Source organism: Sinocyclocheilus grahami, unplaced genomic scaffold (genome assembly GCF_001515645.1).
Source record: "Sinocyclocheilus grahami isolate Dianchi unplaced genomic scaffold, SAMN03320097.WGS_v1.1 scaffold487.1, whole genome shotgun sequence".
Taxonomy (NCBI): Eukaryota; Metazoa; Chordata; class Actinopteri; order Cypriniformes; family Cyprinidae; genus Sinocyclocheilus; species Sinocyclocheilus grahami.
Window position 1 is genome coordinate 903,594 of NW_015505666.1, and position 72,089 is coordinate 975,682.

Consider the following 72,089-nt stretch of genomic DNA (forward strand, 5'->3'; position numbering starts at 1 on the left):
TTGGACAGCCCTGCTCTAGAAGCTTGCGTTCTCCAAGTGAACGTTGCTTTATTGTGCCATACCAAAGAGGCTCATTTCACTGACTTTTAAATTAAATGTTCCCTCCTGGAGGAATGAACTGCCCAAGTCAAACTGAGCAGCATAGTCCTTAGCCATCTTTAAGAATCGGCTAAAAACACATCTCTTCCATCTTTATTTAACACTATCTTCTGTAATATTTTTGTATTCAAGCTATTTTATTTTTTATTTTTTATTATACAATTAACAAAAGCAAAAAAAGGCCTCTAACACTTGCTCTGTTATTTTTTCTATTCTAGCTGTTTTCTTTTTTATTATATAATTTAAAAAAAAACTTGCTACATGTACTGTGTGTCACACCCCTGTGGACTGTCTTGTATGGTTTCTCCCTCTGTGTCCTTATTTGGTTGTTCCTGTTCTCATTATTAGTTAATCACCTCATTGTGCTCACCTGTCTGCCCCTCGTTATCCACCTTATATCAGTTCCTGTCCATTGTGTTCCAGTTTGTCAGTTATTGTGCTCACCTGTCTGCCCCTCGTTATCCACCTTATATCAGTTCCTGTCCATTGTGTTCGAGTTTGTCAGTTATTGTTAATGTTCCCCTGTGCGTGTGCTCCTACCCTCTCGTGTAATCATTAAAGTGTTCTGGTATCCTTCATCCTCGTCTTCCTGCCTGTTCTCTGGCGAAGCCACACCGTGACACTGTGTTAAACTAAATGAGACTTGTTATAGCACTTGCATATCATTGCTCTTTTGCTGATTTTAATTGCTTCCATTGTCCTAATTTGTAAGTCGCTTTGGATAAAAGCGTCTGCTAAATGACTAAATGTAATTAATTTAATAATGATTAGAAGACATTTTAAATTTTACCACTAACCACTTTACCACTTTAATTTGAATACTAAGTACTTTAACCATTAGCATCCAGAATCTAGTATTACATATTCATTAAATAATAGTAATAATTGCTTTGCTACTAGTCACTATCCCAATAGTGACAAGTATCTCATTTTTACTTTAACAAAAAAATTTTTTGTCATCGAATTCTATAGGAATCTTTGTTCAGATATCAGCTTGTTCAGATATACGAGGGTGTTTACACAACAGCATTTTCAACTAAAAACTTTTTATACGTTTTGGTCGTTCATTTACAAGACAACAGCATTTTGGAGGCCTGAAAATGCAAACTTTTGAAAACAGGTTTCAAAGTGCACGTTTCTGTACTTTCTTCTGCACTGGTAGCTCCTGTCATCAAGTCAAATTCCTTGTGTGTAAACATACTTGGTAATAAAGCTCTTCTTATTCTGATACTAATCTCTACTTGAATCATAGTTAGGCTACATAGTTAGAATAGTTACTATTAACATGGGAAAAGATACTGGTCACTATTTGGTTACTTACTAACATATTTAGAAAGTATTAGTAACATTAAAATAGGTATTACTACTTAGGTTTACGCAACAGCTTTGTTAAAACGGCTTGCCATACACACGGCCACGGCAGAGAGGGAGCGGTTACGCGGGCACGCACAGTCTGAACGCGCACAGGTAGATTTCTATTATCAGTGTTCAGGTAAACCTGGAAATCACCGTCGCGAGACTAGAAGTGGCACATTTAAAGGGGTATTTACCAATATGTCAGCCCGATCAAGACCCGGCTATTATCGCCAGGAGGTGAATAAAACCGTTTGGGAGGTGCTGGAGAGATACAGAGATCTGAAACAGGTGGGGACAGGGGCATATGGTACAGTATGGTGAGTGTACTCTCATTTTCTGTACTTCCTGGAAAGAATCGTGCTTTACATTTTAAAAACACGTAATTCATTGTCATTGTAGCAGATCCATGTATCCAGCGTCTATTCAAAACAAATGATGTGGACTGAGGTAGTCAAGCACAAGTAAAATATTAATTTATGATTAGATGCCCAGAAGTGGTCTGATAGAAATTCAGTTAGACCGTGTATTTGAGAGTAAGACTATGTGTTCTCACTGCGTCTTTATAGAGATATTTAAAATAAACAAAGACAGAAAATTACAGTTCCAGTTCCAAATGAGAAATCCAGTGTCTGCAAAACTACGTTGTGTAGTACAGCTTCTTGCATTACTATGAGGTTAATAATTTTAAGATGGCAGCTGTTGACGAACACTGCCTGTGGTCAGGTGATGATGGTTTATTGCATGTCCTTAACTTTCCATACTTGATTTAAAAGGCCCAGAGTAATATACCACTATTGAGACACATCCCACACCTTAATATGTCATTAAAAAATTATACTGTAAGTTATTACCATTTACTATCCCTAAAAACCACTCGTCCTCAGACCAATCATTCATATACCATAATTAAAATACATCACCTAAGAAAAACAGAAATATATGTCAGACACATGACTTCTTTTAAAAATAATTATTTGAGATGTTTCTTTTGAGATGGCAAGCTTCTTTTGTTGTAAAGTCTACTCTATTTATGTACACTAGTTTGCAATTTGTGTACATAATAGTATTTATTTCTTTGCTACTAGTCAATATTCCAGTAGTCAGTGACAAGTAATTTCAGTTTTACTGGTAACACATTTTATTGTCATTTAATTCTATGGAATCTGTTTCAGATATCAGTTATTCGTTCATAAATATTGTATGTTTTCCAGTTGTTGCTTTTACCTATTGCAGTTTTACCTGTAACCTTTGAAATAGTTACTATTATCTATTCTAGATGTCCTAGTACTTAAGTGTAGTTGAAGGAAAGATTGAAGAAATATGACTTAGCATACTCATCATTACTAGTATCTAAAGCATAGTTACAGTGACTTTGAAAAATATTATTTTATTAGTTATTTTATTGATTCCTATGTTAAAAAAAGCATTAGTAACATTAAAATAGATATTAGTGCAGTTTATACAACAGCTGTTAAAATGGCCCATAGAACTCAATGACAATACAATCTATATTTATGTACTCTAGTTTGAAATGCATGCATGCATTTACAACTGGTGATTTATTCCTCAGCTATGCATTTGACCGGAGGACAGGGACAAAGGTGGCCATCAAGAAACTCCATCGTCCCTTCCAGTCTGACCTGTTTGCCAAAAGAGCTTATCGGGAGCTCAGGCTACTCAAACACATGAAACATGATAATGTAAGACAACTAAAATTGACACTCAATAATGAGAGTTTCTCATGTGCCCTGTCATAAATGAACAGATTTGCAGGCTTCATGCTGTGCTGTATTTAAAAATCACTGGTTGAACCCTTACAGGTTATTGGACTCCTGGATGTTTTCACTGCAGACCTTTCTCTAGACAGATTCCATGACTTGTGAGTATTTTACAAGTGCTTTGACTGTGATTGTTTTTGATATAGTGATTTTTGGATGCATGCTCATCATCTGATTCTCCCTGTCTTTTGCACAGTTACTTGGTCATGCCTTTCATGGGTACTGATCTAGGAAAGTTAATGAAAACGGAGAGACTGTCAGAGGACAGGGTCCAGTATCTGGTTTACCAGATGTTGAGAGGACTTAAAGTGAGTACAGTAAACAGTGTTTTTCTGGCAGTGCCGTGGAGTGAGGCAGGGCTGCAGTCTGAGCCCATCTCTATTTAACATCTACATGAATGATCTGGCTGCAGCACTGGAGCGCTCTGATATCCCTGGCCTCACTCTACAGCATTCAGAGCTCAGATGCCTGCTGTATGCTGACGACCTGGTTCTGCTGTCCCGCACAGCTGATGGGCTTCAGCAGAGCTTGGCCCTGCTGGAACAATACTGTCACCAATGGGCCCTGACCATAAACCTGGACAAATCTAAAGTCATGGTGTTCCAGAAGAAGGCCAGGTCTCAGGGAAACAAACACACATATAAAGGACAGGACTTACAGTACAGCACTAGCTACAGTTACCTGGGCTTCGACATCAGCGCATCGAGAGGCTTCGGTCTGGCTGTCAAAACACTGAGCAAAAAGGCTCAGAGGGCTTTTTATACAATAAAGTCACGATGTGGTCAATTAAAACTGCCCATAAAAACCTGGATTAAATTATATAACTCAATAATAAAACCAATTATTTTATATGGATGTGAAATTTTGAATAAAATTCAATAGAAAAACTACAGCTAAAAATGATCAAAAACATTTTAGGGGTCCACAGAGGCACGTCCAGTGATTCCTGCAGATCTGATTTAGTCCAGAATTAGATCCAGAAGAGAAGTGTTCAGTTCTGGCATCACCTCCATCAATATGATCCTGATTCAATCCGATATAAAGTCCACCTCGCCAATGAAACCTCAGCAGAATCTCATCCTCTAAACACGCTCGCTCTTCAGCTAGTCCATAAAACCCAACTCCTCACTGACTGCAGCTTCAACCCAAAAGCCATTATTAAAGAAATTGACAAAAATCTAAAAGACACTCATGATGAATCACTATTTTATATGGATGTGAAATTTTGAATAAAATTCAATAGAAAAACTACAGCTAAAAATGATCAAAAACATTTTAGGGGTCCACAGAGGCACGTCCAGTGATTCCTGCAGATCTGATTTAGTCCAGAATTAGATCCAGAAGAGAAGTGTTCAGTTCTGGCATCACCTCCATCAATCTGATCCTGATTCAATCCGATATAAAGTCCACCTCGCCAATGAAACCTCAGCGGAATCTCATCCTCTAAACACGCTCGCTCTTCAGCTAGTCCATAAAACCCAACTCCTCACTGACTGCAGCTTCAACCCAAAAGCCATTATTAAAGAAATTGACAAAAATCTAAAAGACACTCATGATGAATCACTAAAAATACACTTTGACCTTCAAAATAATCTCTAATGCTACTCAACCCTAAACAGAACCATTAATTTGCCAATTATTTATTAATTAAACCATTTAAAGAAAGACAAATCCTCTCCAAATACAGATTAAGTAACCATGATTTAGAAATAGAGAGAGGAAGACATAAACAAACAGGGACAGAGCAAGAGCAAGGATCTGTAGACACTGTGATCTACAGCAAATAGAGGATGAGAAACACTTTCTGCTGATTTGTCCTAAATATTACAATGTGAGGGAAACATTTCTCCCCAGATTTGAAACATTGATCCCATCATTTGACTTCGTAATGCTGAGAAAATGCCCTTCTTACTTGAAGATGACAACACAGCTGCAATAGCTGCAAAATTTGTATTAACCATTCACAATGTTAGGTGTTAACACGATCAACTCTAAACTGACTCACTTTATCTTTTCATTTATTTAGATGGATTTTATTTATTTGTTATCTTTATAGTTGTTGTTGTTGTTGTTATATGTATGTTAATGCTTTGGCAACATTGTGTTACACAGTCATGCTAATAAACCTTAATTGAATTGAATTGAATTGAATTAAAGTGAATATTGTAAGTCTTTAGTAATAGTTACTCTCTCAAATATATTGTCATAAATCTCTTTGTGTTCACAGTATATCCATGCTGCTGGAATCATACACAGGGTGAGTAAGGTGGTTTTACATGTCATATATAAACGTAATGTATTATAAAAATGTATTTCTTACTACAAAACCACTGATTTCATCTGTTAAAACTTGCAGGATCTCAAACCGGGCAATCTGGCAATAAATGAGGAGTGTGAGCTTAAGGTATCTCACCATGTGCATGTGTGAAGTGGTATTTGTATATTCATGCTGTATGCCTCTTGTCAAGATAAAGCCTGGTGTCTTCTATTAAAGATCCTGGATTTTGGTCTAGCACGACAAGCAGACAGTGAAATGACAGGCTATGTTGTGACACGTTGGTACAGAGCACCTGAGGTCATTCTTAGCTGGATGCATTACACACAGACTGGTTAGTACCATGTTGCATTTACTTTATATATTTTTCCATACTATCCATACTGTGATTAAAAGCATATGTTAATACTAAATAAGGATCAGTGTTGGTCTATTTTATCGCTTTCATAAAGGTAATAGAAATTCTTGATTAATGAGATATTGCACAATTGCTATTTATACTGATGATAATACAGAGACATATTTGTGTTTGATTAAATGTTTCCCATCAGTGGACATCTGGTCAGTCGGATGCATCATGGCAGAGATGCTGCTAGGGAAACCACTGTTCAAAGGAAATGACCGTATCCTTTCTCGCAGAAAAGCTGTGGTTTTTATGTACAAATTTAGGAGAATTTTTGTCATTGTATTTTTGATGTGGTGATTACTTCCCTAAGTCTCATCCCCAGTATATTTGAATCCTTGACCATTTTCCACCAGACCTGGATCAGCTGATGGAGATCATGAAGATTACAGGGACGCCCACAAAAGAGTTCACGGCCAAACTACAGTCTGAAGATGTGTGTTTCAGTTAAATTTTCATACTAAGACTAGTTTGCAGACCTCTCACCAGATATATTATGAGATGTGAAAATCTAAACCACATTTTTTCCTAGGCTAGACACTACATAACAAAGTTACCAACATTTAGAAAGAAAGATCTTCGGACATTGTTACCAAATGTTAACCCACAAGGTAAGAGCATTTCTGTCTTACTCAATTTAAAAAGGGGATGAATGCGTATTTTTCAAATTTTTAATCAGGGTTATCATATATTATATAGTGGACATATCATAATTATTACTACTCCATGTTCAAGTATTTTATAAAGCATTCTGCTTATTGTTTTATTATTTCTATGTATTTATTTTCATTTAATATGCATTCAGTTTTAATTACATCATATTAATTGAGATTGCATTGAATATTTGTTTCCTTTCAGTCGGTCACTCTCGACGTCACGTCGGTGACCGACGAATTGGGAATCTCGCCAGAGAGACCAATCCAGTTTGAGTGTAACTAATGGCGCGTCACCACTGCATGGTACAGCTCGGTACGGTTCAATTTTGGGGGGTTTTCCACTGGGTACAGTACCTGGTACCTGGTACCTGGTACTTATTTTAGTACCACCTCGGTTGAGGTTCCAAGTGAACCGTACCGTTACCAAAACGTGACGTGTAAACTCTGTTGATTACGGATTGGCCGGAGATAATCGTCACTACCTGCGTCACTGAACTTGCGACACAAACACAACAGAACCACTAGATTTAAAGGGGTCATATGATGCGATTTCAAGTTTTCCTTTCTCTTTGGAGTGTTACAAGCTGATTGTGCATATATAAGATCCCTGAAGTTGCAAAGACTAAAGTCTCAAAACCAAAGAGATATTCTTTATCAAAGTTAAGACTCTACGTCCCTATGTGGAAATATTTGCGTAATGCCGCCCAAATGTGCACGCAAAGAAAGAAAGCGTGGTTTCAGTAACCGCAGTTAGTGTTGAAGCAGCCATGTCGGTCGCCAAAACGCCTAAAAAACCCCCCCCCCCCGCCATGATTTAAAACGCTGTGTAAACATACTGTAAGCATGTCAACTTATTTCGCAAGTATGGAGAACAGCGATAGATGGACGGACGCTGAAGTGCAGGCACTTATATCAAATGTAGCACTGCCAGTTGTCGTTGGAGATCCTTCTATTTTGAAAGCTGAAGCTCGCGATTATGGTAAGGGGCGTTACATTTCCGACGAGTGCTTGCGGTGTGCGGCCAATCACTATGCACTGGGTCAGTTGGCCAATCAGAGCAGACGGTGCTTGTCGGAAGGAGGGACATTGTAGAAAACGAAGCGTTTGAGAGAGGCAGGGGAATAGAGGACCTACAATAATGTACAGTATTTGAAAAATAATGTGTTTTTTGAACATTAAAGCATGTCAACATATTCTGTTACACCAAATACACAAAATAATGATCTTTAAAAAAGCATCATATGACCCCTTTAAATCAGCACAGACAGCGAAGGATCGAATGCAACTGTATTGAACAAGCGCACCTTTTTTAACAACCAAAAAGGGGCTGTTTCGTTGTCTGTTGAGGAAGTACAGACGTTCCTCTCGTTGATAGCAGAGGAGCGGATCCAGCGAGCTTGATGGGGTGACGTGGAATGAAAACGTTTTTCAGAAGTCGCGGCAATAGAGGCGGCGCAACTATAACGACATGTGAATAATCCCGCCCACTCTAAAGCGGTACTGCAGTGGAAACGCAAACCGAGCTGAGCCGTGCCGTGTCGTACCATACTGAGCCGTGCCGAGCCGAGTCGTACCACGCAGTGGAAAAGCGTCATAAATGAGCCAATGGACATTGGCATGTGGAATTTGCATCTGGCTGCCACACCTCGCAGCGCGGGTATAAGAGGCAGCAGGTGCACCGCATTCATTCATCTTTTCACTTGATTGTCGAGCGGTGGTGCATCACTACTGCTCTTCTCTTCGAGTGATTGCAGAACGCATGGGCATTACGGCAGACAGCAGCGGTCGTCACAGTCTCACGGGAATCAACCGGCGTGCAGACAGCCACACCAGGAGTGTGCGGTGGCCAGCTCCCCTGCGTGCTTCAGCACTAAAAGAGCAATCCCTAAAAGAGCAACACGGGTGATTGCGTGTTTTTAAAGATGTCTTATCACCCGTGCGTTTCTGAATGTGGTCGTTAGCTGGTGCCTCAGGATGGTCATGATCGCTGCCTCACGTGTCTGGGTATTAAGCACGCTGAGGAAGTGTTCGTGGATGGTGCATGTTCTCTGTGTGATGACATGACCATCTCGGAGTTGCATAAAAGACTCCGCTACGTAAAAAAAAGTCCCTCTGCCTCTTCACTCACTGTCGCAGAACCTTCAGCCCATGGTCGGATCATTCGTTCCTTCGGGCAGGAGTGCCCCTGGAACAGATATCCAGGAATGTGGTGGTTTTCACAGATGCCTCGGCCACCGGCTGGGGAGCCATGTAAAACGGGCACACAGTGTCAGGGGTGTGGACGGGTCCCCAACTGCGTTGGCATATAAATTACCTCGAGTTGCTGGCAGTGCACCTTTCCCTAAGCTGCCTCAGAGGGTGCCTTCGGGGCAGGGACGTTCTGGTCCGCACGCTCAATACTGTGACCGTTGTGTATATCAACCGGCAGGGCGGTTTACGCTCCCGTCGCATGTCGCAACTCGCCCGCCACCTCCTCCTCTGGCGTCAGAAGCATCTGAGGTCCCTTCTTGCCATCCACATCCCAGGAGTGTTCAGTCGGGCAGCCAACGAGTTGTATCGAGCAGCACTTCCAGGGCAGTGGAGACTCCACCCCCGGTTCAGCTGATCTGGAGACGGTTCGGAGTTGCTCAGGTAGACCTGTTTGTATCTCCAGAGACCACCCACTGCCAGTGGTTCTACTCCCTAACCGAGGCAATGCTCAGCGCGGATGGACTGGCACACAGCTGGCTTCCTCTGAGGAAGGATCTGCTTTCTCAGAGAAGGGGCACCCTCTGGCACCCACGCCCAGACCTGTAAGAACTCCATGTGTGGTCCCTGGATGGGACGCGGAGGTAGTACTCACTATCGCTTCAGCACGAGCACCATCCACGAGATGGGCCTATGCTTTAAGGTGGAACCTCTTCGTCGAATGGTGTTCCTCTCACCGAGAGGACCCCTGGAAATGTTCGATCAGAGCCATGTTCTCCTTCTTGCAGCAAGGGCTGGAGCGTAGGCTGTCCCCCTCCACCTTTAAGGCTTACGTGGCTGCTATCTCCGCACACCACGACCCCATAGAGGGGAGGTCGGTGGGGAAGCACGACCTGGTCGTCAGGTTCCTTAGGGGGGCCAGAAGGTTAAATCTTCCTAGGCCCCTCTCTTTACCCTCTTGGGATTTAGCATTGTGCTAAGAGCCCTACAAACTGCTCCCTTTGAGTCTTTGGAGTCAGTCGAGTTGAAGTTTCTCTCCATGAAAACCCTACCCCTGACTGCATTGGCCTCGATCAAGAGGGTGGGGGACCTGCAGGCATTTTCGGTCAACGTGCCTTGAGTTTGGGCCGGCTGACTCCAGTGCAACACTGAGACCCTGGCCGGCTACGTGCCCAAGGTTCCTACCACTCCCTTCAGGGACTAGGTGGTGAACCTGCAAGTGCTGCCCTTGGAGGAGTCATACCCAGCCCTAGCTTTGCTCTGTCCTGTACGCATACTGCGACAGTACGTGGATAGAACTCAGAGCTTTAGGACCTCAGAGCAGCTCTTTGTCTGTTACGGAGGACAGCAGAAGGGGAAAGCTGTCTCCAAGCAGAGGATGGCCCACTGGATAGTGGATGCCATCACCTTGGCCTATGAGGCACAAGGTGTGCCCTGCCCACTCAGGCTGCATGCTCACTCCACTAAGGAGTCGCATCGTTCTGGGCGCTGGCTTGTGGTGCCTTGCTAGCAGATATTTGTAGAGCTGCGGGCTGGGCGACTCCTAACACATTCGCTAAGTTCTATAGCCTACGTGTCGAAAAGGTTTCCTCCTGTGTTCTCACCTCAAACGGGTAGGGGCACTGAGAGGCCCGGTTCAAAGTAAGCTTGCGGTGTCCATAACGCCTAGTTCTCCAGATAGTTTCCTAACCAGGCAAACCCTGTCAAGTCCTCCAGCACTCCGGCGGCTGGACGTGGCGGAGCATCCTGCGCCAGGCCTTTCATCCAATGAATTCCTGAAACCTGGTGTGAGGCTAGTACCCATATGAATGGCCCTGTTGGGATCCCATATGTGTATGTGTCCCCTCTGGGTCCAAGTCCTACTGTTTGGGTTGCTCAAGGAAAAGCAGTAGTCAACCTTCTCTGTGTAGAGCCTGGTCCTATCGTCTGCCTTATAGGAAGGTTCGGCAGGCCTACATAGGGCACTGGAGGGGTCAGCACCTGTGGCGCGTTGGTAGGGATTCCCAATCCGTCGGTCACCCACGTGACGTTGAGAGTGACTGACTGAAAGTGAACGTCTCGGTTACATGTGTAACCCTCGTTCCCTGAAGGAGGGAACGGAGACGTCACGTCCCATCGCCACAGTTGCTGTACCACTGCTGAGCTGCCGGGTCACCGGCTCGGCTCATCAGCGAAAACATGAATGAATGCGGTGCACCTGCTGCCTCTTATACCTGCGCTGCGGGGTGTGGCAGCCAAATGCGAATTCTGCATGCCAATATCCATTGGCTCGTTTAGTTACACTCTAAGTGGATTGGTCTCTCTGGCGAGATTCCCAATTCATCGGTCATCGACGTGACATCTCCGTTCCCTCCTTCAGGGAACGAGGGTTACACATGTAACCGAGACGTTCTTTTAAAAATCCATTTAACTACCATAACCACCATTTTTAAATGAAATTGTGAAGTAAAGAAGTGAAAAATCATGTTATCAACTATAAAGAAAGGAACACATACATAAAAATATTAACCTAAAATTTTGATGTCATAAATAAAATGTCCATAAATTTTTATCAACTTAATTTACATTTACGAATTTGACAGATTTTTTATTTAAAGCAACTATTATTGCATTCAAGGTGTACACTTTATTAGTTCATGCATTCCTTGGGAATTGAACCCATGACCGTGATGAGTTTGTTTCCCAAGGAATGCATGAACTACTATTTGATCTAAGCATATCTTTCATGAATGCATTTGATGAAGACAAGTTTGAATGTCACATAATTTTTTGTCATTGACTCTGTGTTGATTTCCTTCTCAGCGATTCATGTGTTAGACAGCATGCTGCTCTTGGACCCTGAAAGTAGAATAACAGCGGCAGAGGGACTGACACTACCTTTCTTCTCTGAGTTTCGTGAACCAGAGGAGGAGACCGAGGCCCCACCGTATGATCATTCTCTGGATGAGGCAGAGCAGTCAGTGGAGCAGTGGAAAAGTAGGTTTAAATTAATTTAAATTCACAGCAATGGTGTAATGGATTAGGCAACCAATTTTAACAAGTGTCATGATATAAACAGGCAATCATGGAATACTTAACTCCAAAATGAATATTTGCTGAGAATTTATTCACTCTCAGGCCACCCAAGTTGTAGATGAGTTTTTTACTTCATTAGTACAGATTTGGAGAAATTTAACATTAAATCTCTTGCTCACCAATGGATCCTCTGCAGCGAATGTGTGCCGTCAGAATGAGAGTCCAAACAGCTGATAAAAACATTACAATAATTTACAAGTAATACACATGACTCCAGTCCAACAATTAACAACTTGTGAAAAGCTGTGTATTTGTAAAAAAAAAAACATTTTTATCTTCAAACCATTGCTTCTGGTTAAAATACAAGTCCTTTGTCCGTAATATTGCTTTTTCCAGTTAAAGCAATTGTGCTGTCTGAATCAGGAGAGAAATATGCACAATCAAACACCATTTAGAAATGAAAACAGTCCAAAAAAGTTCTCAACAAATATGTCAGTGGATTTTGATGTGAGAGGACAACAGGGGATGAAAATCCCCTGTTTACAAGAAGTTAATTGGTTGACTGGAATCATGTTGATTACTTGTGGATTATTGCATTTTTGTCAACTGTTTGAACTCTCATTCTGATGGCACCATTTTTTGGTAAACTGTTCCATTATTTAGTTTGTATTTTACTCTTAAATGTGCTATAGTTTATTCCGGAGAGTTAAGATATAACCAGTTTCTTTTTTCTGTTCCTTCTGTTCCCTCCTTGACCCCAGAACTCACCTTCACTGAAATTCTGACCTTCCATCCAGCACCAGCGGTGGCAGAATCTAAAGAGACGGCTCTCTGAGATTGCTTATTTTTACATCATCAAGGCTTTACATTTTATTTGTACCATGTCATATACAGACTATTTTTGTGAGTGTACTGTTTAGTTTTAGCTTATCAGCCCGTTGTGTGCTAATGTCTGGCACGGTTTAACTAGGCACAACTGAACTATTGGCAGACCTGCATCATTCTGCAATTTGAGTTGAAGATTTGAGAATAAATCTGTATGTGATTGTAGTACCTTTATTTTGTACTAGTAGTATTTTTTTCAAGCAAAGCATGTCACTAGCCAGCATTAATGCTGACACATAATTACACTGGAGATAATTTCACTGAAATACTGCAGTATAAATATTTGTATGTTTTATATAGTTTACATTTAATCCTGAAATAGAAAAAAAAAACTCTACAAGTTTTTGGCAAACACCACAGCCAAATACTTCAGTATATGCAAGAGTATTAATTTTACCTTTTTGCTAACCTGGCCACAGTCACAAATGCAGAGTCCAGAAAAATAATGTACAATATTAAGCATGTTTTTAATTGATTACATTACATTTTTGTTGTATATTTTTAATTCAGAAGAAAAAAAGTAGGATTAAAAGACAATTGGTAATTTTTCTGATTTTGAAGTTGTTTTCTAATTCTTATCTTCAGTATATATGTGTGTGTGTGTGTGTGTGTTTTAAGTATTCCAAGGCGTTTTCCATGACACTTGAACTTGTTTGGAAGTCAACTGAACTGAATTTCTCATGATATCCAACAGAGGGTGACATGTACACTTTCTTTGCACTGTTAATAACATTTCACAGTTGATACTTTTTAGCTGCATTACACTAGAAGCTCCATTTAGACTTTAGGTCCCATGCCCAGCCTCTGTTTTTATTTATTTTATTAAAGGTTTTCTAATGCATTGATTTAGTAGTGAGCATTGCTGCTACATGCCAATACTGTGCTGTAGGTTCCTATGAAGGGATATGGTCATTTTAGTTCTTAAGCGCTCAGTTGACCTTTGAACTTCTAGTTTAGGGACACAATTCCCTGTCCCATGAGAGTCCTTCTCTGTTCCTTTAGCCTGTCTTTGATACCTGGCCTTTTTTTGGCCTCTGTTTAGAGTCCTTGTGTGGTTCATGTGGTCAGAGAGTGTTCTGCCCGAAGGAAAACAGAGGGGGAAAATACATTTTTCATTCTGCTTACTTCTTGGCAGCCAGATGTAATGACACAGAATGAAAGAGGAAGAGAGAAGATAGCAACAAAGCCAGCAAAGTTTCTTCTCTCACTAGTTTATTTAAAGAACTTCACTGATTTGTTGACGCAAATATCTTTCTGTGTTTGTTAGAAATAGTGGTTGCACCACAAAGGTGTATGTAAAAAGTCACTGAAGTTTAAAGCTGTTTCAAGATGTATGTACTGTTAAATCTAACACCAAATTTTATGCAAAAGGTTTTAAAGGACTAGTTCTCCCAAAAATGTACATTTGCTGAAAATGTGCTCACCGTCAGGCCATCCAACATGTAGATGAGTTTGTTTCTTCACTGAAAATTGAGCATTGCTTCACTTGCTCATCAATGGATCCTCTGAAGTGAATGGGTGCCGTCAGAATGAGAGTCCAAACAGCTGACAAAAACATAACAATAATCCACACGAATCCAGTCCATCAATCAACATGTGAAGCAAAAAGCTGCATGTATGGAAGAAACAAATCCATCATTAAGGTGCGTATTAATTTTAAACCTTTACTTCTGGCCAAAATACTAGTCCATAATTCATAATAACATTTCCTCCAGTGAAAAAGTCCATCCCCTGTTGTCCTCTCACATGAAAATGCACTAAAATATTTATTTAGAACTGTTAGGACTGTTTTCCCTTTTAAACGGTGCTTGATCAGTGCATATTTCACTCCTCATTTAAACAGACAACTTTTTCACTGGAAAAAGCAATAGTATAGATAGAGCACTCATATTTTAGCTGGAAGCAACAGTTTGAAGTTAAAACCTGATGGATAATGGTGGATTTATTTAAACAAACATGTAGTTTTTCACTTCACAAGATGTTACTTGATGGACTGGAGTGATGTGGATTACTTGTGGATTATTGTGATGTTTTTTTCAGCTGTTTGGACTCTCATTCTGACGGCACCCATTCACTGCAGAGGATCCGTTGGTGAATAAATGATGTAATGTTAAATTTCTCCAAATCTATTCCAATGAAGAGCATCATTTGTATGATGATACATATATGTTATATCTAATGCAATGACATTTAGAAGTTTTAAGTGACTAAAGTGTCCAAATACTTACTGAGGCTACTGTATGTTTGTATATACAGTATGCAATTTCACAGATAACTCTTTACACTGAGAACACTATGTCCTGTGAATAAACTATGGTAGGCTGTCCCTGTCAAACATCCTGTCTTGTGCAACACTCTTGAATTTGGATAAACAAAGTATTTCATTGTTTGCTTATGTTCGCATAGTTTAGAGATCTTGAACTATTGCATAAGTGACTTTAGCTTGGTTTTCTCAGCATATACTTTAAGTTTCTAATGTTTCCAAGGCTGCGTTTATTGGATCAAAAATATAGTGATTTTTTTTTTATCACAATTAAAAACAACTCCAGTTTTAAGAGTCACATATTCCTTCAGAAATCTAATCTAATATGCTGATTTGGTGCAAAAGAAACATTTATGTTTCTTATTATTATTATAAATTCTGAAAAGAGTTGTACTGCTTAATATTTTTTTGTGAACCATGATAAAAAAAATTAAGGATTCTTTTATGAACAGAAAGATCAACAGCATTTATTTGAAATAAAAATCTTTTTTATCATTATAAATGTTTTTACTGTCACTTTTGCTCAACTTATTGTATCCTTGTTGAATATGTATTAATTTCTTTAAAAAAAAAAATCATACTAACCCCAAAGATCTGAACCGTTTTAACAGAAATGTATCTTAGCTATCTGAAAATATTCAATATAAACACCAATATATGTATTTGCTCTTGGAAAGTAGATTCAAAATGTTTAAATGCAAAAACTACAGGCAAAATAAAATAATTTCGGCATATTTTCAATAAATTAAAAAATGAAGAATGATATGCAGTTATTCTTACAGTAACAGCTATGTTCATGTTTATAGAGTTTAAAATATAAAATCTTTTGTAACATTATGTCACAAAAAAAGTGACAGTCTTTCCTGTCACTTTTAAGAAATTTTATGTATTCTACTAAATAAAAGTCTTTTTTTTAATGCTTTTTAAAGTCTGACTGACCCCAAACTTTTGAATATTCAAGTACATTTTTAAATATTTCTGCATTTAATAATCTTCCTCTCATAAGCAGTCTTACTCTCCTGCTTCATGCTCTCTGCATATTTTACTGTTTGCTTTCTCTCTGTCTCTTTCACAAGCACAGGGAGATGCACGTGCCTCCTCACTGTTTAGCTGATCTTGAGGAATCCTTTGGCTTAGCGGGCTGCACAAGAGGAAATTCCACTGGCTCAAATGTTCTCAGTAAAGGCCCCAGCATGGATCAAGGACCTGGAATTCCTGCAACCCATCGACTCTGCAGGGACAGCGAGGGGCCTGGAGGAATGAACGTGAAGGTACCACAGATGGTTCTCCTCCAGCCAGCAGCCATGTCTTTTTTTATTGCTGAAGTGTGTTGAAATGTCTTCTTCTGCATTCTACTGTACGGACGTAAATTTACTTTCCCTTCAGCCTGAGGCTTATTCATTTCACTTTTGGTGTGAAAAGGCTTTTATATTTGCCAAAAATATAACTTTTCATTTTAAAAACAAACAAGCAAGCCCTGTCCAGATTTTAAAAGTAACGCAAAAGTAACGTAACACATTACTTTCCATAAAAAGTAACTAAGTACCGTAATTAGTTACTTTTTTAATGGAAATACGCAATATTGTAATGCATTACTTTTGAAAGTAACTTTCCCCAACACTGATCATGACTGTTTTCAGAACAGATTTAGTGCAGAATATGCTATCTTTTTCATCTTTGAGTGTTCTCTGATGGTCTTTATGTGTGGTATCATCCAAAAGGCTCTAGAGAGCCATCATGTACAAGATTGCACTTGACCGAAAAACATCCTGCTCCCATTCTGGCGCAACCAAACCTGTCAAAGTTATACGTTTTACAGCTGCCTAAATACTGTGAAGGTCAGAGGTGGTTCCCTGACTTTATCTTTTTGGAGGAATTCAGCTGTTTTAAAGAACAGAATGTTCCTGGTTGTGAGTGATGTAAGAAGAACACAGCAACATCCTCCTCCATTGGAAAAGTTCTGGGGGGCTTTTAGATTTCTTTAGCAGTACTCCAGGAAATTGTGGTTGCGGTTTCACTGTGGTCAGTTACATGCAGTTGGCTCATATATTAAGTGTATATCAAGTGTTATTGCTGACATTCAGTTTTAGATTACATAAATGCTGCTACTTGCAGTATATGGCAAGTTCTTGATTATTATTATTATTATTTTGTCTTTTTGTCTTTTAAAATCAAAAGCCAAAAGATCAATATCCAAACATGAATGAATATAAAAATGAACACTAAACTCAAATATAATATTTGATTTAAGCCTTTATACACACAATACTGTTTTAAGGTTTGGGGTCAGTAAGATTGTTTTAAATAAATACTTTATTCTGCAAGTTTGAATTAAATTGATCATCATAAGTGACAGTAAAGACATGTATAATTACAAAAGGCTTCTTTTCCAAATAAATTCTGCTCTTTGGAACTTTGTATCCATCAAAGATTCCTAGATATATAAATATTCTGATAATAATAATGAAAAATGTTTCTTCAATCTATCTATCTATCTATCTATCTATCTATCTATCTATCTATCTATCTATCTATCTATCTATCTATCTATCTATCTATCTATCTATCTATCTATCTATCTATCTATCTATCTATCTATCTATCTATCTATCTATCTATCTAAACTTAACCTTCAATGCTAAAGAAAGATGATATAAACAACATAACCAGTTACTTGCTAGTTACTAATAGTACATAAAAATAGACAGGAGAATCTTATCATATTTTAAATGAAAGTTACATTTTGGAAATTTTATAAACCAATCATACCGCAATCATATCCCGCTGCATTCTGTGGTCGTGCTAATTGTAAACTATCTGGTTCGTATATCCTGCATTAAATGCTTTTGTAGAAACTGTGATGGAAAACAGTGGTTCAAAGTCAGAAAGTGTTTATTTGATATGGGACCTCTCCTTCTATTTCTCATCCGCAAGGTTATATAACTATATAAGTACTTACATAACATACTTTCCAGAATTTGGGGAGTGAAGGTAAATCAGAATTGTATGGTCAAATAGCCATGTACCTGCATATGGTAACAGTATGTAAATATGCTTGTGCAGATGATAGGGCAAAAGCAGATTGATATATGATATGCTGTGCAAGAGAGGGATGTAATGCATCATTGTGGTCTCTTTGCTCATTTAGCTCTCCTGGGACAGTGTCCGGCAGCAAGGTCAAGGTTTAGGACACACATTTTGCTCAATACACTTCACAGTGATACACAAGATCACAGTGCCCTGTTTAGGAATTCCATTAGAATTGCAAAATGTGCTGCTTTCTCTGCTTAGAACATTTTTAAACCATTTGTAATTGAGTGCATTTAGCTGATTTGCTGTTTTCATGTTGCTGTTTTACTTCCAAAAGTTCCCCCCCGCCACCTAATTTCTCTCTGAATTACATCAATGCATATTAAATGAAAGCTTAATGTGCAAGTTATGACTTTAAAATGGTTAAGCAATATTTGGGACAACAGACCAGCGTGCATATAATATTAATAAAACAGAAAATGGGGTGGCCAGTTTATCTTGATAATAGGCCTATTATATTTTTAAAACATATTTTAAATTTTTTTTCTAATATTGTATAATTATTATACATGCAGTTTTTGTGACCTCACATTAATTGAGAGACTAAACTGAATATTTATTTATTTATACATACATACATACATACATACATACATATGGGACTATTTAAGTGAAACACAGGACAATTTAAATAAAACGTTGATTAAAATGCTGACACAACCACTAAATAGGGAGATATGGTAGAAAACCTAAGATACCTACTGTAAACAGTGGTTTCTTATTATTTCATAAACAAATAAATAAATGCAAGTGTGTCTGATTTATTTTGGTTGTTGATGTTGGAATCTAGGTTTTCTTTTGTTTTGGGGGACACATTTTTTTAACTTTGCTCCACAGCATTTAAAATGATTAAATGTTTTTAAAAAGTGTCAATTTATATATATATGCATTTAACAGACACTTTTAACCACTTTTAAGTGACTTGCAAAAGCAGAGGAACTTTTATTATTGTTGTTGTTATTATTATAATTATTAAAAGTTGGAATTGTGCAAAGTGCTGTTATTTCACTATGTAAAAACAGTTATTTGTTTGATATTTTTTAAATATATTTCTTGTCGTGACCGTTAAAGGGTTAAAGAAGTGCACTGTCCATTTAATGGCCTGCAGTGGCAGCTGTGCTGTTAACTTTGTCCCTGCCACACAAAGACACGTTAAAGCTACTTTAAAGGTTCACCATTCAATTGTCCTCTCCCTATACACACACACACACACACACCAACTTGCCATATGTCTACCCGTAAGCCCCGCCCCCTGCCCAATAAGATCCCGCCCACCAACCTGGAGGCTAGAATATCACGTCCGTCTTTCGCTGCATCACTCGACTCCTTATTTCATCCAAATTACAGTGTTACAGCGGCACTGTTTAAGCTGAAACCTCTCGTCCACGCGGATTTGACAGCACAGAATGTTAGTATGATACCCAAACCGTCCTCTGTATCCTAAACCGGGGGTTGGGAGGGGAGAATCAGATCTTTTGACCCCAGCCTTCATTCCCTGGATAACGGCCACAGAGCCACCCGACAGCCTCAATTGTTGTTTCCTTTTGCCGACATCTGCTGCATGTTGCTCACATTTGCATCCGAAGCAACAAGAGGTCTGTATTAGGATGTAATGGACCACTTTCATCTCATTTCCTGAAGACGAAATCAGCTTATTTGGATCAGAACATTTCATCTGTTTTGTTCATTCATTGAGAGCATAATAACAATCAAGGGCTTGGTGACATGATGGAGAGTGTGGAGAAGGAGTGCGGCGCTCTGGGTGGATTGTTTCAGGCGATCGTCAACGATATGAAGGTACCACGACTGTTTTATTGATGCAGATATTTAGCAAAAAAAGATGGTTGTGTTTTACTGCCTTTGTTTTCATCAGGGGTCCAGCTGCCTGCACCACTGATGCTGTGATTAATGGCATGGGGGTCTCAGCATGGAGGGCTTTGTTGTGAAATGAGAATTGGACCCTTTTGTAGATGTTAGTAAAACCTGTTATAAGTTAAAGCATTTTTTCTGTGCATTTTATTTTGCGCTAAACATACGATTAATACAGTAAAATGAGAGAAAATATTTTTTCCACTGAATATAGATCTATTAGTGGTTTAGAAATGTTCAGAATTCTTTTTATCCAATTCTTTTTATCCAAAATAGTTTTTATATGACGCATGGGCACCACCCACTTTTCCATGCTTAAATATAAATGTAAAATTATGTTTTGATAGTCAAATACATTCACTACTCCTACTGTCTGTCTGTTATTGTCTGTCTCATATATCCATTAGAGAGGCTCATGTGTAGTTTGATTTTTACAAAAACCATATAATCCCATTTTAACCCAATTCATTTTACTTGACATAGTCCTCGCGTTTACAAATGTGAAGATGGTGCACTAAAAGTCTGCCTAGCTATTAGTTGTCCAATGAGCAAAAGACGTTTACCTCTATTTTGGACTCCAGTCAGAATATCTCTCAGGCTGACCCTCTATTGATGATTTTGAAAGCTATGTTAATGTGCAGGGATTACGCATGGCTCGTAAAGAGATAGAAATGCATCAGAGTGAGCTTAAATGTGGAGCTTAACTAAACTCTCACTTGCTCAAAGCCTTGTTGTGATTTTAGTGAAGTAAAAAGAATCAAATACAGCTTTTAAATAGCTGTTTGTATAGAATACAGTATGTAAAATATTGGTATTCATGCATTTAGAAAAAGTCATAATAGTGACATTTATTTTTGACAGAGGAGAAAGTTTGTTTATTTGATGGTGAAAAACTAATTCTAATTATGGGAAATCTGGGGATTGATTGATTTAAATATCACAGTGGCTATTTTGTACAGTATAGCCTTACTAAAATCAATAAGGTATATTATTACCTGGCATGTAAATATTTGATATCTTTATTTGCACCATTTATTCTTATTTATTTATTTGGATTTTCTTTACCCACATATATTTGAGAAGAAACATTTGTAGTTATATTCCTTACAAAAAAAAGCCAGAATCCAATTGTGTAATGTCATCAAAAACACTCTTTTTAAAAATACTTTGTTAAATATTCAGGATGAAGGATGTTGTTGTTGATGAAAGATCCAAGGTCTTTGCACATTGTTGTCGATAAATTTAATTTAATCTGTTCTCCTGTAACAAAACCTCTCATGGCCACTTCTCAGATATGATCTGCTTTTCCTACAGCTAGGCCTATTTGCGATTTTTTTTGGAGCGTTTTCCAGCCTGTTGCTTTGCTGGAGCAGAACCCTGTGGTTACACGTACTGTTCCATAAATGGTTTCCATGTTCTCATGCGGCTCCAGTAGTGAATGTTATTGCTGAAAGTTGGCGTTTGACTGAAGTTCAGTGGCCAGATGCCAGATCTGGAGTTCATATACTGTGAACGGCTCCAGACTTGGCTCGGGACAAACCCTGGCAACGTTCAGCTTGTTTGACATGCAGTATATCAACACTCGTAAAGATGGTGAAGCCGGAGAGTGTCGTAATGTCAGAGATGATGTGCATAGGTAGGGCAAACTCCTCTTCAAAAATTTGCATATTGTAGAATTTCTCTACTCTGTGATTTCACTTGGCAGACCAAGATCTATAAAAGAGTTTACAGCTGTGGCCAAAGGTTTAGGACAGCTATTTTTGCTAGAATAATATGAAATAAAACACACAAACATAGCTGCTTTCACTTCAAAAATAAAATAGAATTAAACTAATATTAAATTAAATAAGAAATAATAATTATACTCATCTGTTTAAAGCAGTTAATTTAAAGTGCCCCTATTATGGGTTATGAAATGTTCATATTTTGGTTTTGGGAGTCCCCAACAACAGGTTGACATGCATGCAAGGTCAAAAAACACTTTCATTGTCTTATAATATGCATTTATTTTTTACCTTATTTGCTCAACGACTCCCAAACGATTCATTTAACGATTCATTTTTCCAAACCCCTCCTTTGTGTGACGCTAATCTGCAGTGATTGGTCCGATTTGTCTCATTTTCATTTCATCAAGCCTGTAATGCCTGATAAAGCAGCGTTTGTGAGCACATTGCTGCTTTCTTTACAGCCGTTACCGGGGAAACAGCTATTTTTAGCTCCAAAAGCCCTAGTGGCAAAGAATGAATTTGCATTTTCATTCAGACCAACAAGTGGGCGGGCAATATGCTAATGTTTCATGTTGATGTCAACATGAAACGGCTTGGGATTCGTTCTAAAAACGACTCGTTTCAATGATTCAGAGTTGACTTTCATTTGAGAGACAATAACTTTATACACGGTGCACTTTCAGATTTAAAACTTGGCAGGATGTTTTCATTCACTTAGAGCTGTTTTACACACTGCATGAAAAGCTAATTTTCAAAAATCCATAATGGGGCATTTTAATACTTTTTATATAGCCTACATTTTTTGAAATCCTCCAGCATAAAAAATTCGGTCTGTGCAAAAACTTTAATAACATTTTGAATTTATTTTTCGGCAATGGTGTTTGCGAGCTTTTAACTGTGATAGCCTTAATTACTACAGATAAACTCAAGGGCTAATATGACAAATAACATCTTTAAGGTCACAGTTTCATTCTTGTATTGAAATGTTATGACTTTTTGTTATTTTGTTTATTGTGTTTATTGGAGTTAATTATTCATATTTCCTGTTGTGAGCTAAATTCGCTACAATACCAAAAAGTTTTTTATTCATCATCGCAAAGCAAGACATTTTAATTATATTTTAATGCTTAGCGGGAAAGACTAGTTTCTAGACAAGTTTCTAACTAACTAATAGTGATACTGATTCGATACGATCTGATTTGATATATTTTATATTCATATTTTAATTAAAGCAGATCAGATATATTAAATATTTAAAACTGTGATGATGTTTTTGTTTATCTAAAGCAAAAAAGTAAAACAGGTACAACAATATATTCTGTCTATAAAAATGATCAAATTATCATATTATTGAATTAAGCTGTTGTTGGTTACGGCCAATAAGTGAATTGATCCCAGTATCTGCAGACTGTTCTTAACCTGCAACAACCTTCTTTGTTCGTCTGTTTCAGTCTCAATCTCCTCGTGTCCTTCTTGTCCTTGTTACTTGAAAGCTAATTAACCACCTGTGAGTTTTAAATATACCAGGCTTTGACTGTTTTCTTGAATTATTTGTGTACAGTACCTTACATACTGTAAGTTTGGGGTCAGTAAGATTTATTTATTTATTTAAAGAAATTGATATTGTTATCCAGCAAGCACTTTAAATTGTTCAAAAATGACAATAAAGACTTTTACATTGTTAAGTAAATGTTGTTGTTTTCGATGTTTTTCTGGTATTTAACCTGGTATATAAAAATATTCCTTTTTTCAACATTGATAATAATAAGAAATGTTTCTTGGTGATTTTTGAATGATCACGTGACACTGAAAACTGGCTGCTGAAATTCAGAATGGGAATAAATTACATTTTACATCTAAATAAAAACGGTTATTTTAAATTGTATTAATTTCACAATTGTACTGTTTTTACTTTTTGATCAAATAAATGCAGCCTTGGTGAGCATAAGAGACTTATAGACCCTAAACGTTTGGATGATAATATATTTTTGTTCTTTTTTTTTATACTCTAGTCATATGTTTATGCTTTATACTGCATACACCACACAAACCTCTTAGCAGAGTAAAGAGAGATTGTGTGTAACTAAAGGGTGAAATTTTAGCTGCACAGTGAGCTGTGGAGCAAAGTTAAATTTTTTTCCCCCTAAACAAAAGAAAACCTAGATTCCAACATCAACAACCAAAATAAATCAGACACCCTTGCATTTATTTATTTGTTTATGAAATAATAAGAAACCACTGTTTACAGTAGATATCTTAGGTTTTCTACCATATCTCCCTATTTAGTGGTTGTGTCAGCAAAAATGCAAGAATGCACTTATTCAGCAGTTTTGACCAATTTTTTAAAACACAAATGTGTATAGAAACAAAGGATTTTCAAACAGATAAACGTCTTAACCTCTGAATGAAAGATCATTTGCTCATGGTCATCAGAGACCCATGTAACAACAACCTTATCCCAACCTCTCCAGTTTCTTAACAAGAGCTGTCAGCACAGTTTAAAAAAGATTCTTCCCTCCTGTCCCTGGAAATTTCACTTTATTAAAGACAGACTTTCTCTTGAATTGATCCAATGTGAAAGCTGTTTTTCAGTTGTTTTGTATATGATGCATCTTGGGGTGTGATGATAAATAATTATTTTGGAATGAAAATTCTTAATGTTTTATAAAGGTTCTTCTTGACCAATGAAGTGTTTCTGGTTAAGCTTGTTAAAGTGATAGTACACCCAAAAATGAAATGTTCGTCATCATTTACCCACCCTCATATCGTTCCAAACCTGTATGACTTAGATATTCTGAAGAATGTTGGTAACCAAACAGTTTTGGAGCCCATTGACTAGTGCTGATTATATGGACAAAAAACACTGAGACAAAATGTCTTCAATTATGTTTCAAAGAAGAAAGTAAGCCATGCAAGTTTGGAACAATGTTTAAGAAGCCAATTGTGAAGACACCAGCATCCTATGTTGGGTAACAACATATGCTGGTCATTTCAACAGCATATAAAGTCATGATGACAGACAGGATCAGCACACCTGGTCAAAATGTTGCTGGTGTTCCTGCAGAGAATGTTCTTCCAAAACAGATGGAAGAGTGTCATGAATGTTTGTATTCAGCGAGACATCTGGTCCTCATCTGAAGTGCTTTGCTCTCTTTGTGGTACATGGAGTTCTGAATGTGTCTGTGTTTTGTAGTACCTGTATGTGTACAGTTTAGTGTTGAGGTTTATGTGCTTACTAACTCTCTCATATGTCTCTCTTCATTCCTGTAGTACTCATACCCAGTGTGGGAAGACTTCATTGCAAAGGCCACAAAACTACATTCCCAGCTAAGGTAATTTAAGATGTCTTTTATTCGTTATTTCTTTCATCTTTTCGGAGATATTGATACTCACCTTAGGCCCTGTTCCAAATGGCACCCTCAACCCTTGCGGTCCACCTGTGCAGTCTACATTTAGCTGCATGGGGTGTTGGGTAATAGTCTGCTCCAGTGTGGGATTGACAAAATGCCGAATGAGCACTCTTCTGATTCTGAATCATAAAATGACAAATGAGACACCCTCAGGCCTCATGGACTTCACAGCATCAAATTCACTTCAAGTTCACATCAAGCGCTTCGTTTGGGACAGGGCCTTAATCTGCATTCTCAAGATGTGAATCAGATTGATTTTCAGCAGTTCTGTCGCTGTTCCTAATCAGCACTGGCGCTGATGACTATAAAATGTTTTGCTGTTTACTCCCTCACAGAACCACATTGTTGGCGGTTGCAGCGTTTCTGGATGCTTTTCAGAAGGTGGCAGACATGGCAACCAACACGAGAGGTACATTTAAAATGTTGAGATCACAATGATCAACGGTTGTTGAGTTGCAGGTTGTTGACTGTTTTGGGTGACTATAATAAACTTTTGCATATAGTCAAATTGCACAGTTTCATTTCATCCCTATATATGACATCGGAAGGAAGTTGGAAGTGGGTCTGCATGATTTGGGGAATGATTTATGCATGATTTGCTAAATTGCAATTGTGATTTAAAATGTGATAAAAAATTCCAGGTTTGCTGCTTGTTTGAAGGGCTGCCTGATTTGACCAAATTTTTGTGAATTTTTGTGTAAATCAATATGGCTATAACATAAAACATATATTTAAAAAAAATATATATATATATATTATTATTATTATTATTATTATTACTACTACTAACTAAAAAATAAAAATATTAAAATGTTAAATAAAAAATTTGTATTTAAGAAAAATATAATAATAATTTCAACTGTAAAATTATAATACAAATATTTATACAATGTTACAAATATAAAATTATTACAAATATCATAGAAAAATTATATTTATCCTATTTTTTTCATTTTCAAACATTTCATTTTTAAAACTGCAGGGAGCCCAGCTTCTCTTTTGATAAGTGCTTCTTATTACAAGTATGGAAAGATGGTAGGCACATGTTGCATTTCCAAACGCATGTTAAATCAACCCAAACTTGAGATGGAGTTTGTGTGGAGCAGCATTTACTGCAAACCGAGATGCTCTGAGATGCTTCAAACACTAGCAGATAATGAGATGCTCACGTGAAAACACAGTGTTGTGCTTTACTCTGAAACACGAAGCACATATATTTATTTAATTAAATCACATCCTATGTGGACTAAGCCGTGTTGCGATTTTCATTTTTGTCTGGTTTTCTTTCATATGAATACATCAGAAAGGTCACTTTGAGTCTGTTCTGATAACTAGGAAATGGCTTGAGAGACATATTTCATCATAGTTCAATTCTGCTTCTAGCTGGCTGCTATTGAATCTCTGAAACCGAATCCTTCCTGTGCCATTAAAATCCTCTAGTTACTGCCTGCAGGGACCAGACAAGGCCAAGCAAATCTAGTCTTCATCCACACGGTTAAAGAATGTGGGTCAGGCATAGCTGTCGGCCTAGAGCTGAATTACTCATTTGTATCTGTCTTGTAAATTTCGCCATATGTACACAAGCGCTGAATGCACTGGATCTTTATTTCCCATGTAGTGTGCGTGGGTTTGTGTGTATAAGCGCCGACCAGCCACAGTAGACAAAGGGACCGGTTGCTATTGGCTACCAAAATCTGCAAGGTTACAGCACTTGCACAGGAACTACAGATATCTCACAGAAACCAGACAGACATAAAAAGCTCTGGTTTTAAATATCTGCTTAGTGTGGGAGAGAAATTATGATGGAATAGTTTATTTGACACTTCAGTTTATGAACTTAGATACTGGTTTGTGCTTGTTAGACAGGCTTAATCAGGGCTGTGATCATCTCCAGTATCTATTTTTTAGATATATTTTTTAAAAATCAATTATATTATTTTTTCAATATATTTGCAATAAATGTAAATTGTTGAATAAAAAGTTATGCCACCCACCCCATTCTGGCGATATATACACATATATATATACTGTATATTTATTGCCAGAATGTTTGCTGACACAACTAAAATATGTTGCCTAAAATATATATATTTTTTAAATTAAATTAAATTGTTTTATTTTATTTATCCTGCATAACTTTTAGCAGCTGGTTATATCAGCCAGTGTTGGGGAAAGTTACTTTTAAAAGTAATGCATTACAAAATTACATTACTCCATTGAAAAAGTAGCTAATTGCATTACTTAGTTGCTTTTTATGTAAAGTAATGCATTGTTACTTTTGCGTTACTTTTTGTCACTTGGGCTGGGCTGGGCTGGGCTGGACTTGGCTTGCTTATTTATTTATTAATTTTTTTAACAACAAAAAAGCCGAAAAGTTATATTATTGGCAACTGTAAAGGCCCTTTCACATCAAAAGTGAAATGAATAAGCCTCATGCTGAAGGAAGTGCCTCTGCCTCTGCACCTCACTCCCAATTTCTCTCAATACAGGGACGGGAGAGATGTCGGGGAAAAAAGTAACTTAAGTTTCACATTTAGTTTTGTATCAGTCTAGTAAAGGCTAATGCAAAGTCTTTACCCGCAACACAGCTACCTATCCACCTTCACCCTTCTGCCCGGTTCAGAATTATTACCAGATGCCAGTGAACCAGATTGATTCCATTTGTCCTGCGGGAGCGCTTTGTTCTGCTCGGACTCCAAACATACAGCACTGCCATAAATTAGTTCAGTGAACTGTCAATAATTTTAGTGGATGGCTGTCACTGGAGCATTTTCACCTCTGACCCTGTCTGGCTGTTGTTTATGACTTTGCGACGATATAAAAGTTACAAGTAGTTACAATATACACCGAACTTTGGGTAATGTCCTATTTTTAAGAACAGAATTCATTACCAGATTCTTGCTTTTATATTTATTTTTTGTGATGCCCTTGTTTTTTAGTTTCCAGTAGTGCCTCACTGAAATGATATCTACTCTACACCAATGAGAGGGCAGCATATAATCCCTGGTATTAAGTGTCAGCAACAGTAGGCATGCGTTCTCTTTGAATTAGGGACAGGCTGGGGGCACTGGCACAACTGGAGATCTCACTTAAACACTGACATCAGATGGATTCTCGTCTCACCGGCTTCCAGTGACACACATTCTTCCCCCCATCACCCCAGTCAGCAGGCCCATAATCGCACACAGTCCAGACGGTCACACAGCCTTTCAGTGGCCTGAACGTTTAAAGTATTTGAATATAAGTGAATCGCTATTACTTTACAATAAGATTTACTTTATTTATGCAGGTGTCCTGAACAAACAATCAACAACAATTGGTTTATGTTAATAAAAAAATATAAATTTCTATAATGTAATAGAAAAGAATAGAATAGAATAGAATATTGTAATATAATATAATAATTACAGCATTTTGTTATCTAGATTAATGCTAATTTATTATATTATATTATATTATATTAATGTTATAATAATTTAAATATTAATATATTACATTAGAATATATAATTATAAATAAACATACTATTGTTCATTATTATTTCATGTTTATTCATAATATATTAGTTCATTTATACACCTTTAAATGACAGTATATGTATCATTATATGTAGAAATTACCATTCATTAAGATTAATCAATGCTTTGATTGAACATTATGAACATTAACCAGTTCATGATTCATCTTGATGATTGCCTGGATGTCACCGTTTTGATCACTATTAAGGTTTCATCAAGTTTCATCTCAGTGGAGAATTTTTTTTTTAGTGACAGTTAGTATGTTAAGTGTTAGTAGGCTTGAGAATATCAATACAGGGAATGTCAATATGAAAGAAAATTACATAATGTCTCTCTCTCTCTCTCTCTCTCTCTCTCTCTTCTTATACCTTTCCCTTCTATTACGACTCCCTGCCTTTTATAGCAAAGGAGTCCAGCACTCTGGTGTTTTTGTGATCTTAATAGTCATGGCGTCATGGTCAGCGGTTTTTTATAGAGCAGATGTGGGCAGTCTATTAGTGCACATGTTAGACAGGCGTGGAAGTGTTTGATGTCTGTGTTTGACTTGCATTTGGACGTCTGGCCTCTAAAAAGAACAGAATTTGCTTACATTCACTTCCAGTGATGAATGCTAGAGGAGGGATGTTTACTGGAACACAAGTCAAATGTAATGATACATGCTTTGTTCATCTAGATCTTTATTAACACATCTAAGTCAATGTGTTTATATGATGTCAGCCCTTGCACTATGCATTGCACCACCCCATAGTGATTTAGTTGTGTAAGTGTATAGTTAGTCCCGCGGGTAATTTCTTATGTTGTGAGAGATGCGCCATGGGAGATGGTCACAAACCTCTCTGTCATGGGATCGGGGTGAGGTGTGTTTTAATGATGGCTCTTGGGTCTGTATTTGTGTGTTTTCCATCCACGCTGATGACAGGCTCTTCTCAGCATATGTATACTGTATGAGTACTTATGTCTATACATGGAAGGAGCTTGGAAGCGATTTCGCCCCGGCTTGCAGTGGCGAGGCAGAGATGTGTAATCCTCTTTACCTTGTTCTGACACACAGACTGAGTTTGTGCATGTTAGTGCGAGTGTGTGTCAGTGGGATGCAGTGGGCTGCTAATCTTCCCTGCAGCTCTGGACTGGCAGATGGCATGTATCCGTGCCAGCCATCTGGAGTGTGGGGCATGGGCAAGAATTTGCCTTACTTGGCACTGGAGATTATACCGCCAGATTCACTCTTGCTTCATTTCACCCATTTCTGTTAACTTAGCTTTTTATCAGGTCTGTGGGTCACCAAACAACTCCCAGTCCCAACTGATTTATTAAGCACTTAGGAAGGTTATATGTGGCCATTACCTTTGCTTAAATTAGACTTGCTGCATTTATGTTGTATACTGGTGTAGATTTATTCTATGACTATATATATAGTATATAATAAAATAATGCTGCGTACATATTAACGGTTAGCATAAAGATGGATTCTGAACCTCAGGTTTGCATAATTCAGTAACAAAACGTACTGTGGATTTTGCACATGGTCGCATGAAACTGACATGTTTTTGAATATGTACCATGGCAACATCAGGTTTTTTGGATTTTTATCAATGGCTTACCATGGATTTGTTTTTGGCCATGTAACGTGCCAGTACCATGGTTTTGCAACATGGTGTCATGGTATTTGGTTATCTGAGACTGTAATGCCATGTTTTTATTGAAATGATGATTCAGTAATATACTATGACAATGTTATTTTCTAACAATATTATTTACCCATGATGGTATTATTTTTCATTACTGTGAAAAGGGGAACGTGTAAGGTTATTCAAAAAGAAGAACCAACAGTTATGAAAGTCATCTTTTGTCCTTCATTATTTATCATTAGTTAAAGCAAGCACTCATAATTATTTATAATTATTTAACGATTTAAATTATTTATATTTATTTAAATAATTTGATTATTAAGCAGTTACATTTATTTATTAATTATTTAATGGGTTTTTACATATTGTGCCAGTATGGTTTTGTTAACATTGTGCTGTGGTACAACAACCATGGTTTTTGGATGTCTAAAATGGTGATACTATGATTTTATTAACATGTATCATGGTCTATAAAAAAGGTATTGGTAAGGATTCAATATTACATTAATGATGGCATTATTTTTCAATCCTGCTATGAGGGGAAGCTTTAAAGGGATAGTTCACCCAAAAATGACAATTTTGTATTTCCTCTTTCTCATGTCATTCCAAACCTGTAGTTTCTTTCTTATGTTGAGCATAAAAGAAGATATTTTAATGAATTGACTTCCATAGTATTTCTTTCCCTACTCTGGAAGTCAATGGGGACAAACAACTGTTTGGTTCTTCAAAATCCTTCAGAATATCTTCTTTTGTGGTCAACATATAAAAAAAAACTTAGACAGGTTTGGAACAACATGAGGATAAGTAAATGATTACAAAATTTTGGGTGAACTATTCCTTTAAATGTAGACAGAATGAAGAACCAACAGCTGTTAAGCTTCAGTCTTTCATTATTTGTCTTTAGTAAAAGCAAGCACACATTTTATATCCTTGAGTGCCTCTTATAACAGTCTTTACCACAAATATTATTCACAATAGAGAGGAAACTTGAAACTTGGAGTTAATTTAGAATCTTCCAGAATCGACACGTTTAGTGTGGAATCAGTTGCGTTCAGCTGTTGAAGCCAAGCGCAGATCAATTTTGTATTTCCTCTTTCTCATGTCATTCCAAACCTGTAGTTTCTTTCTTATGTTGAGCATAAAAGAAGATATTTTGATGAATTGACTTCCATAGTATTTCTTTCCCTACTCTGGAAGTCAATGGGGACAAACAACTGTTTGGTTCTTCAAAATCCTTCAGAATATCTTCTTTTGTGGTCAACATATATAAAAAAAACTTAGACAGGTTTGGAACAACATGAGGATAAGTAAATGATTACAAAATTTTGGGTGAACTATTCCTTTAAATGTAGACAGAATGAAGAACCAACAGCTGTTAAGCTTCAGTCTTTCATTATTTGTCTTTAGTAAAAGCAAGCACACATTTTATATCCTTGAGTCCTTATAACAGTCTTTACCACAAATATTATTCACAATAGAGAGGAAACTTGGAGTTCATTTAGAATCTTCCAGAATCGACACGTTTAGTGTGGAATCAGTTACGTTCAGCTGTTGAAGCCAAGAGCAGATGCTTGAAAACAATATAAAATATTAAAAGAACAGAACACTATGTTCTACATCCTAATGAAAAGAGAATTGAGTGTTATCAAGATTGCTCTTTTTTCAGAAGGGGTTTAACAACTGCAGTTTTCAGGGAGTTTGGAAAAGTCCCAGAAAGAAGTGAGGCGTTCACCACTTCTAAGAGATCTGCTTCCAAACAGTTAAGCACCCTTTTGAAAAAATATGTGGGAAGTGTGTCAAGATAGCATGTTGACGATTTAAGGTGCTGTACTATTTCTTCCAAAATTTTGCTATCAATTTCTTCAAAAGCAGACATAGTATCTTCTTTTTGATATTGTGGTTGAATATGTCTAACCTCTGCATAACTTGGGGATGTGCTAATCGCCTTCCTGATATTATTGATCTTCTCAGAAAAGAAGGAAGCAAACTCATTGCATTTGCTGTCGGAGAGCATTTCACTGGCAATCTGATTTGGGGGGTTTGTCAGTCTCTCAGCATTAGCAAAAAGAGTGCGAGTGTTGTTTAATTTACTGTTTATAAGGTTTGAGAAGAATGACTGTCTAGCTTTGCCTAGTTCCACATTGAAAGTACGAAGGCTGTCTTTATATATGCTATAGTGTATTTCAAGTTTCGTCTTCCGCCACATCCGCTCAGCTTTTCTGCATTGTCTTTTCATACTCTGAACTGCTGTTGATTTTCTCCAAGCTGATTTCTGTCTGCCTGTAACCCTCAGAAATGTTCTTCATGCAGGCTTTCTTCAGCAAAAACGTGATTTGTAGCTACAAACGCTAGAAGAATTGAGTATCTCAGCACTTCATGTTTTCTTCGATCCCACACTATAGTGGCCCCAAAGAGATATTTATTAAATGTAAAGTGAATCCTCATTTGTAACCCACTGTACTTTTCTAATGTGGTGCATTTCCAAGTGAAACTAGATATTCTGAGGGCAAGACTTCATTTTATCCATTAAGACTTGATTGGAGATTCAGAATGGAGTCGGACCAAATGTGAGTTTGCTAAAACACTGCAAAAGAACAAACTTTATTTTATTCAAAGTGTATTTTTATATTGGTCTAATAGAAAATCATGGTTTCTGGTTTAAACCTGTTTTGGTTGTCTAAAAGCAAATAATATTCCCAACAGAAAATAATTAAAATCAACAATTTTGTTTAAATAGTATTTTCTAGTTTTCTAGGGCTAGCTTTACTGACTGCAGAAATTATTGCGGGTTTTATTAATTATTGGGGATTCTTTAGTACTTGCAGAAAATATGATAAATATTTTAAATTAAAAAGACATCAGAATAAACATTAATGACTTTCACGCTTTACGTAAGTAAACTAAATTAATTAAACACTAAACAGACTAACAAATGTTTTAGTGTCATTTTAAGTAAAAAATCTACTTACATATTATAGCTAATAATTTTTATGGTGAAGTTAAGTTGTAAAAAATGACACTGACTTACAATAAGTAATATTTTGACTTATGTCCAAAGAAAATATGATTAAGTATGGTCTTTATAATAAATCTGTTTATTTTTGTATGCATGTTTTTGTCTTTGGGAAAATAAATATTTTCAATTCATATTAAATCAAAATGTAAGGTTTCAACAAAAACAAAAAATATAATTTTAGAAAAACAAATAAAATGGTCTGCAATAAATTACAGTATTTTTTTAAGTTGGTCCAAAGTATAATTTTTTCAGAGTAAATAGCTAAAATTATAGCACTGCTCAAGTGACATTAGTGGAAAATAAAAGTATTTTCAGAGAAAAATCAAACTGTTGCAGTGCCAGCCATTCACAGGCTCTGTTAAGAGTGTCTGCCAACTACTTCTGCACCTGCACACATATCCATTCAGAAAGCGAAAGGGCACATCTGAGAGTCAGAAACCCATGGAAGCTGCTTCTCTGTTCAGATGGATGTGAAGGCTGTTCCTTTATCAGATGTTTTGACTAAAATAATGTTAAGGTCACGTTTAGTTTCTTTGTCAAGGTGGCTAGAACCAAATATTTTTCTCGTCTCCCACCACTTTTAATCACAAAACGACAGTAATGCAGTGAGCTCTGTTCCCTTTCATAATGCACATTCTTGGTGTTATTGTGAACAATTAACATTATAGTTATGCTACACTCTTAAAAATGCTTGGTTAGTCCACGTTTGACCCAAAGTTGGGTTGAAACAACCCTGCATTTTTTAGAGTGTATAAGTTGCTCAACGCTCAATTTTCATTCTCAACTGAGGTCACCAATATCAGGTTCAAAGTGAAAATTTTGTTGTCATTTACTTCCATTCTATGGATGAAAATATCTTCCTTTGTGTTCCTTTATAGAAAGAAAGTCACACAGGTTTGGAACAACATGAGGTTGAGTAAATGGCAATGATAAAATTATCATCTTTGGGTGAACTATCCCTTTAAACAGCAGTTGATCACATGAGCAGTTCCTCAAGGGTTCACAGATCTGCTAAATAGCTTCCCAGTCGTGGGCAGGTGTTGGAGGCAGTGAGAGTTTGGCTGAATGGAGCATCTGAAGCCTCTGCGTTATGTGATGTGAAGAAAGGCTGTGGGAGTCGAAAGTGTGGGAGTCAGGGTGGGAGGCCAGGGGACTCCTGGATACAGGAAGTCTGTGAACGCTTTTAGGATGGAGCTGTCAGCTGATCCCTCAAGGGAAGGGAAGAGGAGGCTGGCAGGTGTGTGAGTGTGTTTGTGTAGCATATCATCTCGACTGTAGCAATGACGTCGAGAAGGTCTGTTTTTGAGATAATAAAGCCTTCGCTTTTGAGCGACAGTGCAGATGTGAACTTTGCACTGAGCCATGCAAATTGATGTGTGTGTGTGTGTGTGCACAGATCAACTCAGGAACAGCTCTGTTATGTCTCAACACCAGTTGAACTTGATTTGCCTTGCCAAAGACCTTTGAGCATAGGATGTGAGACGTTCGCGCTTTTGGACAAGCACACTGTGTACTGAAAGTGGGCCTTTCTCTCAGACAGACACTATGGGATGGACCTGTGGGTCTGAGCCAAATGGTACACAGGGAATTTTCTTTCTTTCTTTTCTTTTTTTTTTTGCAATATCATTTCCTGACTACAGCCCTTTGACCGATGATTCAGATGGCTAACCTTCCTTTCCTCTTAACTGTCACCTGGTTTGGCCACCATTCAATCTGTCAGTGTCCCACCCAATGGGACAAACTGTGAAAACTCCAGTTTGAAAGAAGTAAAACAACTCGTCATTTAGGCACTGGTGCTTTTTATAGTGCTGATTTGATTGAAGAAAATGCATAAATAAATATGTCATATATCAAATAGAATTTCATTTGAAGCAGGGTTATGATCGTTATCGTTATTATCATTATTATCATAACTACAAATAAAACTAAAACCAATATTATATATATATATATATATATATATATATATGCTAACCTTCCTTTCCTCTTAACTGTCACCTGGTTTGGCCACCATTCAATCTGTCAGTGTCCCACCCAATGGGACAAACTGTGAAAACTCCAGTTTGAAAGAAGTAAAACAACTCGTCATTTAGGCACTGGTGCTTTTTATAGTGCTGATTTGATTGAAGAAAATGCATAAATAAATATGTCATATATCAAATAGAATTTCATTTGAAGCAGGGTTATGATCGTTATCGTTATTATCATTATTATCATAACTACAAATAAAACTAAAACCAATATTATATGTGTGTGTATATATATATATATATGTGTGTGTGTGTGTGTGTGTGTGTGTGTATATATATATATATATATACACACATACAATATTATACAATATTATATAATATATATATACTGTATATTATTTGAAATAAACATTTAGCCTACTGAAATTAAATATTAAAAAACTTTATTTTATTTCAGCTAGTTGCCAGGGAATATCCCTAATTTATATTTAAAGCTGAAGTACTACAATAATCAATTACTAAATACTAAAACTAAATACACTAAAACTAAAAGCTAACATTTAAAAACTACTTAAAAAAAACTAATACATTTTTTTAAATGCAACAAAATTACTAAAAATTTTACTGCAATTAAAATGAAAACAAAATATAAAAAATAACATCTAATTCAAAATATTAACAAAATCTATAATAGTGATACTAAAATAACACTGGTTTGAAGAACTTAAAAATCTTTTTCATATTTGAAGTCTCAAAAGAACTGACGTGCCTCTTTGCAATGAACTCTCATGTAAGAGGCTGCTTGTTTTGAAGGTTTTCAGGTGTGTGTGTGTGTGTGTGTGTGTGTGTGTGTGTGTGTTTGTGTGGTAATAGGAGGGCAGGTTATTGCCGGCCTCTCCCATTCTCTCCTGTAATAATGGTGTTTAGGAAACATAAGCAGACAGGAAAGGCAGATACAGAGTGGAAGAATGGAGGGATATCCCTTTACCAGGTTCCCTCCTTTTCCCTTTGGACCTGGCTGGATGGAGAGATGGAGTACTGTTCTTCTGGGCTGCTCCTATTTCTTATTTCACACACACAAATTTATATTTGATGTACAAAAACACTAGGCCTATGACATAATTCATCTCTTTTAAAAGCTTGTGCAATTGACAGACAGTTTTCATTTGTTTTGCTTTTTTAAAGATATTTGATGTTTGGTTCCATTATTGGTTCTTGCATTCTTCCACCATTGCGAATGAAATACTCTGATGGATTTTGCTGCAATGCTTATTCAAAGGTACCACAAGTCTGTAGTCCAATTCCCTAAGAAATTACCCTAATGAGACTGTTCTTTTTAGTGAATCAAAAACATACTGCACAACCAGTGTAGTCTGATTCTTGAACAAATGACTAATGAGCCAGTTTGTTTTAGTGAATAAAAACACACACAGCAGCACAACCAGTATAGTTTGATTCCTGAACAAATGACATGCACAAATCTAATGAGCCATTTTTTAGTGAATCAAAAACAACACAAGTGTAGTCCAATTTCCAAATGAATGACTCTGATGAACCAGTTCTTTTTAGTGAATCAAAAACATAAAAATGCTTTTATATATACATAAATATAAAAATATACAACTTACAACTGTGACAATCAGTGTAGAATCCGTGTGACTGGTCGTTTATAAGACAACATGTATCTAAAGATTCACATTATGTACTTTTTTACAAATATTAATGAATGAAATAGGTAAACATTTTTGTTTGTTTGGTATTGTTGTTCATGCAAACTGATCTTTTGCAAGATTTAAAAAAAATGTATTTCATATTGAAATCATTTCATTATTTGGCAATGAATAGGCACCCCCAACCAGAATCATTAAGTGGAACACTGTAAATACCAGAATCGTTTAGTGCTTTACGTTTCCCATCCCTAGTTATCATAATCAGTCAGATGTTCCCTTATATCCACTGGCCCCTTGAACTCTGTAAGTAGAGCCTTTGGCCCTTCTAGCCTGTGTAACCTACTGATCTGGCTGTGAGATTGGGGGAAATCTTAGCTAAGCTGGTTGTGTTAAGGCCTAGGCAGGCTGAGCTTTATAGCTTAAGACCCCATTTTAATTACACTTGGCTGGAGAGGAAAGTTAACACTAAGTAATTGTGTTCAAGGTCTCCAAGCGAGTGAGCACTTCTTGATGGATCAGAACCATTCAGTTCAGGAAGTATTCTATTTGTGGTCTTTGAAGTTCTGTCTCTTGTGAATATGGTGCAATTATTTAGCATTTTCGCTGAGTAAGCAGCACATACTTTTTCCTTTAATGGGCCCGCCTTTGTGTTTCTGATTAGTTTTTTTTAATCGCACATTTTTTTCATTTTTATATGTGCGATTAAAATCTATATGAGGACAAATTTGTCTAAAGTGTTTTCGAAAATATTGATTATCGACACTCAAAATGTTCTTATTTCATATTTATTTCTTTATTTAACATTCATTTGTCTTGTTGTCAGGTGCCACCAGGGATATCGGCTCCACTTTGACCCGGATGTGCATGCGACACCGCAGCATCGAGGCCAAACTACGCCACTTCACCAAGTGAGTGATCGACCCATCCATGGCGTGATTACTTTCATGCCTTGCTCCCCGCCAGTCAGACGGCACAGACAGGATTTTATGTCTGTGCCAGGCATTGATTTTCCACTGTGGAGATAAGCAAACATTCATGGATCAGTCAGCCTAAGGCTTTAATGTGTTGTCTTCAGAGAGACCAAATTAGCTCACCGCTCACAGATTTCAAATGCTGACCTTAAAGAAATAGTTTACCCCAAAAAAAACATTTTCTCATCTCATACTCACCCTCATTTCATTCCAAACTACTCATATGATTTTCTTTATTCTGTGGAACACAAAAGGAGAAAATCTTCACACTGCTCCCATATAGTTGTTTTAATTTATTAATTTTTGTGGTACATACTGTATAAGTGTGTATACACCACTGGTCAAATTTTTTGAGTAATTGACATTTTTTATGTTTTTGAAAGAAGTCTCTTATGCTCATCAAGGCTGCATTTATTTAATAATGAAATACACTAAAACAGTAATGTTGCGAAATATTATTACAATTTAAAAGAACTGTTTTCTGTCTTAGTATATTTTAAAATGTGATTGTTTCTATGATGGCAAATCTGAATTTCAGCTGCCATTACTCTAGTCTTCAGTGTTATTCATCACTCTAAAATGCTGATAATGCTGAGACACTTTTTATTACCAATGTTGAAAACAGTTTTTGCTTAATACACTACCATTCAAATGCTGGGTTGAGTTATTTCTGTTTCAAATAAATGCTGTTCTTTTGAACTTTCAATTCATCAAAGAATCCTGAAAAAATGTTTCACAGTTTCTGCAAAAATATTAAGCAGTAAAAACTATTTCAGCACTGAAAATAAATAAAAACCGTTATTAATAGTTTAGCACCAAATTATGCTTTGCCATAACAGAAATAACTTACATTTTAAACTATTAAACCGTCTTTCTAAATTGTAATATTATTTCACAATATTACAGTTTTTTGATGTATTTTTGATCAAATAAATGCAGCCTTAGGCATAAGAGATTTTTTTCCCCAAAAACATGTGTAACAAGTGTAATTATTCCAAAATGTGACCAGTAGTACAATCAAAATTCATATATATTTCCAATATAAACATAGAGTTTCATTTTTTTTTTGTTCTTCTTTAATGATACTGTGATGTTGGATGGCCATTTAAAATACTGGATTATTTCTATTGTTTCATTTTTGCCATTTTTAATTTATACTCAGTGCTCTAATGGAAAAAATGATCGCCCCACTCCAAGACAAGATAGAAGAGTGGAAGAAAACAGCTGCCCTGCTTGATAAAGACCATGCCAAAGGTGGGACTGACTGACAGTTGTCGATATGCAAACCTGTTCATACTCACTGCACTACTATCGTCTGTGAATTTACACCTTCCTTCTGTTCACCAGAGTACAAGCGCTCTAGGCAGGAGATCAAGAAGAAATCATCTGACACAATAAAGCTGCAGAAGAAAGCCAGAAAAGGTTGGTCTTTTTATTCTCTCTGTCAGCACAATGATTTCCCCTCTCGCTGACACTCTCTCTGTGCTTTATTTTCAGAGTATTACTGCATTTGGTATGTTAAATTATTTGTGAAATGTGTTGTGTCGTGCTGGGATCTTTTCTAACTCAACCCCCTCTCTTGCATGCTTACTTTTTCCGATGCCAAGATTAATTAGGTTAGGTTAAAAGGTCACGGTAACCCTATTAAATTAGATGAAGGTGATCAGTAACGTGTACCACCATCTAGTGGAGGATTGATTTTAAAGGGATAGTTCACCCAAAAATGAATATTCTGTTATTATTTACTCATTCTCATGTTGTTTCAAGCCTGTATGACTTCCTTTCTTCTGTGGAACATAAAAGAAGGTATTTTGAAGAATGTTGAGGGGGGAAAATGTATAATTACATTAGTGCAATGTATCATAAATGTTGTGAGGCAACAGACTCGCTTGCGATTTCATTCCTTTGCATTCCCTCACACCTTTGCAATTTCTTCATGGCAATGCTATTTTTCTCTCTGTCTTTCATACTGTGATTGGCTTGGCTTCTGCTTATAAACTGTAGAACTACCAGGTATGTATTCAGGCAGTTCATGGTTCATTCCATCATAGTTCATCACATTTAGCATGACTAACATTGATTTCATTTCATCATGTGTTTTAATGAGAATGTTTTAGTGTCCTCTTCAAACACAAAATTCCATTGTTCACAAAGCGTGCTCATCTCATTGCCATTCTTTCCATCAGACATAATAAGCATCTGTGTTGTGAAATCACAGCGCACAATCATGCAATATTTGCAGTGTGTTTAGATTTATAGCATCAACCCTGTGTCATTTATTATTTTCATTATATGGCCATGAAGGTCTCCTTGCATGAAGCCTGACAATGCCTGGTTGCTGTGTTGACATTATCCACCCTAATCTGTCTTTGGTTGTGCTGACCCATGGGACATATGTGTTGACATCTACATCAAACATTTCATGTGTTAAAATGCTAAAATATGCATTTTCAGTGCATCTCAGCATACACTACTGTTCAAAAGTTTGGGGTCTGTAACATTTATTAATGTTTTTAAAAGAATGAACTAATACTCACCAAGGCTTTAGTTTATATGATCAAAAATACAGTAAAAACAGCAAAACTGATATTTTAAAAACTGTTTCCCTTATTAATATATTTTAAAATGTAATTTATTCCTGTGATGGTAAATCTAAATTTTCAGCAGTCATTACTCCAGTCTTCAGTGTCACATGATCCTTCAGAAATCATTTCTAACATGATGATTTGGTGAAACATTATTATCAATGCTGAAAACAGTTATGCTGTTTAATGTTTTATGGATTTTATGATGAATAGAAAATTCAAAAGAACAGCCATTTAAAGTATCCTTGCTGAATAAAATCTTACTCACCCCAGATTTTGAAGAGTAGTGTAATTTTCCTTTCATGGATTGCTCATCCACACACTGCTTTATTGCCTCTCACGGTATCTCTCTTTCTCTTCGTCTCAGGTCGAGGAGGACTGAAGCCACAGCTGGACAGTGCCATGCAGGATGTGAGTGACATGTACCTTCTGATGGAGGAGACTGAGAAGCAGGCTGTGCGCCGAGCCCTTCTGGAGGAAAGGGGACGCTACTGCACCTTCATCAGCTTCCTGCAGCCTGTAGTGGTGAGAATGAACGGCTCTGGGTCTGAAGTTACTTCTAGATAATATATAATAAAAATGTATTTACTTGTAAAAGTTACTGAATTAAAATATCCATTTTATGTATTTATGGGAAAAAAAACATCAAGTGACAACATGCCCCACTCTCCCCTATGTATGTATTTGAATGAAAGAGAGGAGTGCTTGCTGCTATTTACAATATAGTGGCATTAACCTCTTTCCTCAGATCGGTGAAATTGCCATGCTGGGAGAGGCTACTCACCTCCAGGCCATTATTGATGACCTCACTGTGTTGACAACTGACCCACATAAACTCCCAGAGGCCAGTGAACAGGTGCTTAAACACATATATGAAAATCATTTAACATACATACTCAAATATCAATAATAAAAAATATATTATTTCTGATTTCCGCTAGGTGATTTTGGATCTTAAGGGGTCTGACTATAACTGGTCCTACCAGACTCCACCTTCTTCTCCCAGTAGTGTTGGATCTAGGAAGAGCAGCCTTTGCAGGTGCTTGTCTCGCCGTTTTTTAGCACAATTAATATTTTGCGTCAGTTACTATTTTATAATGATATTGTTAAGCCATATGTAGTCTCAACAATTCTGGGTTGCATTTGGATATTCTTATTTGGCTATTTGCTAGTTTTGAGAGTAACACTAATAATTTCCTTGTGTTCCTCTCAGTTTGGTGCATCTGCCACCAGGTGGCGCTCATCGCCTGAGCAGCGTCTCCTCTCATGATTCTGGATTTGTCTCTCAAGATGCCAATGTACACTCCAAACCTCCCTCCCCCATGCCGTCTGACATCACTAGCCAGGTCTTTACCGGTTGTTTCGTTTTTTTTGTCTGTTTCGTTTTAATGCTTATTTCCACATCCATTTCACTGACCTATTTTGAACTATCTTTGGTAAACAGAAGTCATCCAGTTCTGCATCCTCAGAGGCTTCAGAAACCTGTCAGTCAGTCAGTGAGTGCGGCTCTCCCACAGTAGTAAGTATTAATTTCAGTCAGGAAATGCCATTAATAAATTATTTGATTAATTAGTCTCTTCGCCCACAACATCTTAAAGGGGTCCTATTATGCTCTTTTACAAAGTCTTGATTTTGTTTTGGGGGTGTGCTAGAACAGGCTCTCGTACTAGGTTGTTCGAAAAACACATTATTTTTCACATATTTTACATTATTACAACACCTTTCTCCCCAGTCTGGCATGAACGAATAGTTCCTGTATGAAATGAAGGCCCGCCTTCTGAAATACGAAATGTGCTGTGATTGGTTAGCTGGGCCAGTGTGTGTTGTGATTGGCAGCACTCGGTGCCTGCTCGGGAAATGTCATGCCCCTTACCATAGCCGCCTGCGAGCTTCAGTGTAAATATTGCGTCAAAATCAAATCAATTTGAGCGCGATTTAAACCCGGATGATTGTAACCACTCCAAGTTCGTCTGCTTTGGGAAAGCTAGCATGTTTCCGACATAGTGATAACACTCGTTGTCTTCTCTAGTGCAGCTCAACCAGGTCTCATCCCATTCGTCAGTATTTGTGATATCACAAATCCCCGAAAATACGCACTGTAGTCCAAACGAGTCGTTCGTTGTAGTTTTTCAAAAGTGATTTCTGTTAAATGAAATATCTCCTTTTGAATGGGACTTTAAGGTTTGTAACTTTGCAGATCTTTTTTATGCTCAAACAGCAACATTACAGACTAACTAAAGTTGAAAAAGTGAAAAAGCATAATAGGATCCCTTTAAACTTTCACGATTGAGCTCTGTTACATCAGACAGAATTATTTTGTCATCATTTCTTCCTTTTTCATAATTTGCACTTAAGTTATCATATTTCTTTGATTTAACACTTAAGCACAATGTCCATATATGAGCTCTATAAAATTACATTAGAATTTAGTTCCTATATATATATATATATATATATATATATATATATATAATGCATAAAAGGGTTAATTTAATTGATTTTTGTATGTTATTACACTGTTATTTGGTGTGGGGTATTCACTGAAGCTTGTGTGATGTTTTCTGTATTTGATTGGGCCATCCTGTCATTCCGTTTCCACAGTTCGGCTCATCCTTTGCTACCTTTCGCCCTGCTCACTGTTTTAATGACTCCATCAGGCCTCACTCTTACATACTTCCTGCGTCCCCTTCCTATAACCAATCCCCAGGATCAAACTCCCCTTCTCCCACATCAAAGATTCCTTACTGGAAGGTTTGTTTTTCATTTTGACCATTCGGTCAGCCTTTATTTGCTTTATTATCTTCTGTTATAAAACATTATTAGTTTTAATTTGTTTGTTTTTATCTCATCCCATTTCATTTCTTTATCATCCGCTTTTCACTGTTAACCAACATCCTCAAATTTGCTGTTTTTTAAAAAAAATGTTATTAAAATAAACAGCTACTAAATAAGCAGGTCCTGTCCTATTCTGGCTATATTTCCATGACCTTAAAAAAAAATTTCCTCTTGCAGCAGGACTGGTCAAAGGCAGGTCACTATGAGCAGACGGCTGTAACCGGGCAGCGCAGGACTGAGACTGCAGAGCCCTCTAGTGGAGTGGGAGGAAATGGAATAAATTACCCAGAGGATCCTTATAGGCTAGCAAGAATGAATTCTAAAGACCTCACTGCAAAGGTATTGAGAATGTATTTTTTTAATATAAACTATACAATTTTAATAATTTTATTATTTGATTTGATTTGAATAATTATAATTATATATACTACCAGTCAAAGGTTTGGAATAATTCAGATTTTATTTTTTAATGCTTTTAAAACCAGGATTACATTAATTTGATTAAAAATACTGAAAAAAATGTAATATTGTAAAATATGATTACAATTTAAAATAACTCTTTTCAATTTAAATGTAATTTATTCCTGTGATGACAAAGCAGAATTTTCAGCATCATTACTCCAGTCTTCAGTGTCACATGATCCTTCAGAAATCATTCTAATATGCTGATTTGGTGCTTAGTTATGATCAATTATTAAAAATAATAAACAAAATGCTTATTTTACTTATTAGAAATATTGTTAAAATATTAAGCAATTGTTTTCAATATTGTTAATAATGTTTAATAAATGTTTCTTGAGCAGCAAATCAGCAGAATAATTTCTGACACAGAAGACTGGAGTAATGATGCTGAAGAATTTGTATTACCATCACAGGAATAAATTACATCTTAAAATGTATTAAAAAAGAAAACTTAACTTAAATCGTACTCAAATTTTAAAAGTATTGCTGTTTTATTTTGCAGGGCATTAGATAATTTTTTTTTAAAACATAAAAAAAAATCTTAATTGAACCAGATTTTTGACTGGTAGTGTACATACATATCTATTATTTTCTCTCTTTTTCTCTTAGCATGGTAAGCCGATGTCATCCGCTGCTAGTGAGCTGGCTATGGTTCTGACTCGTGGGCTTAGTATAGAACAGCAGCAGAAGAGCAGCTGTGACTCTCTGCAGTACTCCAGTGGATACAGCACACAGAACACGACACCATCATGTTCAGAGGACACTATCCCTTCACAGGGTAATATACACACACAAACATAAACACATTACGTACAGCATTTACAACACTTGTCCATTTCATTCAGAGAAAAATACGTATTTACACACGCAAAAGATTGCCAACAGGCTCTTTTTCAAAAACTAGCTGAAACTAAACAACAAAAGTGACTGGATTGCTATACAAACTCCATACAGCTTACAAATAATACCCCTCACTGGATTCGAATGGTGGACTCAACACGAAACGAGACTCTAATAAACCTAAAATGCATAACACGCAAATAATGTAATCATTAAAAATAAAATAAACAATTTAAATACAGCATATTTAACAAGTTATGTTTATATCTTTCAGTATGAATGAACTATAAGTACACTACCTTTTTAAAGTTTGGGATCAGTAAGAATATTTGTTATTATTAATTAAAAGAAATTCTTACTTTTATTCAGCAAGGATGCATTAAATGGATCAAAAGTAACAGCAAAGAAATGTATAATGTTACAAAAGATTTCTATAATAGTATAAATGCTGTTATTTTGAGCTTAAAAGATTATTAGAATATTAGAAGGATTTCTGTGATACTGAAGACTGGAGTAATGGCTGCTCAATATTCTTCAGCTTTGCCAACATAGGAATAAATTACATTTTAAAATATATTCAAATAGAAAACAGTTATTTTAAATTTATTTTGGAATTTTACCATTTTACTGTATTTTTGATCAGATAAATGCAGCCTTGATGAGCATAAGAGATTTCTTTCGAAAACATAAAAAAATCTGACCAAACCCATCAGTAGTGTATACAGTAACATTTCTGTTGTTAAGTTTATCTTAATGCATTATGGGATAGATACATGAATTTCAGCTTTAGAATTACAAGGTATCTTATCTTCTGGAACAGTTGTTGGGTTGGGAGTGTGATTGTTACGCCTTAAAATGCTGCCTAAATAGGAATCTCACTATGTTTTTAGACACAGCCACATTTATTAAACTATTAGCATTTTAATAATAGACCTAAAACACACACAAATACAATCCACTGCACGAAGGCCGAGAGAGTTGAGTAATATCTTCTCTTCCCATTTTCTCTTTGCAGGATCTGAATATGATTGTTATTCCATGAATGGCGACGCTGATAACGACGCACAGACAGACTTCAACAAGTCTTGCACCGTCCCTCGCCATAGCAATCTGGCTCAGAACTACCGCCGTATGATCCAGACCAAGCGGCCTGCCAGCACCGCAGGGCTGCATGGAGCACTGGCTGCCCAGGGAGCCCCAACAACCAATGGCAAAGGAGGAGGAAGTGGTGTCATAGCCTCAGGAACAGCCACCATTCGTAGAACCCCTTCATCTAAAACAAATGTGAGACGCACTCCATCCAGTGTGGGTCCGATCCCTATACGACCACCTATTGTCCCTGTAAAGACTCCGACCGTCCCAGACTCACCTGAATTCCCCAGCCCTCCTCCTGAGCACACTGGAAGTGAGGAAAACCTGTACAATGACGAATCGTTAGAAATTCTGGACTACAAAGCTTCTCCCAAGCGAATGAGTCTGCCAACGTGGGGAGCTGGTGGTGGAAGTGTCTATGCTCAGCAAACTGGAGCTGCGGGATTCACTTCAGAAGAAGAGCAGATGCTTGCCGCCAATCGCCATAGTCTGGTGGAGAAGATTGGCGAGCTGGTCGCTAATGCTCATGCTCTCGGTGAGGGCCAGTTCCCATTTCCCACAGACCCTCGGGCCAGCCAGGGCCACCAGCAAGATCAAGGGCATGAGCAGGACGGAGGAGACATGTTGAAGACCATCCGTAGAGGAGTGCGTCTTAGAAAAGCGACCTGCAATGACAGATCAGCACCAAGGATTTTGCGATAGTTTAGTACTGCTTCTCTTGCCAAGTCTATTGCTACAGACTCTCCAAATGAAGAGGAACAATATATTATGTAAAAATATAAGAAGATGGTGATTTAAAAAATTTTTTTTCAGTGTTACAATCTGGCATTGAACAACTAGAAGGCCAGTGTCAATGTTACATGTTGAGTGCGTATGGACACTATACTCATCTAAACTATTATTGTTGTAGTTATATTCAGATTTGGACTAATATCTCTTTGACGGGCATATTATGATGGACAAATTGTGGCCTGAAGGATGAGAATGTAATTTTAAAACGTGTATTAACATACTAGTTATGCCGGTTGTTCCTTTTTGGAGTTGCAATTTGTATTGACTATGTTCTTAATGTTACTTCTATGTAACTGTGATGTTTTTGAGACATTTCTGTTCCCACGTGTAACTATTGTAAAAAGCCAAAGTCTTGTTCTCAACTGAAAAGCTGCATAAAACTGCTTATACCGTGCAGCTCAGTCTCAGATGGACCACACAATTCATGGAATCACCGCACATGCTGTGAACTGCCAAATAAAGCACATCAGTTGTACTAGACCAGAGAATTTTTTTGTTCTTGCTGAATGAATACTTGTGGATGATTTTAGAGAAGATGTCATAGGGTACATTTAGGGTTCTATTTTAGAAATGTCCAGCAGGTGGTGTAAGTTGCTTAATTTATGTAGCATATGAATATGTCACTCATACAATACTATGGTATATATCAAAGTACCATTCTATTACCGTTTTTATGTATGCGTATCATGGTAATACTATAGTTTCCTTTCATGTAGCATCATGTCATGGAATACAATGTAAATACAATTGAATTATTGCATATGACAATCAGATTGTCTTCTATAGAGCTGCTTTACAGCTGAAATTGAATTTGTTTCACAATTTATGTACATTAACATTGTTATTTTCCTGTTTATTACTATGAAGCTGCTTTATGACACAATCTGTATTGTATAAAGTGCGATATATATAATAAAAAAAACATAGTACTATAGTGCCATACGAAAATTAACCATTGTTTTACTGTAGTAAAAGTGTAGTAACCATGGTTTTTGGCATATTGATTACCATTTGTATAACCACAGTTTTACTACAAATACCATAGTTAAATTACAGTTAGTGTCGGAAAACCATGGTTAATTTGTGGTTACCATGAATAAACTATAGTAACCAAGGTTTTTTTTTTGTTTAATTTGTAGTAAAACCATGGTTAATGTTTTATAAGGGGTATTGAATATATCATAAATATATATATATATACAGTACCATAGTACATATAATATAAAGGAAATACCATTTTGCATTACCATGATAAGAATTCGCTTTGGAATTCCATGTAATATCATTTGATATCAGTCTGTGGTTACACTTTATTTTACAGTGCCCTTGTTAGATACTAACAGATAATATAAATTAAGATGTACTTACTATTCGGTTAGGATTAGGGTTACTGCATCTAATTATGTATATTTTTCTGTTATTAATAGGACGTATCGTCTAACAAGGACACTGTAAAATAAAGTGTTATACGCTAATCATATGCTGTAGCACAAAGTAGCCTACTATCTGATTTTACTATGATACTACAGTATTTTGTTGTCAGGGTAGCATACCAGTAATGCACTTTTTATGCACAGAACTGGCCCAAGTATGGTAGGTGTGTGTTCTCATTTACTCTTTTATGTCTAGATCCTGATGGCTCTTGATCTTTTGTACTTTTGTTCAGCAGGGCCCGAGATTACCCGCATGTGGGGTTTATGTGACCCATCCTTGCGATTAAATCTAATTGATGGGATAAAGAGCCGGACCCGGGCTGAAGGAGGCGTTTGATGTGGCAGCTGGAGATCGTGAGAATGAGGAGAGGCAAAAGCCTCGGCTCCAGTCACTCACTCACTCATCACATCCCCGTCTCCGTTATCCCCCCCTTTCTGATGGCTGGGACCCCCACACTCCGCTCCGGGCTACACATACAGGGATGTGACACTGGTGCGCATCCTGCCGTCAGTCGCGCAGCAAAGTGGCACGCGTGCCATTTTCACTGACAAACGCGTTCGTCTGCCTATCCACGCTCCTCCGCTGCAAATGCGAGACATGACTGTATACTGATGGAGCCATGTCGCAAACAAGACAGCGCAGCAGAAATAAACACATCTTGAGCAATGCGATCTGATCTGAAGGAGAGGGACAGAGAGCTCTATATGCACAGGGACACTTGGGTAACAGCTTTGTTTTTTTCCCTTATCTGCAATACTGAACTTTTGGGATGAGATTTTATCTTTAGGTATATGATTAACTAAATGGGGAAATTAGGGTTTTTAGAAAATTACTGTGATTATCCAGGATGCCAATTATGGGGGATTTTTTTTAAGTAAATGTACTTTTCAACGGCCCCACAACATTTCAGTAACTAAAGTTAGATTAAGTTAGTCAGAGTGCCTATAGGCCTATAGCTAAGCGCGCGAACAGAAATCGTTTGACTATAGCGAAAATCGCTGGCTCGCTGTCTATATCAGGAAAATGAATCTTCATCAGCAAAATAGAAGTATTATCCTTTTAGTTATGTTATTATTGATTTGTACATTACAAATGTATGGCAAAAAAATAGTCTTTTGTCGAAAACAAAAGTTGAAGGTTAGCTAACTGCTCTTTTGGCGCCAAAAGATGCAGCTGCGACTAACTTGACGAACCTCAAGAACGTTTGTGAACATGTGTTTATATTTGGTTTTATCGTTTTAGAGCTGGCATAACATTTGTTGTCATATCAGTACCTACATACACTGTAAAAAAAAAAAAAAAAAAAAAAAAAAAAAAAATCCGTAAAATGTATGGAAAAAATAGCAGCTGTGGTTGCCAAAATTTTTACTGTAAAATATATGGTAGCGACATTTTAGGTTTTATGGATTTAACTTCAATTTACATTTTAAAATTGTCATTTTTTACAATTATTAACTGTTAAAATGTTAATATACCAACCTTGAAGTACTAAAATCTGTTTTGTACCTCTGTAATACACTGATAACCACCAAAAGTGTCACATGACAAACCAAGGTCATAATGGTAACACACATGAAACTGAAATAATGCAATAAACATTAATTTAACGATATTAGATGTAACATACGACCCTAATGTACACAACTGATGAGAAAAACTAAGAAGAAAGTTATTTCAATGAAAAAACATCAAATGTGAAATGTAGCGCAGGCAATTCTGGGAATGTCAATTTGCGGTTATTCACTGTAAATTATACATTCTTTTTCATTTCTAAAAATTGTATATACCGTAAAATTACATGTAATGTCCAATACAGTTTTTTACTGTACTGTATAGTACGGGAACTTGTTGTTAACAAATTAATAGGTTTTTGCTGTAGTCTTTTACCATTAAAATCAGGGTCATTACAGTGTCATTGTGCCAGTAGCCTATATGAATTCAGTGATTTTTAAAAAAGATTTTAGAGCAGATATATTTGTCATTTATATACAATCTTATTAAAACATGCATTTTAGATTTTAGAATATTAGTGTAATAATATGTTTATATTTATAATAGATTATTATAGGGTTTTAGATCATATATGTTTTTTTCTGTTGTCATTTTTATAGCGTAAGTAAGCAGTGAATGTAATACACCAATTGGACATTGGCATCAATGTATTTATTTCTATAAATCCTTGATTAATAATAGGGGTTTAGAGCTGATCTGTTGTAGCATTTTTATGCTACACTGGACATAGTCTACAATCTCATTCCACGGTTTCGCAGTTTGGCCATTGATAATTTCTCTAATTATTTGGTCAATATTGTGATCTTACAGGCCATTAGGTATGGCTTTTTTTCCCATTGCAGTTGGGGATATTTTTGGAGACACATAACACAGGCTATTTAAAAATAAGTGCTCTACTGATGAGAAATAATTATTTTGTTCTTTTAAAAACACAGCCATTGACATAAGCTTGCTGACGGATACTGATGCTTTCAATACCTCAGAGACCAATGATGAATTACTGCAGACACACAGCGCTGAGCATGCAAATATGTCCAGCTACTCTGATATTGCAGCAGGGGAGGACAATGTGCTTACATCTTTAAAAAAAAAGACACCCTGTTTGACTGTCTTACTCTGCATTAATTTTGTTCATGATGATTAATAATTTGTCTCATTTATGTTTAATTCATCATATATATATATATATATATATATTTGTCTCATTAATGTGTAATTCATCATATATATATATATATATATATATATATATATATATATATATACAATCTTATTTTCCTGTTTCTCGTTATCTTTCTTAACCCATTTGCTTTTGTGTCTCTCGTCAATGAATATAGTCTAGATAGAACATAGTTTAAAAAGCACTTCATTTGAGAGACAGATTATATCTAACGAAAAGCACTTCCTCTATGTTTTTTCATTGCTGTTGCTCTAGGGCCATATGCAAAGCAAAACGGATCCATGTTTGTCTCTAAAATGATTCATCTAATTTCAGAAGCATTTAGCAATATTTTTTTTGTTCCTTTTAACTTTCAACTATAGTTAAAAAGTGGGATGAAGATTTATCAATATGCATTTTTTTAGGATTTACTAAACAGTGTGTGAGAAAATTATGTTTGTGATGTATTTGTTTGTTATTGAAGAATTGATACACATTTTGTCCTGTCCAATAGCCACAAATCAAGTTAAATTACTCCATCAGCAAGGACACTTAATTGCAAAAATGCATTTATGTCACCAATGATGGATTTTTGGTAAAAATATCCTCCAAATCTTAATAAGTACATCTTTCACCTCAATCAAAACACTCAACCTTGAGCCTTCACTCAATCTTCAGACTGGTTTGAAAGACAACACAATACATTTCAGAATGCAAATTTCTAAAGCATAATGCCATAGCTCTTTTAGTTACAGGAAAAATGAGACACACATACACTTTCTCTCATTTTCTCTCCCTCCCTGAACTATCACAGAAAACGCAGGACAGGCCTACCTGAAGATGGAGTCGAAGTGTCTCGGACGTCATGTCTCCTGTCAGACGTGTAAGCTGAGAGACAGGAATGCCATGGCCGGTGAAGCCCCAGTGAGCAGGAGGGGTCATCCTTCAGCTCAAAGACAGGCTGAGAGACAGCCACATGGCACACATCTCCAAATGACAGCCTGTCACTGGCAGGAGATCCACCATACGGCCTTGTCACCTCTCACCTGACTGAACTCGGCCCACTGTATTCTCGCGCTGAGGGGAAACTGCGTCACTGTCAAACTAATGGTGGTTAAAGGTGAAAAATTTCCATTTTTGCCATAAGCCCCATCTGTACATTTATATTTTAAGATCAAGACTTAATTATCTATTCAGAGCGGCCTATGACCGTGCCTCTGCTGTCATCCTGGAGAGGAAGTTGGATTAGTGGAAATGTGAATGTGGTGTGGTCATATTAATGAAACATTTCTCAGTGATAACTGCATAAATGAAATGTCTTTTAATAGTGGAGACTGGGGCAAGTAGTCACAGTTATATTGAATATTTCATGCTGAATATTGAATGAAAACTATATAGTTTCGAAAATCTTACAAATTTATAGCACAGACAGTCAACATTACAAAACATTGACAATCTGTCAGCATCCATCTTTTAAAGCATCAGACAAAACTGCAGCGCCGTTTATAATACACAGAACAGTTATTGTGTTAATGCTAATAGTTATTGTTGTGAACAGACCTTAAATTAGTGGTTTCCAAAAAGGTCCAAAGGAGCATTTTCATTGTTATTGCCTAAAAAAGATAAAAAAGTTATTCAAACATTTGGTCGAACAGTTCTCGTTGGGAAACTGTGCCGTTCCGTGTCGATCCAGGTCAGTGGGCTTTTCCTAATGTGGTGCTAGAATGAGAATGCACATAAACTCAGTGACCCATGAGTTTGTGACGGCGTGATACTATAGGTAAACATTGGAGGGAGCACGCTATGTTGGATAATAACATCTTATAAAAAGGTAAAAGTTCCCCGACTAGCTACAGACTATTTTTATTGAGACGTATTGTAACGGCCACCTAATTTGTTATGTACCTTTAAGACACCTCCTGTGATGTCAAGCTTTGTCTAGGTGGGTGTGTCTGTGTAACGTTTGCGCTGGTGATATAGCGGACTGTTCTACTATACTCAGCTCCAGAAAGCATCCTGATTCTTTTATTATGTTTATTTGTAATTCTGCCAAAGTGTGTCCTGTATTTTTCACCCCACTCTCTTCCATGTATGCGGAGAGTGCGAGGATCCTTTGAACCTACATATAAAGACGTATGGGGTCACCAACTCTATCGTCTACAAGTATACTTTTCCTTCATTTATTCCTGACATCTGGGCAAATCCTAAACCACTCTGGTCGACGTTACAGTATTTATCTACTAGCATGGTTTGCTGTAGCTAACCATGCTGAGAAATACAGGCCGAGAACGCTTTGTATCTGTACCGTTCCAAACCATGTTTAAAGGTTTAGTTCACCCAAAAATGAAAATTAGCCTATAAATTACTCATCCCCAAGTCATCCTAGGTGTATATGACTTTCTTCTTTCAGACGAATCCAGTCGGAGTTATATTAAAAATGGTCTTTGATCTTTCAAGCTGTTTAATGCCACTCAGAGGGTGTTGCAGTGCATCAGTCCAAAAGAAGTGAAATAAAAAGCGCCTATCCTTAATAAAAAGTGTCTCACACAGTTCCGGGGGCTGAATAAAGTCCCCCTGTAGCGAATCGATGCGTTTTTGTTAGAAAAATAGCCATATTCAAAATGCAATAATCACTTTAATCGAGCTTGCGCCAACAGTTGTACACGGAAGCAGCTCCAGGCAGTTGACGTATGAGGTCGGCGTTGCGCATCCGCATACGTCATCCGCCCGGAGCTGCTTCCGTGTACAACAGTGAGTGCAAGCTAGATTAAATTGATTATTGCGTTTTGAACATGGTTATTTTTCTTACAAAAATGCATCGATTCGCTACAGGAGAACTTTATTAACCCCCTGGCGCCGTGTGAGACACTTTTTATTAAGGATGGGCGCTTTTTATTTCACTTCTTTTGGACTGATGCACTTGCAACACTTAAAGGGTTAGTTCACCCAAAAATTTAAATTAGCCCATAAATTACTCACCCTCAAGTCATCCTAGGTGTATATGACTTTCTTCTTTCAGACGAATCCAGTCGGAGTTATATTAAAAATGGTCTTTGATCTTTCAAGCTGTTTAATGCCACTCAGAGGGTGTTGCAGTGCATCAGTCCAAAAGAAGTGAAATAAAAAGCGCCTATCCTTAATAAAAAGTGTCTCACACAGTTCCGGGGGCTGAATAAAGTCCCCCTGTAGCGAATCGATGCGTTTTTGTTAGAAAAATAGCCATATTCAAAATGCAATAATCACTTTAATCGAGCTTGCGCCAACAGTTGTACACGGAAGCAGCTCCAGGCAGTTGACGTATGAGGTCGGCGTTGCGCATCCGCATACGTCATCCGCCCGGAGCTGCTTCCGTGTACAACAGTGAGTGCAAGCTAGATTAAATTGATTATTGCGTTTTGAACATGGTTATTTTTCTTACAAAAATGCATCGATTCGCTACAGGAGAACTTTATTAACCCCCTGGCGCCGTGTGAGACACTTTTTATTAAGGATGGGCGCTTTTTATTTCACTTCTTTTGGACTGATGCACTGCAACACCCGCTGAGTGCATTTTTAATACAATTTTTAATATAACTCCACCTGGATTCGTCTGAAAGAAGAAAGTCATATACACCTAGGATGACTTGAGGGTGAGTAATTTATGGGCTAATTTAAATTTTTGGGTGAACTAACCCTTTAAGTGTTGCAAGTGTTGCAAGCATTCGTTTACCGTGTTCAGAATCGTTTGCCCAGATGATGGAAAAGCACTTAGTTGTCAAAATGAGAACTGGCCAATTATCTAATTGTTGGACATTTAATGAGGTTTCAGCAAAATATATACACTAAAACGATTATGACTTGAGGGTGAGTAATTTATGGGCTAATTTAAATTTTTGGGTGAACTAACCCTTTAAGTGTTGCAACTAGAAGCATTCGTTTACCGTGTTCAGAATCGTTTGCCCAGATGATGGAAAAGCACTTAGTTGTCAAAATGAGAACTGGCCAATTATCTAATTGTTGGACATTTAATGAGGTTTCAGCAAAATATATACACTAAAACGATTAAAAAAGACCATAACAACATATAACGTACAAAACAATTGAACACACGTGACAACTTGCCCTAATATGTGCAATATGACTTGTTGGATAAAATCTACAATCATGGTACAGTTCATCTGTTTGTTTGTTTGTTTTTATGTTAGCTAGTGTGATTTTATCATGTTTATTTTTTTACCCGGCATCAGTTATAGCAAAAATATTTTATTTAGTATAGAATTACCCAAATATTATTCAAATACAGGGAAGGGATTTATGAACTAGGTCTTATGAAACCAACTAAGATAGAATCTTTGTGACAACTAGCCCAGTCTTCCCTGTTGCATAAATTGGCCACACAATTATGTTCCTAATGAAAAGCAGGTTGTTGTATTGGAGACAATACTTATTTCATTTACAGCCTACTGCAATTACACTGAATTATTGCAGGGTTAAGAATAAACATCCTGATTGTGTCATTGATGAAGGAGTGATCAACACTTCCTTGAGGAAAGGCTTGTAATCTCTCTGCCTGATCAATACCGAGTTAGAATGAATTGCTAAAAGCAGTATTTGCAGATACTTTCTCCAGTTAGTTTTAATCAACATCATCGCTTTCTCTCTGTTTTTTAACATTTATAATACACCCAGGTGCTGCCATTCCCAATGCATTCACCTCACCATAGATCTCTTCAAAACAGATTTGTGAGTCTATCCGAGACAAATAACCAGAGTTGGAGAAGGTGAGCCATGCTGTTTTGACACACTGTTAGAACATGATGTTACAGAGTCAGACATCTGACTTGGGAAAAAGGTCATCTGTTCATCATAGATCAAAGTGGAGGACAGCACCTCTCAAAACAGTGGCGGAAAAGCGGGCAGGAGGAGATAAAATGAAATCTTCACAACAGGACTGATGGACATGTGGCTCAAATACACCCTCCTGTGAGCTGTAGGGAGGGTGGGTGTCCTGCTGGCAGATGTCCCTTCTAGTTTCAGATGCTGCTTGACAAGATTGCTCTGAAGTGGGGAAGACCAAAGTGGTCTGGGTAATGAGACAGTTGCTTCCTTAATGTTTGCCCTGACATCGTGCACAAGCACAAAAATGAGAACACATATTTGACTAGTTGCGGCCTTTTGAGTATTTTAAAGTGCTAAACAGAATAAACTTAAAGTACTGTAACAGACGTATTTCCAGAAATCAAACAATGAGCAATGAAATAACATTTGCTGCTTTTAAAATGTACAACCACCATTACATTTCATAAAAACAAACCGATTTCGATTGATTATACACTACTTTCTTTTGCTAGTTTGCAACTGTGTTGAGTTTAGTACAACATATCCGTTTGCTCCTGACCTCAATCAACAAACCCTCTCCATCCCATTCAGTGAGGACCAATACAAGGATGTCACTGGCAGACCTTGCCTTGCATTTGATTTATGTTGCTCTAAAAGTAAAAATCAAAGATCCTCTCTAATGCAGCTCTGTGGCAGTGGGATGATATATGATGCAGCCGAGCAGTTAAATGAGAGCACTATGTCTCTGCCTGCGTTTTAATGGCACGGTCAGAACTCTGACCCCACATCTGAATGACTTTACAGTACTTAAAAGGACATCCTCAGACAGTGCTGATTTGTAAAAGAAAGTCCTCAGGGCAAGCTTGTTTTGGCCATGCAGTTTTGATTACTCAAGAGACTGTTTGCAGGAAATACAACAGAGACATGCACAACATATTTCTTATATTAGTTTTCAGTGGAATTTGTCATTAAGTGGCTTAGAATAGCAAAACATTGAGAAAGAAACATAATTTTTTAATTCCTGTAGCAAATGCTATTTTGTTGCTCATTGTTTGATTTCTGCAAACAAGTCTGTTACTGTTTAACACGTTAAAATATTTAAAAGGCAGTAATGATTCAGATTTGTCTTTTCATTTTTTTCTCAAAACATTGAAAGAAAGAAATCTATTACTTATGGAATAATACAGATAATTATGTATCACTCTTACGAAAGTATGAATATAGTAATATTTAGTGTAGTAGTAGTAGTAGTATTTAACCTTATACACAAAATCTCAATCACAATTTTCTTAAACACTTTATAATAACTTTTAAGTCCTAAATGCTATTATAGGTCAGTGAATGCACATTTATAAATCAGTTTTGTGACATTTATAAATATCTGAATGAACATCACAGATACATTACTGTTTGCAATTAGTATTGAATAAAGAATTTTTTACATGATCTTTTAGGAATTGAGAAAGGGAGAAAATTTGTTCATTTACAGCTGATAGTGTAATCAGGAAAGGTTCATTAACCGTTTAACCACTTTTATAAAGTGTTAAGAGAGTTATGAAATCCAATTGAAAAATGTTGTATCTCTAGCTCTGTAAAGCACGGATTGACTATAGTTTTCAGTGCAGCTTTGAAGAATATAGGCTACTGTTTTCACAAGCATCAAGATGTTAGCATATGGGGTAACGTGGAATCATTTTTTGTGATTTTTTTAAAAAGGAAAGCATTTTGATGTAATTTAGTTTCGGAGGGTTTCCTTAACTACATAGCAAAAGCATGAGGTTGTAGTGCATTGTGCATTTTCAAATCTGTAATAGTGATTTATATTTTTTAAGAATGTCTTATTTACACATCAATCAATCTCATACATATTTTTGATTACAGTGATTTTACAAGATTTGCATAACAACGCCCAAATGTATACGCAAAGAAAGAAGACGTAACTTTGATCTTTTTCATGTTACTGGATACTTTTTGTCAGTCCAATTCAATTCGTACAAAGATACTTGAATAGCTTTTGAATAATGGCCATGCTTTTAATATTTAATTAAAAGTCATTTTGATGGAATTTATGTGGCTTTAAGACAATTCAAAATTGTCTAAGTGGTGTAACTGTCTGAATATTGTAAAAACAAAACAGAAAAAACAAGAAAAACAAAAAATAAAAAAAATAAAAAGTATCTTTAAAAGGCAGAAATTCGTTAAGAGAGTGGTCTTGTTATAAGTAATTTGACATAATCATGTTTTTGATTATTCTTCCTTTTTTTTAAGGGGCGAAGCAGTTTTTTAAGTAGGCCTATTAATATTTGGAAAACTTTGTGGCATAACAAACGGTCAGGAAGCCATTTTGTTGTCATGTGACAAGAAAACCATGAACTAGAAAGGACCCATTTAACATGCATACACGTAACCATTTCAGTCTATTTTAACTCCTGTAAAGAGGTGGGAACCACTGAAACTGCCTTAATGTTAACATTATCTGTCTGCTTAATAGAATAGATCCTATTCTATTATTTAAAAGAGGAGGAGTTCTGGGGCATTTTTATATGTATAGCAGAGCTCTTTGAAACAGAGATACAAAGCCATTATTATATAGCTTTCACTGTTTGTGTGTGTTTGAGGCAGAGATGATGTGGAGTTTAATGGAGGGGTATGGCTTGCTCTGTTAGACTGGCCTGTCAGAACAGCTTTGTCTCATGTTGGATTTAATTGTTATCCTTGTGACAGCCTCATCCATCAAAGGCTTTAATGGTCAATCAGAGCAAGGCCATGTGAGTGCTCTCCTTCTTTTTCCCATAAGCTTGTCTGGCCTTTTATTTAATCAGTATGCTCCTCCAAACTTCACTCATAGGCGCTGTGCAGAGTGGTGACCGTGTGGTTTACAAGTGTGAGTTTATGGTTTACAGGTATGAACGCATTTAGTCACATACTGAGCCACTGGAAGAAGGACTGTTACTTTTAACTTACTGATTCTAATGCATCATTTTCTCTGTAGGTGATGTAACGCTCAATAGCAATCTTGTAGATGAAATCTTAATGAGAGTTTATAGAGAAATGTACTCTTTCCCAATCACTCTCTCTCTCTTACCCTAAAGGTTTGCACTAGGGCTGCACGATATATCGTTTCAGCATCGATATCGCGATGTGCGCATCCGCGATAGTCACATTGCAAGATGTGCGATGTTTAGTATAGGCTACTGATCATTATATTTATACTGATTGTTTTCTTTGCTCACACACAGACACGATGTTTACAACGGACGCGACAGCTGTACAGAGATACCCATTTTAAATGCATTTAGTAGCAGAGCTACTGCACGCGATTTTCAGTGCTGGACTTTAATGGTCAATCAGAGCAAGGCCATGTGAGTGCTCTCCTTCTTTTTCCCATAAGCTTGTCTGGCCTTTTATTTAATCAGTATGCTCCTCCAAACTTCACTCATAGGCGCTGTGCAGAGTGGTGACCGTGTGGTTTACAAGTGTGAGTTTATGGTTTACAGGTATGAACGCATTTAGTCACATACTGAGCCACTGGAAGAAGGACTGTTACTTTTAACTTACTGATTCTAATGCATCATTTTCTCTGTAGGTGATGTAACGCTCAATAGCAATCTTGTAGATGAAATCTTAATGAGAGTTTATAGAGAAATGTACTCTTTCCCAATCACTCTCTCTCTCTTACCCTAAAGGTTTGCACTAGGGCTGCACGATATATCGTTTCAGCATCGATATCGCGATGTGCGCATCCGCGATAGTCACATTGCAAGATGTGCGATGTTTAGTATAGGCTACTGATCATTATATTTATACTGATTGTTTTCTTTGCTCACACACAGACACGATGTTTACAACGGACGCGACAGCTGTACAGAGATACCCATTTTAAATGCATTTAGTAGCAGAGCTACTGCACGCGATTTTCAGTGCTGGAAATCCATTTATCCTTTGTTGAAACTTCCGCGTCGTCGTGGAGAGCACAGATCACGGTTGCTTAGCAACGGCAGATGCCACGAAATCGCACGCTCCCGACCCGAGCGCTTTGGAAAGAAGGAGAAAGCGGCGCGACTGGCGTTTTTAGGCGTGACATGTGAATGGCCCCAAAGTCTGTCTACACTGGACGTGACAAAGCGACTGTTGCCAATAATTTGAACTTTGTGTCTATACGTCATAAAGAGACCACGGCATCAGTTTACTATCTGGGATTTGTCGTGCCGCGCCGCACCGCACCCAGTGTAGACAGACAGCATCACTGATTATAATAGGTTCATTCATTTTGTTGCGTCGTGCCGCTCGCATCCGGTGTAGACACGGTGAGAGCCACGCAGATGCACACTGATTTCTGTTCACTTCTGCATCTATTTGTGCCTGAAATACTGTTATCTGCAAGTATCCTTATAAATGCAGAGTCTTATGGCTTAGGTGAAGGGAAACACTTGAGAAAGAAAATGGATGTGTAACAGTATATTGGTTTATAGCAGTTTAATGTCCCTGAGGCTTTCTGTGTTATGAACGTTAATCAAACAACAAAACTCAAAGAAAAATCACTTTTGTAGCTTTAACACAGATTTATTAGATTTAATTTATACAATGAAGACTATGCAGTGTTAGTTTACATTTGATTATTCAGTTTCTGTACCTGAATACTGTTAGACTTACCTATAAAAATATAAAGCACTGCTTATTTCATTTGTATCTTTGTTCTGTTATATTTATCTATGCTTGTAATTTGTTTATTTCCTATGCTGATTTACTCGCTTCCTATTGCCATAACCCAATTTAGCACCTTTACGTGATAAATTAGCTTTTTGGTGCCAGTCTGGAATCGAGATGATTCTGAAGTGTTATGAGAAGACAAACGTTTGGAAACACCTACAGTCCTTCTGAAATTAATGTTTTCATCTGTCTTTGAGCCATATTTGGAACGACAGATTAGACATCAAATCTATTTTGAGAGTTGTACTTTGCTTCAACTCTGTTAGTTAGATCTCTCTCCATCTGTGTGTGGGTTGATAATGTGAGTTAATCGGACACGCCTCCGCAAATCCCACGGGCCACCCTGGCCAAAAAGCTTCTCGGTTCTCAGGCTCTTTTGGGCGCGACTCCAGGCCCGGCCTTCTCCCTCTTTCTAAGGGTAAAATCAGTCGCTGTCAGATCTAAGGTGCAAGGCAGGTCATCCGGACAAGCGGCCATCAGTCATGCGTGGATGTGAGGCGGTGATGAAAGGGCAGGAAACCATAGAGGCCCAATATTCCCTAATCCCAACCAGTGTCAACATACCTCTCCAGCCAGGCATGCCTGTAATCACTGCCAACAGCTTCAAAACTGCTAGAACACCCATTGATTTACGCAGTGGCTGAGACAAAAGATTAAAGTAATATTACACATTCCTGGGTACACATTTCACACATCCACACAGACGGTGTGTGATCATAAGTATAATGTGTTCATAACTGGTATTGATGCTTTAGTTGTGATGGACAGTTTACTTTTTTATTTTTTTTTAAAAGAACACCACTATTTTTGAAAATAGGCTAATTTTCCAACTCCCCTAGAGTTAAACAGTCAAGTTTTACCGTTTTTGAATTCATTCAGCCGATCTCCGGGTCTGGCGGTAGCACTTTTAGCTGCAGCTTAGCATAGATCATTGAATCTGATTAGACCATTAGCATCTCGCTCAAAAATGACCAAAGAGTTTCGATATTTTTCCTATTTAAAATTGGACTCTTCTATAGTTACATCGTGTACTAAAACCGATGGAAAATGAAAAGTTGCGATTTTCTAGGCCGATATGGCTGGGAACTCTCATTACGGCGTAATAATCAAGGAACTTTGCTGCCATACCATGGGTGCAGCAGGTGCAATTATATTACACGGCACCTGTATAAATAATACAAATTATTTCCGAAAAATTCAACATTTGTCATATGCAATTCATATATGTACATTATTCTTCTATTACATCATATTGATATTCGTACTGGTATTAAATTGCAGTTTAATGGGTAAATTAATTTATTAGAGACAGAAATTCAACAAACACAAACACACACACACTGTTAGGCTTTTATTTCTGCACGTAACTTGAATCGATCTGTGGAATATGTGGTAGATGCCTCGTCCTACGGAGCGTCTTTCACAGGCTTTTAGCTGCTATATTTTTTATTAACCACCAGATAGCGCTGTTTTCGAGACACTCGAAGCTTTGAATCTTTTCCTGAAACAGTCAGAGGAAAGCCTCAGTGCTTCACGAGGCTTCATTTGCCCATCCCTACCCCCTGCATATTTCGTTGTGCGTGACATGATTTACACACAGCGTGTCAGGTCATGCTCGGGTTGTTCATAAAAGCCGAAATGTGGCCAATGTCGGCTTTTAAAGTAGTTGGAGCATTTTTAATTACTCGCACTCGCGTCTCGCCTCCCTCCGCCATTAGGCACGTTCGATTTGAAGCAGCGCTGCGCAAGATGAGTGTATGACATCAACCGCTAAAGCATAAGGATCCGTCTGCTCTCTTATTGCTCTCGCGGTACTTGGTCATACACTGATCATTCTGCGCAGCGGTGCTTCAAGCCGAATGCGCCTCATGTATGCTACCGAGACAAAGCACGTATGCGACAAATGATGTCAGAAAAGCTTCAGTACATTATAATCGGTTATGGTCTATTACTGAACCGATACCGAAACGTCCTCGTCTGCATCGTGATGCATCGAAGAAACTATTAATTTCGACACCCCTATTAAATATACGAAATAATAATAAATGATAAAAATAGTAATAAGAAATAATAGTAAAATACACCACAAATTAGATTTTTTTTTCATAATTGCGATATCAGGACAGTTGTATCGCTCATTATTTCACTATATGCCCCCCACAAAAACGTCACATTGACCTACTGTCCGAACTCTCATTTGAACTAGCACTCTATTGTGGTTGTAAACTTATATGAATGTTACTTTGCTGTGTTGACAATGAAGACATCAATCTTCTGTTAAGAAGACAAGAATCCATCTCTTTTCTCATGGGAGGTGGCTTTTAGCTTGCGGTCCATTTTAGAAAAATGAGTCAGTCTGGTCCTCAGGGGTCCAGAAACCAAACCCTGGTGAAGATCAGCACAATGCCAAACCGTCAATTACCCTTTCAACAGAGCCGTTAATCACGCTGCCACCCTTTACTTCTGGCATCCTGACACATGTCATCTATCATGCAGGCTTTCCGAGATGCCGAGGGAGGGAAGAAAGAAGAAATATTGTTGAAAATTAGACCGAAAACTCTGGGGAGAAAGTTGAGAAGTCAGAGATACAGGTCAAATGTTTAAAAGCAAAATGGAGGCGGTGCTGTATAGGGTTTGTCATTAGACTAAAAGAAAGTGACACAGGCGAGAACATTTTATAAATTGTCGCACTGCTGAGTTAAGCTGTAAAGTCATTAAGTCATTGAAAGCCCTGTTTGGGTAGAGACCTCAGCCGATGACAGACTGAGATATATTACGTGTTGAGCAAGTGAAACAACAAATGAGTTCTAATTTAGCGTAATGCATGATAATTTCTACTTTAACGAAAGATGGGAAAGTCTTGCATTATGCATTTTGAAATTTTCTCCTACCAAACCACATTTTAAATCAGTCAATCAGTCCATCAATCATCGACTTTGTCTGTCAAGAATGGACGTCTATGCGTGCATCCGCCTTTGTGTGTGAGTATTCACATATCTGGACATTTGTACGTGTTCACATCTGCGCATTCCCATCCGAGCTTAAAATGACATGCATCACTCAAGCTCAGCTGGCCTGTAAATGAACTCTAGCGTTCTCTCCCACAGCTCTAGCCCTGCTTCATGATGGATGCTCCTTTAAAGAAAGAGATTAATGAGAGGTAGGCCGCTTAGAGGACCATTTATCACAGTGAATATTATTTGGACGGCTGTGTAAGCCTGTAACCTGAGAGTAAGAGAGGCATAGACAGAACACAGGGTCTTAGATGTCCTCTCTATGATGGATAGCTTTGCTTTCTCTCTGTGTTTGTTATGAGACACCAGCTGTCCTTTGCCGGTGGTCATTGCCGGATAAGATTGGGAGTTCGGTATTGCATTCCCAACAAACCCTTTCCTAGTTTTCCCAAAATTCCTAGTTATCGGAAGCTTATTAAAGGAGGGTAACTCGGGGACAAAGCCTTGCTTGAACGGTTGGGGGTGGGTGGGTGACAGTCTGGGGGATTTTTTTTGATGTTGGTTTTTTGCCCCAACCTCCCCCACCTTGTCCCTGCAGAGTAGAATTATGAGTGCCATCCATCTCACTGAGTTCTTTGATGCTGGGCCATCATCTCAGCAGCTGCTGGCTTAGATACACATAGAATTGTTGCCAATCACTCTTGGCAGCTGAGGCACATCAGACACACTGTTGTCAAGGGGGGAAAGGAATCAAAGGCACACAGAGTGATAATTAGAGAAATATCTCCCCTGAAAGGACGTTTGTGGTCGGTGGAATTCCAGTCAGCAGAGGCTGTTTGCCTTCCCGCATTTACTGTAAATGGTCAGTTTTAAGTTTCTCCAGCAGAGAAAGAGAAACACTACAGAAAGGGCAAGACCCAGGACAACATTATGCACCCACAGTTCTTTTTCTGTCTTGATTTGATGGTCCACTTTGATTGACTAAAAAAATTCACACATTTCTTTGCTTCATTTGCAGCAAAGAACACACTATTTTTGGCATGGGGGCATCTCAACATGTTGCCTGAACGCTGCTTTATTTTGATCAAAGTGTCATGTGTTGCATATTAGCATGGCCTCAAGCAATAACAATTCTCACAGTTAGCCTCAATCTGTATCTCACTATGAGGTTGTGAGTGAGTCATGTGAGCTCTGAGGATGAAAAGCTACAGTATTTACGGACAGAAAGCTTTGTTTAAATTGAGCAATCATCTTATTGGGTGTTACTGCAGAGCATCAGACACACTGTTGTCAAGGGGGGAAAGGAATCAAAGGCACACAGAGTGATAATTAGAGAAATATCTCCCCTGAAAGGACGTTTGTGGTCGGTGGAATTCCAGTCAGCAGAGGCTGTTTGCCTTCCCGCATTTACTGTAAATGGTCAGTTTTAAGTTTCTCCAGCAGAGAAAGAGAAACACTACAGAAAGGGCAAGACCCAGGACAACATTATGCACCCACAGTTCTTTTTCTGTCTTGATTTGACGGTCCACTTTGATTGACTAAAAAAATTCACACATTTCTTTGCTTCATTTGCAGCAAAGAACACACTATTTTTGGCATGGGGGCATCTCAACATGTTGCCTGAACGCTGCTTTATTTTGATCAAAGTGTCATGTGTTGCATATTAGCATGGCCTCAAGCAATAACAATTCTCACAGTTAGCCTCAATCTGTATCTCACTATGAGGTTGTGAGTGAGTCATGTGAGCTCTGAGGATGAAAAGCTACAGTATTTACGGACAGAAAGCTTTGTTTAAATTGAGCAATCATCTTATTGGGTGTTACTGCAGAGTTGCCTAACAAGACCCGTGTATGACATTAAATACAAGTCAATATCAAATCAAGATGATCAACCTCTGATGTAAAAATTAGATGATCTAGACAGTTTAGGGGATCACATTAGATGGGATTAACAAAATATGTGTACTTTTAACAGTCATCATGTATAGTCTTAGAGTAAGCAATTATGCACTCACATTAACCAAAGGTTATTACTTATAGAGCTTGATGTTCCAATTCAAATGTCATTGGTGCTGTTTTTGTCTGTAATGTGGAAGGGAATAATGACTGATCATATGGAGACAAATGTAATAGTTACATAACTCAAACAAGGCGAGTGCCACTAAAGTCTCCTGGATTTTTGATCTGCTAGAACTCATTGCACACATCACATTGTATTAACTTAATAAATCACCAGGCTGTCAATCAAGCCTTTTGAGAATAATTGGTTATGGTAGGTGCCTCCTGAGATGGATTATAAATTATTCAAGGTTAAAGATTGTGTTCAAATTTAGTGGTCTTGGGTCTTGATACACGCATACACATTTGTGAGAGTATATGGTTTCTTCTTGGGTTATGTATCTTCTGAACTTTTCCAGCCCCTAGGTTTTGTATGAGGGCAGACTTGTGTTATGTACAGTAACAAAGTCAGTGGGTTAAACCTGACTTATTCTGATTCACATCAGGGTTATATCTGTTTTATATTTTGGTTTAAAATCCCTCCAAAAAAGTTACACTCTTGTAGTCTTTGGCATTTGTGCAAGAAAAAAGCAATTTGCCATTGTGGACCCTCAGTGTGTCACCGTAATTGTCTAAGGGATATGAGAGGGCAGGAAAATGATCGTGTCATTGTAGTTACACCTGGTTCACCCTCTTTTCGAGCTGCTTTGGAGTTCATGCCAAATCAGGCCGTTCAAATGACATCTTTTGATCAAGGCTGTCGGGCACGATCAGAGGAGATTGGCAAGTAATGGATACCTAGTGACAATCCAAATCTACAGAGGGGATAAGAGTGGCCTGCACCTGCCAGTTATCCTTTAGAGCCCCCATCCTGCAGGCCGCTTGGCTGACAGCCAGTGAGAGGCTAAATGAGAGAAGCGCAGGCTTGTGAGATTGTGTATTATCATTTGAAATGAGAGCTATTTGTGCTTTAACACTCTTGTCAGGACTGTGGTGGATCTTGTAAGAGAGAGAAAGGAAGAGAGACCGTTAGCGTGCCACAGTGCAGTTGAATCACACATGTGGCGGCACACCATGTTAGCTTGTAATTCAAGGCCTGCTGTATTTCCAAACATCTAACATGTCAAGCGTTTTCCTTTTGACATGAGCAACATAATCACAAATGCACACACAAACAAGAGTGAATAGAGTGGAACAGAGATGGGGGGGTTGGTATGGCTTTCAAGGGGGCATTTGTTCCACTTACGGAGTCAGAGTGACAGTGTCAAACTAGCAGGGGACAGGCTGTCAGGAGACGGGATCGTCAGTCCCAGAGGACGGTGGTGGATGGGCTCTTTTGAGGGTGTGAGGGCAGCTGGCAGAGAGAAGGGCGACCGTGTCCCCTTGGATTTGTCATCTGGAGGTGCTCGAGCAGACACCTTTCTCACAACACGTCACCTGTCCAAGGTGAACTGTCGTCAGGTGGGATTCAAAGTGACAGGTGGCTTATGTGCCGCCATCTTATGTCATTCCCCTTAAACTCTCAATCTATCTGTCCACCTTTTCCCTCTATCTATTTGTCTCTTCATATTTCGACACACCTGTGGACATGTGGAGAAGTGGGCCGAATGGCAGCAGGTGCAACCCCTTGTAAATAGCCTGGTTATGTGCTTAACAGCAAACAATTATATAAAAATATTTGAAGGTTATTTCTTGGCCCTCTGTTATTTGTTTGTGGATGCTCCAGTGCTTATGTGCCATTAAGAATTGAATTAATGCCTTTTAGATTCCAATACAATTCTTGAATTTGATTTGCAGACAGCAGGATACAGAATTGCAATTCAGATTTGCACTTTGACTTTTGTTGGCCAGAGTGGAGGAATACTTAATTTACCAGGATGATTTGCCTGTATTGCAGTTCAACATCTTGTGGGATGTGGCCCATCCATTTTAAATTGTAGAAGAATATCATTGGGTTAAATGATTGTTTTGTGTGTTTACTTCATTCAGTTCAACTTATGTGACATTAATTTAATATTTTTTTTCTCTTTTTCTCCCACTAGTTTATGATTCAGAGAATGTTAAGGTGAACACCATACAGACCGAAGGCACTGGAAGTGATTGCTCAGTGACCAAGAAAAAACAACAGGGTGAAAGTGATTTGGGAGAAGACTTCAATAACCCAGGGGATGAACAAGATTCCCCAACTGCTGAGCTGTCAGGTCATGATGTTGACAATGAATCTCACATAAGTGAATCTAGTGACCCCACGTCAGATGCAGACAGCACCCCGATCAAAAATGAGGAGGCCTCAACAGACTTTCTAAAAAATCATTCTGAGGACTCAGAATGTATTACAGACAGTCTAGAACAGATTAAGGCTATTTACAAAAGCTTCCTTAATAATCCCTACTGGTCCTTTTTGAGCTTTAATTCCTCTCAACCGCATGCAGATGAACAGCCGGCCAGTAGCAGCGGTAGCAGTAGTAGCAACAGCAGTCCTGGACGCAACAGCTATGACTGGCATCAGTCTGCTATCGCAAAGACACTCCAACAGGTCTCTCAGAAACAACCTGCTGCACTTGAACCAAGTATTTTCTCCACTGTCCAGCTCTACCGCCAAAGTACTAAACTCTATGGATCCATCTTTACTGGTGCAAGCAAGTTCCACTGCAAAAGCTGCAGTGCATCATATGACACACTGCTTGATCTCACAGTTCACATGAATGAAACAGACCACTACCGTGATGACAACCTTGAAAGTGCTAGTAAGGGTGCCAAGTCATGGTCCAAGCCCCGGAAGCGCTCTCTTTTGGAGATGGAGGGAAAGGAAGATGCCCAGAAAGTCCTACGCTGTATGTACTGTGGACACTCTTTTGAATCCCTGCAAGACCTCAGCGTGCACATGATAAAAACTAAGCATTACCAGAAGGTTCCTCTGAGAGAGCCAAGAACTGCAATTGCTGCTAAAGTTGTGTCTTCGTTTAGGAAGAGGGTTCCAGTGGAGCTGTATGTTACAAAATCTTTGCACACCACAGAACAGACAAGAAGTCCCAACGGAGGGCTGGCCAGTGATATTTTTCAGATGTATTCTGAACAAACCAACAAAGACGACTTGATAGATCAGAAGACAAGCCGTGGTGTGCAGTTCAAGTCTCAGAACCTCAAATGTATGGAGTGTGGGATTTCACATGACTCTTTGCAGCAGTTGAGTGCTCATATGATGTTGACAGGTCACTTTGTCAAAGTCACCCAAACATTGCAAAAGAAAGACAAGCCTCCTCATCCCAAAAGTAAGTCTGAGAAGTCTCAGTCAGGTGCACCATGTTCTTCCCTTCTCTTAGCCACAGGAATCTTGGAGTCACCGTCCTTCTCATCTGTAGCAACTGGGGACAAAAACAAGACACAAGAAATTACTTCTCAAAAAGACAGTGATTGCAAGGAGTCTGCAAATATAAATGATGCTAAGCAGAAATTCGGCATGTCATCTAAGTGTGATTACCTAACTGAAGAAGATCTAAAAGAGAGTCCTAAAATGGATTTTGATATTCTAAAATCACTGGAGAATACAGTTACATCGGCTATTAACAAAGCACAGAGGGGTGCTCCGAGTTGGGGTGGTTACCAGAGCATTCATGCAGCTTATCAGTTACGAAACCAACTGAAACCTGGTCTAAACAACTCGGGCTATATTTCTTCCTTAAAACAATCAAGCAATAGTCAGGAAGGCCAGTCCATAGACAAAAGTCATTTAATCCCTCCAAGCACTCCACCAAGAGCTTCCTCTACCACAGTTAATGTCCAGGAGGTGGACAAACTGGAAAAGAAAGTAACAGAAAAGATTTCTGAGGTTGACAGACAATTTAATGACTTGAATGGGCAAGGATTCTCACATCAACAACTGCTGAATTCCAAAGGGAAACCGCTAATGTCAAAATCTCCAAGTCATGAGAGTGCGTTTACACCTATGAGCAATGTCTCTGAGGGTAACACAAACGAAAGAGAAATTCAAAAGCACACACAAGATTACAGAACTCGCCCCACTTCAGATCTGTATGATGATGCTGGTCTACTCTCTGCCCACCCTGAGCCAAAACAACCCTCTGTCAGTCCTCTAAGTGCCCTTCAGTCTGTTATGAACCTTCATCTGGGTAAAGCTGCCAAACCGGTAAGGCCTGTCCAGGACCCTATGAGCATGCTTCTCAGGATGAGCAACAGCATGGCAGAAAGGGCCGCTCTTGCCGGTCCATCTGGACACTCAGTGAAACTTAGCCAGTTGCATTCTGACTGCCATGAAACTTGCAGAGACCAACCGATAGACTTATCCAAAGGGAAAAGTGAACAGTGTCTCAGAGCTGCTGCTCTCCCAGGCAAAGCTTTGAGTTCCTCTGTGTCTGGTGTATCTGTGAGTGAATCAACCAGTTCCAAAATCTTATCACCAGCGAGTCCTTTGCATGAAAATGCCTTATCTGACATATCAGACATGCTGCGCAATCTCTCAGATTCTCGAGTTTTGAAGTCCCCAACACTTTTATGTAAGCCAGAGCAGTCAGAAATCGAGGGTTCTCATACTTCAGATGAGGCAGAGGATACATCCATGGGGCATAAACGTAAAGGTAGGCAATCGCACTGGAAACCCAAGCACTTGCTGATTCTGCAGGCTCAGTTTGCATCCTGCCTCAGGCAGACAGTTGATGGAAAGTATGTGATATCAGACTTGAGCTCCCAGGAAAGGATGGTCATATCACATATAACAGGTCTATCTATGACAACCATCAGCCATTGGCTGGCCAATGTGAAATATCAGCTCAGACGAACAGGCAGAACAAAGTTCATAAAGAATGTTGACTCAGGACACCCGATTTTCTACTGTAGTGAATGTGCAACACAGTTCCAAGTTCGTTCTACATACATCTGTCACCTTGAGTCACACCTTGGGTTTAAAATGAAAGACTTGGCAAAACTTACTTCTAAGGATCTGAACCGGAGGATTACAAAGCATTCTAAGAGCCCTCCCATAAAACCTGTGATTCCTGCTGTACTGCCAGCTAGAGGATGTCAGGAGCAATTGCCACTGGTGCCAGCGCTGTAATATACAAAAAACTTGTAAAACAATACAGTTAACACAGTATGCAAGGATATTTATTGTACTCTAATTTGAGAACAAACAGACAGATCATAATGTAAAGATTCATACAGTTACTCATATATTGTTGCATTAACAGTTGGCCTTGTAGGCTAAGCTTTTGTGATCATGAATATTATAATGGTAATTTAACTTTAAAAACCTATTAAGCTGGCTACCACCAGTTTTACCAAGTAGATACACAGTATAATAAATCTATTATATATAAAAATGTCTTAAAGTTATGAACAATCTTGAATGCTCATGATGAACAGATTTTTGGGGGAAGTTTCTGCTCTGATGAGAGAAGAATGTACATTTGTACATAGATGTTATGTTATGACTCACTTTTGTTCTTTCATTTTTGCTTGTGCTAATACTTAGTTTGTTTGTGCATAAGGAATCTGATTTATTTATAGATATACAACTAAAGAACTGTATATAATACTTAAGTCTTTAACATTTTTGTTGATATAAATTGCCTTGACTTGCTTTTTTTACAGATGTTTTTGTTTTCTCCAAATATTTGTATCACCTGTTCATATTTATTCTTGCCAGATTTGTTAATCTGACTATTTAACCAGACATTTTTGACTGTTTTTATTTACATAATTTTTGTTGAATGTTAATACATTGAATGAGGCATGCCATCTATATATGTAAATGTAAAAAAAAAATCTGTAATCTTTTTAAAGAAAAATGCAATTAGAAAAAAACAAAGCCTATTTGTCTTTTTTCAAATACTTGACTTCATGTTTAATGTTTTTTAAACTGCATAATTTTAACCTAATAATCAGTATTCTAATAAGACATTCAAATACCATTGTTTTTATTAGTCAATCAAAAGAGTCCAAAAACTCTTTTTCCCCCAATAAGTGCATCATTATGCTTGGCCAGTCATAGTTGGATGAAAGCTTTCTTTAAATTTAAAAATTGGTTAATCTGACTATTTAACCAGACATTTTTGACTGTTTTTATTTACATAATTTTTGTTGAATGTTAATACATTGAATGAGGCATGCCATCTATATATGTAAATGTAAAAAAAAAATCTGTAATCTTTTTAAAGAAAAATGCAATTAGAAAAAAACAAAGCCTATTTGTCTTTTTTCAAATACTTGACTTCATGTTTAATGTTTTTTAAACTGCATAATTTTAACCTAATAATCAGTATTCTAATAAGACATTCAAATACCATTGTTTTTATTAGTCATTCAAAAGAGTCCAAAAACCACTTTTTTTCCCCCAATAAGTGCATCATTATGCTTGGCCAGTCATAGTTGGATGAAAGCTTTCTTTAAATTTAAAAATTTTATTTATTTATTTTCAAATAATCTCCCCATTGTGCTGCAGTTACTTCCTCTTTAGTGCATATCTTTTAACTCTTACCATGCCAAGTCTAAACATTCAGTATAGTCAAATATATACACTCTTTGTCATCTTAGCTTGTTTCCCATCAAGTATTGGCAGAATTAAATTGACATTGCTGTCTTTTTATTTTGTTCCTTTGGTACGGTGAATTCAGTGGGGGTAGTCACGCCTCAGTGGTAATAAAATAAGAGAGAGAAAGAGAGAGAAGTGCTCCCTGTCAGAGTCACATCAGCCTATGTCATCGCTCTAATGAATATCATCTAAATTGCTTTGTATATCTGAACAGTTTGGATGTCAATCTAATTTGAGCGCATGCACTGATGGGAAGGGGCCCAGACTAATGAGAAGAGAGCTACGTTTGACAGTGCAATAAGCTTCAACCTGATCAGACAAGTTTGAACAGGAATTCTGACACATGTGCCAATCCCAAAAAAACTTGACGTGAAAACAGTAGCTTGAATTTGACGTGAAACGCTGTATAGACTGTACTGGCATCATCCTTATTTCTTGTCTGACATCTTGTCTGAAGTTAGCTGTTCTAAAAACTATAGCATATAGGCAAGTACCTGAAAAAAATGATATATGATATCAAACACATTTACATCTCAACATGTAACTTGTAAAGGAAAGCTGTA

The 72,089-nt window shown here is 37.5% G+C and overlaps 3 protein-coding genes across 7 annotated transcripts; all 3 read left to right on the forward strand.

Moving 5' to 3' along the window:
- The first annotated feature begins 1,402 nt into the window (after window positions 1–1,402).
- Window positions 1,403–12,648, forward strand: mapk12a (mitogen-activated protein kinase 12a). Its single transcript, XM_016236331.1, has 12 exons — window positions 1,403–1,772; window positions 3,026–3,155; window positions 3,276–3,334; window positions 3,430–3,541; window positions 5,461–5,490; window positions 5,590–5,637; window positions 5,728–5,842; window positions 6,060–6,131; window positions 6,268–6,347; window positions 6,444–6,522; window positions 11,557–11,730; window positions 12,531–12,648. The coding sequence occupies exons 1-12, from the start codon at window positions 1,654–1,656 to the stop codon at window positions 12,602–12,604; spliced, it is 1,092 nt and encodes a 363-aa protein (XP_016091817.1). The 5' UTR covers window positions 1,403–1,653; the 3' UTR covers window positions 12,605–12,648.
- Window positions 12,649–19,269: 6,621 nt separating this feature from the next.
- On the forward strand, window positions 19,270–46,887 carry LOC107553981 (MTSS1-like protein). 5 transcript variants are annotated; one of them, XM_016236332.1, is made up of 16 exons: window positions 19,270–19,804; window positions 24,874–24,935; window positions 25,349–25,422; window positions 37,642–37,726; window positions 38,952–39,043; window positions 39,137–39,211; window positions 39,794–39,802; window positions 40,742–40,899; window positions 41,123–41,230; window positions 41,316–41,413; window positions 41,588–41,720; window positions 41,819–41,893; window positions 42,976–43,125; window positions 43,387–43,548; window positions 44,281–44,449; window positions 45,527–46,887. In XM_016236332.1, exons 1-16 carry the CDS (start codon window positions 19,733–19,735, stop codon window positions 46,303–46,305), a joined length of 2,301 nt encoding a protein of 766 aa, XP_016091818.1. In that variant the 5' UTR covers window positions 19,270–19,732; the 3' UTR covers window positions 46,306–46,887. The 5 variants fall into 5 exon arrangements, with proteins under 5 accessions (XP_016091818.1, XP_016091819.1, XP_016091821.1 ...); XM_016236333.1 differs by having other exon boundaries at window positions 43,390–43,548; XM_016236335.1 differs by lacking the exon at window positions 42,976–43,125.
- A 19,292-nt stretch (window positions 46,888–66,179) lies between these two features.
- On the forward strand, window positions 66,180–70,639 carry LOC107553948 (teashirt homolog 3-like). Its single transcript, XM_016236292.1, has 2 exons — window positions 66,180–66,459; window positions 67,022–70,639. Exons 1-2 carry the CDS (start codon window positions 66,180–66,182, stop codon window positions 70,048–70,050), a joined length of 3,309 nt encoding a protein of 1,102 aa, XP_016091778.1. The 3' UTR covers window positions 70,051–70,639.
- The last annotated feature ends 1,450 nt before the right edge of the window (window positions 70,640–72,089 follow it).

Coding starts and splice junctions, on each gene's coding strand:
- LOC107553948 (XM_016236292.1), top strand. CDS start 66,180: ATGGGGGGGTTGGTATGGCTTTCAAGGGGGCATTTGTTCCACTTACGG. Junction 66,460..67,021: donor GGTGGGATTCAAAGTGACAG/GTGGCTTATGTG, acceptor TTCTCCCACTAG/TTTATGATTCAGAGAATGTT.
- mapk12a (XM_016236331.1), top strand. CDS start 1,654: ATGTCAGCCCGATCAAGACCCGGCTATTATCGCCAGGAGGTGAATAAA. Junction 1,773..3,025: donor GGGGCATATGGTACAGTATG/GTGAGTGTACTC, acceptor TTTATTCCTCAG/CTATGCATTTGACCGGAGGA. Junction 3,335..3,429: donor CTAGACAGATTCCATGACTT/GTGAGTATTTTA, acceptor TCTTTTGCACAG/TTACTTGGTCATGCCTTTCA.
- LOC107553981 (XM_016236332.1), top strand. CDS start 19,733: ATGATGGAGAGTGTGGAGAAGGAGTGCGGCGCTCTGGGTGGATTGTTT. Junction 25,423..37,641: donor CATGGCAACCAACACGAGAG/GTACATTTAAAA, acceptor TCTTGTTGTCAG/GTGCCACCAGGGATATCGGC. Junction 43,126..43,386: donor CAAAGATTCCTTACTGGAAG/GTTTGTTTTTCA, acceptor TTCCTCTTGCAG/CAGGACTGGTCAAAGGCAGG.